The 72,089-nt window shown below is 45.9% G+C and overlaps 1 protein-coding gene across 3 annotated transcripts; it reads left to right on the top strand.

Moving 5' to 3' along the window:
* The first annotated feature begins 30,157 nt into the window (after positions 1-30,157).
* prdm1a (PR domain containing 1a, with ZNF domain) lies at positions 30,158-66,041 on the top strand. Of its 3 annotated transcripts, none has more exons than XM_078212417.1 (8): positions 30,158-30,260; positions 33,101-33,377; positions 42,047-42,166; positions 47,556-47,808; positions 50,935-51,006; positions 56,126-57,231; positions 58,524-58,652; positions 63,993-66,041. In XM_078212417.1, exons 2-8 carry the CDS (start codon positions 33,198-33,200, stop codon positions 64,566-64,568), a joined length of 2,436 nt encoding a protein of 811 aa, XP_078068543.1. In that variant the 5' UTR covers positions 30,158-30,260; positions 33,101-33,197; the 3' UTR covers positions 64,569-66,041. The 3 variants fall into 3 exon arrangements, with proteins under 3 accessions (XP_078068543.1, XP_078068540.1, XP_078068542.1); XM_078212414.1 differs by lacking the exon at positions 30,158-30,260 and adding an exon at positions 30,493-30,709; XM_078212416.1 differs by lacking the exon at positions 30,158-30,260 and adding an exon at positions 31,403-31,595.
* Positions 66,042-72,089: the final 6,048 nt, after the last annotated feature.

Here is a 72,089-nt window from a genome sequence, read left to right as displayed (position 1 = left end):
CTTATCTGTAAAGATTTGAATAAAAGATTGCCACATTCTTTTCACTGGTAAGACATGCCCACCTTGTACCATTTTCTATCGTGCAAATGTATATTTCAAACCGCCCCGCACAATGACACTGTAAATGTTTTTCCTACTCCTTTGCCAACTCACCGGCCGGCTTTTGAACCCACCTTGACACAACCCATCTTGCTGTTTTAGTCTTACCCACACCGCGGATGCTGTCACAAGGTTGGCATTACTATGGAAATGGTGTCTATGGCTGTCTCTGGGGTTGCTTGGTCCATTGTGTCTGGTGATGGCACAGTCTTTTCAGCAAATTGGTTGCTGCTGTTTCTAGCTTAATCACCAGGATGGCACGGTGGCACAAGTTAGCACTGCTGCCTCAGAGCGCCAGGGACGCAGGTTCAATTACAGCTTACGGTCACTGTCTGTGTGGAGTTTGCACGTTCTCCCTGTGTCTGCGTGGGTTTCCTCCAAGTGCTCCGGTTTCCTCCCACAGTCCAAAGATGTGTGGGTTAGGTGGATTGGCCGTGCTAACTTGCCCCTTAGAGTCAGGGGAATAGCAGGGTTAGTGCGAGGGCTACGGGGATAGGGTCTGGGTGCGTTTGTTGTTGGTGCAGACTCGTTGGGTCAAATGGCCTTCTTCTACACCGCAGGGATTCTATGATTGTATGAATAGTTTCGGAGGTCAGCACGAAGCACCTGAAGATGGGAGAATCGGAAGCGGAGTTTGGCCGAATATAGGAGGTTGTTGCTACATTGTGAAAAAGGTTGCATCCAGGCCAACAATTTAATAGCACAGATAAAAGCTCCAGCATTGATTGAACACTGCCTGGCAGAGACCATTATATGACACTTTTATCATTGGCTGATAGGACTCGACTGGTTGTGCTGTTATTTAAAGCAAATCAGTCTGTCTCCTTTCTGCAAGACAGCAGTAAAAAAAGCTGCAGTTCAAAGGTCATTGAATCATCAAGCCTGGCTGTAAAAGCTGAGAGACCTCAAGTTGGCGAATATTCTTCCTATCTGTAAAAGTGTTCATGTGAACAGAACCTGCTGACAAGTCCTGAGCTTAAAAACAAAGGACAGTATTTGGTGGTCAGGATTGGGATTGAATTATTTTTATTAAAAGTATTTAATCTTGTTTAGTTTTCAGTGCAAATGTTTATGAAGCAGGAGTGATCACAGGAAAATAGTGTGGGAAGTTTGAATCCTATGGGGGGGCACGGTGGCACAATGGTTAGCACTGCTGCCTCACAGCGCCAGGGACCCGAGTTCGATTCCCGGCTTGGGTCATTGTCTGTACGGAATCTGCAGGTTCTCCCCGTGTCTGCGTGGGTTTCCTCCCACAGTCCAAAAGACGCGCTGGTTAGGTGCATTGGCCATGCGAAATTCTCCCTCAGCGTACCTGAACAGGCGCCGGAGTGTGGGACTAGGGGATTTTCACAGTAACTTCATTGCAGTGTTAAATGTGACACAAATAAATAAATTTCAACTTAAAAACTGTGTTTTGGGGGTATGAACATATAACTAAAGTTTTCCGTATAGACTGGACAGAAGGGACGTCAGTCCACTTAGATGACTAGGATACATGTCAGCAACAGACTCTATGATTCATCTGTCTATCAGATAGCTCAGCTGAATTTTAATAAGGCCCTTAGGCAAAGGGACTACTCTAAATACTTTATCACTTTCAATTCTGGTGAAGAATACCTGCTGACTTATTGTGACAAATTCAGCCTGCATTCCTCTAAATGATGACAGCAATCTTGAAATTGTTGGTCTCTGTTACTCAATGGGAGAAGTTATGAAATCCAAATTGCCCAACAACTCGATTGCTGAGGTGTAAGACAGACTAGAAATCATAGAGAAATCATAGAAACCCTACAGTGCAGAAGGAGGCCATTCGGCCCATCGAGTCTGCACCGACCACAATCCCACCCAGGCCCTACCCCCACATATTTACCCGCTAATCCCTCTAACCTACACATCCCAGGACTCTAAGGGGCAATTTTTAACCTGGCCAATCAACCTAACCCGCACATCTTTGTACTGTGGGAGGAAACCGGAGCACCCGGAGGAAACCCATGCAGACACGAGGAGAATGTGCAAACTCCACACAGACAGTGACCCGAGCCAGGAATCGAACCCAGGACCCTGGAGCTGTGAAGCAGCAGTGCTAACCACTGTGCTACCGTGCCGCCCTACATTTCCTGGTCTAATTTTTTTAGCTTTGAAGATCATGACCAAATGTCTTTGAAATGTTCCAATTAGCACCAAATCTATCCTCGACGTAAAGTATTTCTGACTGCAGGACAGAAGAATGTCCTATGCAGTTTCTGGGCCCAAATGGTGTAAACTCCCAACTACCAGACCTGAGGCCCAGTGTCAGGACAATCATAGCCTTGTTGTTGAGGCACCGTGTGGGGGCGAGTTCCAGCATTGGTTCCACTGGAAGCTTATTGCCCTGTCAGCAGCAGCCCTTAGGTACATACTGAGAGGAATTGGTACAGGCAATGGTTGCGGTGGGAAGTGGAGGGACTTTATTAAGGCGGTGAAGTGGGTGGGTTGGAATGGTGGTGGGGGTGGGGCAGAGGGTAAAACACTCCTGATTCCCTTGGCTCTAAAGAAAAGATTTCTGCAAAAACATGTTTTTCAAAGGCGTGGTCACAGGGGCTGCTGATGAATCCTGAGTGCGACAAAGACCCAGGGGACGATCTTGCCAGAATTTGGCAGAGCGTTGGTTCTGGCAAGAAAACGGGAAATCCTCCTCCCCACACACCCCCCCCCCCCCCCCCCCGCCAACCCTGATCAGAACCAACATGTTTTTCCTCATCAGAGTTGGCACCTCCCCGCAGCCGCCACCACTCCCCCTCCCCCCTCACCACTCCCCAATCAGAACCGGCATTCAATCTCTGCCCCCCTGCCCACCCCCAACAGTCAGTGCCTGCAACCAACCCCCCTTCCCCCCCAAACATCAGTCCCCTTCCCCTTCTCCTCCTCCCCCACCCACACAGTCAATGCTGGCACCCCACGTTTCCCCTGAACATCAGACCACCTACCCCCACCAATCCGACTTTCCATCCAGACAGTCAATGGCGGCACCCACTGCCCACTCCTCCCTCCACCACGCCCCCCCCCCCCCCCCCCCCCCCCACCCACCCACACACACACACACACACAATGGTCATCCCCTACATCCCTAACTCCTGCATCCACTCCCGGCCACCACCACTTGAAGCTTCCACTGGGGTCCGCCCCTGGCAGTGCCACTGTGCTAGAGCAGTGCCAAGGAGCGTTGACAGGGCACTGGCTGGCCATGCTTCTCTCCCTTGGGGGCTATACTAACCCACACTCCCCGGGGGAAATCCCCACGACGGGTTCACGTCAGGGCGAACCAGTTGTAAACCTTGCCGATGTGATGTCACGTCAGCGCGGTGTGAATATATGGTGAGGGAGTGTGTTAATGGGTGTGTTAATTATATGTAAATCCATTAAAATATATTTAAATCAGGTTCAAAGTCACTGTGGGCATGAACCTGAGTTTGTCGCCGGCAAGATTCGGGACTTCCAGGTTTCACTGCTTCTTGAACCCCCACCAACATTATCACGGACGGCGAAAATGGGCTCAAGATCCCACCCCCCAACCTCTAATCCACTCATTTTAAGGCAGGGTTTTAAGTTTAAGCTTATTTATCAGTGTCACAAGTAAGCTTAACTTAACGCTGCAATGAAGTTACTGCGAAAATCCCCTAGTTGGGGATCTTTCTATAAATATTAGCCCCTTCTAGCATGTTAATGGGGCCTTTTGCCCGTTTTAGGCATCTGTCCAGCCTCGGGTCACTGTCTGTGTGGAGTTTGCACACTCTCCCCGTGTCTGCGTGGGTTTCCTCCGAGTGCTCCGGTTTCCTCCCACAGTCCAAAGATGTGCGGGTTAGGTTGATTGGCCATGATAAATTAACCCTAGTGTCGGGGGCATTAGCAGGGTAAATATGAGGGGTTACGGGAATTGGGCCTGGGTGGGATTGTGGTCGGTGCAGATTCAATGGGCCGAATGGCCTCCTCCTGCACTGTAGGGATTCTATGATTCTATATGTGTGAATGTGATGGTTCATGAGGAATGGCACTGACTGTTCCGGCCCCAAGAGATGGCAGGATTTTCCGACCTCACTCGCCGCGAAACTGGAAGATCCCGCCTGAGATCAATGGACCTTTCCACGGTCTGCCCCTTGCCCGCTCTGATTTCCGTGGCGGGTGGGATGGCAAAATTCCGGCCCATAAATTTGATTCCTGGTGTGTTCTCCTTTTAGGTGGGAATGGCCCAAATTAAGAAAAGGGAAAAAAAAATACTGGCAACATTCCTGTTCCTGCTGCCTATCTATCCAGTGGCATCCGCCATGTTTAGTCAATCTTCACAGCAATGTCTCATACCCCACTCACCCCTCCCAGCCCCCAACTCCCCAACCCCTCCAACACTCCTGGATCAAGCACCCACCCACACCATTCAAACTCATGGCATTGTTTGAATGAGGGAGTCCAGGCAGCGATATTCCAGAGAGATATTCCACTGTGAAGGCTGCAAGAAAAGTTTTGGGGGTGGGATTGAGCTGAGGAGGAATGTGGAGGGGAGGGGGGGTGGGAGCAGTGAAAAGCCATAAGGACAAAGTGCAACTTGAAAGGAATTTTATCCGGATTATGAATGAGGAAAATAATCTTCAACTGAGCAGTGGTTTTCATTTTCGCCAGAAACTGAATAAACATTGGGCTATTTATTTGGGCCCTGTGAGGAGGAGGGCACCAGTCCACAGGAAGTTGACAGCAAGCTGGCGGGGAAGATTTATTGGCGTATCCTGGGCAAGCGTGGACAGTGCCATTGAAGGGCAGTGGAAAAGTGGAGATCACTTTCTGTGTCAGGTCAGTCGAACTGCGGGGAAGGAAGTAGCAGCTGCTGGGAGAGAATGAAGATTGATAGCCCCCTAAAGGAAGGAGGGATGCAGGAAGGAGGAGTGAGGATGGGATGGGCAGACTCCTGGCAACCCTCAGCTGTCGCTCTCTTAAAGGACTGCAGTGTTTCAAAGACCGGTTACATGAGAGGACTTCCTGACTATGGCCACGGCCGAGCTTCGGGTCAGTGTGAGGCCAGTGGTCACTAAGTCAACACTTTATTCAAAGCAACTTGAAAAAGAAAATCAGAGATGATGGAAGGTAGTGGGGTTCAATGGGAGGCCTTTTGCAAGCACCTGAAGCTGGGGGAACTCTTTGAGTGGCTTATGTGGCTTGCTGTCATACTCTGTTTTATAATACTCATGTAAAGCAGTTTGGGACTTTTTTATTATGTTAATGGAGCTGTATAAATAAAAGTTGTTGTCGTAGTGAGTAGCAGAGCATCCACAAATTGGAAAAGTCCGCACATTAATGCTTTCTGAGCTAGCAGGCCTCAGCTCAAGAGCGTTACATTGGGGTAGATCTTGATTTTGTGCGCCAGTACAACATGGGTGTTTTACCCTTCTCTCCATTTTATTCCCATTCATTAATTGTGAATGTTAATTGAGACAGAGATGTAAAGAGGGCTAATGTCCATTTTACACTGGCACACAAAGGCGAGAAGTACCTCAGAGTGTCTGCTCCTGATCACTGTGATCCTTGCTCTTTACTGTGGGACACACACATGCACACACAGATACACACACAGATACACACACAGACGAACACACACACAAGCAGATACACACAAACACACACACAGAGTGCCTCAGGGATCGGTGATGGGTCCACTGTTATTTGTCATTTATATTAATGATTTGGATGAGAATATAGGAGGCATGGTTAGTAAGCTTGCAGATGACATCAAGATTGGTAACATGGTGGACAGTGAAGAAAGTTATCTAGGATTGCAATGCGATCTTGATCAATTGGGTCAGTGGGCTGACGAATGACAGATGGGGTTTAATTTAGATAAATGCGAGGTGATGCATTTTGGTAGATCGAATTTGGGCAGGACCTACTCAGTTAATGGTAGGGCGTTGGGGAGAGTTATAGAACAAAGAGATCTAGGGGTACATGTTCATAGCTCTTTGAAAGTGGAGTCACAGGTGGACAGGGTGGTGAAGAACGCATTCGGCACGCTTGGTTTCATTGGTCATACCATTGAATACAGGAGTCGGGACGTCTTGTTGAAGTTGTACAAGACATTAGTAAGGCCAAACTTGAAATACGTGTACCTTTCTGCTCACCCTATTATAGAAAGGATATTATTAAACTAGAAAGAGTGCAGAAAAGATTTATTAGGATGCCATAGGGACTTGATAGTTTGAGTTATAAGGGGAGGCTGGATAGACTGGGACTTTTTTCCCTGGAACGTAGGAGGCTTAGGGGTGATCTTATAGAGGTCTATAAAATAATGAGGGGCATAGATTAGCTAGATAGTCAACATCTTTTTCCCAAATGTAGGGGAGACTAAAACTAGAGGGCATAGGTTTAAAGTGAGAGGGGAGAGATACAAAAGGGTCCAGACGGGCAATTTTATCACACAGAGGGTGGTGAGTGTCGGGGACGAGTTGCCAGAGGCAGAAATAAAGGCGGGTACAATTTTGTCTTTCAAAAAGCATTTAGACAATCACATGGGTAAGATGGGTATAGAAGGATATGGGCCAAATTTATTTTTATACTTTTCCAATTCAATCAAATCAAATCCAATTCAGAGTCTCAACAAGTTGAGACATTTCAGATCCAGGCTGACAAGACAGGGCGAGCGACCAAACCACCCTGTCCTGGGCCTGATCTACATGAGCCAAGCTGATTGGAGAAGGGGGAGGTTCCTCCTCCAAGACTTGAGCTCATTTGCATCTTAGCCAAAAGGCCGAGATGCTGCTTTAAAAAATTGCTTCATATGAAACATATGAAGCTTCAGTGTAACCTAATGACCTCAACCAAGTGCAGCCGACCATGGGCTGCCAACCATACTACACTTGATCTTAGCCAAAAGGTCGAGTATGGGCCAAATACTGCAAGAAAATACAAAAGGTCGTGAACGAAGCCCAGTCTATCACTCAAGCCAGCCTCCCACCCATGGATTCTGTCTACACTTCTCGCTGCCTTGGGAAAGCAGCCAGCATAATTGAGGACCCCACGCACCCCGGACATTCTTTCTTCCACCACCTTCTGTCAAGAAAAAGATGCAAAAGTCTGAGGACATGTACCAACCAATTCAAGAACAGCTTCTTCCCTGCTGCCATCAAACTTTTGAATGGACCTACCTATCATTAAGTTGATCTTTCTCTACACCCTACCTATGACTGCACTCTCTCCTTTCCTTCTCTATGTACGGTATGCTTTGTCTGTATCGCGTACAAGAAACAATACTTTTCACTGTATACTAATACATGTGACAATAATAAATCAAATCAAATCACACACACCACACACACACACAAACAGACACGCGCAACACACACACATGCACACACACATACCCGCATAGTTACACACAAATACACTGAAAATCCCACCCTCTGTGTCTGTTCTCTTTGGAAACATAGGAGCATAGCATCATTGGAACAGGAGTAGACTATTCAGCTCATCCAGTCTGCTCCAATATTTGGTTAGATCTTGACTGATCATCTACCTCAATGCCACTTACCCATGCTATCCCCAAATCTCTTGCCCTCATTAGTGTCCAGAAGCCTATCGATTTCTGACTTGAACGTTCTCAGTGATTGAGCTTCCACAGCCCTCTGGGGTAAAGAATTCCAAAGATTCACCACCCCTTCAGTGAAGAAATTCCTCTTCATCTCAGCCCTAAATGGTTCATTCTGAGGCAGTGCCCCATGGTACTGGACTCATCAGCCATGGGAAACATCCTACCCACACATACCTTGATTTGATTTCACAACACCAGGTTCAAGTCCAACAGGGTGTTTATTTAGTAACACGAGCTTTCGGACACACCTGATGAAGAAGCAGCGCTCTGAAAGCTCGTGATACCAAGTAAACCTGTTGGACTTTAACCTGGTGTTGTGAGACTTCTTACTGTGCCCACCCCAGTCCAACGCCGGCATCTCCACATTTTGATTTGATTTGATTTGATTTATTATTGTCACATGTATTAGCATACAGTGAAAAGTATTGTTTCTTGCATGCTATAGAGACAAAACATACCGTTCATAGAGAAGGAAAGGAGAGAGTGCAGAATGTTACAGTCATAGATGTAGAGAAAGATCGACTTAGTGTGAGGAAGGTCCATTCAAAAGTCTGATGACAGCAGGGAAGAAGTTGTTCTTGAGTCGGTTGGTGCATGACCTCAGACTTTGATATCTTTTTCCCAATGGAAGAAGGTGGAAGAGAGTATGTCCTGGGTGCATGGAGTCGTTAATTATGCTGGATGCTTTTCCGAGGCAGCGGGAAGTATAGACAGAGTCAATGAATGGGAGCCCCGTCACTCTCTGTGAAAATTTTGTAAGTTTCAATGAGAAACATGGCACAATGCCAAAGGAACAGAACAGAAAGGACTGATAAGCCCAGTGTCCGGATGTCATATTAACCTGGTGATGGGAATCAGTCGGGCAACATGCAAAACTGAATGGTGGGGGCAGCTAAGTGGTATTGGCAGGCGTGGGGCGGCGGTGGGCATTGCCATGTTCACCAAATTTATATGGTGTGAGCTCAAAAGTAGAAAAATAAGCAGAAATACATTCATGAGGTCAATATTCCCAGAAAGGTGTTTAGACTGCAGGTCATCCAACTGCACAAAGTCGCTGGTTCACATTTAAAGTAGTGTAGAGTAAGCAATCAGGCAAATTCACGGTAAATCTATTGAAGTTTGTTGAAACTTGTCACAAGTTGAAGTTCCTCTACCGATTTTTACAAGTGTGCATTATCAACCATAAGCGATCTTTCCATAGTATTTCAAAGGGGAATTTAATACATACTCAAAGGAGAAATTAGACAAAAATGGGATGAATCGGATAGCTCTTTCCATGTTATAAGGTTCACTGATTCTTCGGGCGGGATTAGAACATAGAACATAGAAAGCCACAGCACAAACAGGCCCTTCGGCCCACAAGTTGCGCCGATCACATCCCCACCTCTAGGCCTATCTATAGCCCTCAATCCCATTAAATCCCATGTACTCATCCAGAAGTCTCTTAAAAGACCCCAACGAGTTTGCCTCCACCACCACCGACGTCAGCCGATTCCACTCACCCACCACCCTCTGAGTGAAAAACTTACCCCTGACATCTCCTCTGTACCTACCCCCCAGCACCTTAAACCTGTGTCCTCTCGTAGCAACCATTTCAGCCCTTGGAAATAGCCTCTGAGAGTCTACCCTATCCAGACCTCTCAACATCTTGTAAACCTCTATCAGGTCACCTCTCATCCTTCGTCTCTCCAGGGAGAAGAGACCAAGCTCCCTCAACCTATCCTCATAAGGCATGCCCCCCAATCCAGGCAACATCCTTGTAAATCTCCTCTGCACCCTTTCAATGGCTTCAACATCTTTCCTGTAATGAGGTGACCAGAACTGCGCGCAGTACTCCAAGTGGGGTCTAACCAGGGTCCTATAAAGCTGCAGCATTATCTCCCGACTCCTAAACTCGATTAATGAAGGCCAGTACGCCGTACGCCTTCTTGACCGCATCCTCCACCTGCGAGGCCGATTTAAGAGTCCTATGGACCCGGACCTGGTCTCATCAGTGGTGGGACCCGTTGCAAGCAAGAACAGAAAATTCAGTGTTCCAACAGAAGATCCATTCACTCTCGACAGCACTGGAAAACCCAGCCGCGAACGGAGACAGAAGATTTTGGCCAATGTGTCAAAATTATTCCTGGCATTTATTTTTAATAACTGCGAGGATTGCCACTTTCATAACAGTTTGGGCTTGCGAGTTAGATTCATGTCTATTAAGTGTGAGTTCTGATTAACGAGCAGTGGCCCATGTAATAGGAAGCTGGTGTAATTCAATGTAGCTGCTTCTCTTCAAGCGCCAGTCCCAGGTGGTGAAAGTTAAAAGTGTCGTGTCATTCAGATAATGTCCTGTAAACAATTCTGCTTCCACTTCCATCCTGTCTTTCCACACTTCTGCCTTCTGTTACTAAGTTGCAGAGAGACACTGCCCAGTCTTCACACCATGCTAACCGTGTCAGATAGCGCTGAGGCATACTCGGTGTCTCTTGTTACTGAGAGTAATCTAGCTGCCAGAGCTTACAGGCTGGATCCTGCAGTGCAGGGAGTTGGGAATGTGACAGAGAACTGGAAGATGTCCCAGTGTATGGAATCGGTCAAATGCCCAGCTGTGCGCTCTGGCTTTGAATTCAAGCCATTGAAGGAAGTGGGTTTCTAAAATATCTTCAACAGCCTGAAAGCCATACTGCTCCCAGTCAAAATGCATCTTTTAACTTCTTCCATGCCAGTTAATCATCGAATAGAATCATAAGATCATACAGTGCAGAAGAGGCCCTTTGGCCCATCTAGTCTGCACTGACACATTAGAAACACCAGAACTCCCACCTAATCCCATCCGCCAGCATTTGGCCCATAGCCCTGAATGTTATGAATAGAATAGAATAGAACAGTACAGCACAGAACAGGCCCTTCGGCCCACGATGTTGTGCCGAGCTTTATCTGAAACCAAGATCAAGCTATCCCACTCCCTATCATCCTGGTGTGCTCCATGTGCCCATCCAATAACCGCTTAAATGTTCCTAAAGCGTCTGACTCCACTATCACTGCAGGCAGTCCATTCCACACCCCAACCACTCTCTGCGTAAAGAACCTACCTCTGATATCTTTCCTATATCTCCCACCATGAACCCTATAGTTATGCTCCCTAGTTACCGCTCCATTCACCCGAGGAAATAGTCTTTGAAAGTTCACTCTATCTATCCCCTTCATCATTTTATAAACCTCTATTAAGTCTCCCCTCAGCCTCCTCCGCTCCAGAGAGAACAGCCCTAGCTCCCTCAACCTTTCCTCATAAGACCTACCCTCCAAACCAGGCAGCATCCTGGTAAATCTCCTCTGCACTCTTTCCAGCGCTTCCACATCCTTCTTATAGTGAGGTGACCAGAACTGCACACAATATTCCAAATGTGGTCTCACCAAGGTCCTGTACAGTTGCAGCATAACCCCACGGCTCTTAAACTCCAACCCCCTGTTTATAAAAGCTAACACACTATAGGCCTTCTTCACAGCCCTATCCACTTGAGTGGCAACCTTTAGAGATCTGTGGATATGGACCCCAAGATCTCTCTGTTCCTCCACAGTCTTCAGAACCCTACCTTTGACCCTGTAATCCACATTTAAATTAGTCCTACCAAAATGAATCACCTCACATTTATCAGGGTTAAACTCCATTTGCCATTTTTCAGCCCAGCTTTGCATCCTATCTATGTCTCTTTGCAGCCTACAACAGCCCTCCACCTCATCCACTACTCCACCAATCTTGGTGTCATCAGCAAATTTACTGATCCTCCCTTTAGCCCCCTCCTCTAAGTCATTAATAAAAATCACAAAGAGCAGAGGACCAAGCACTGATCCCTGTGGCACTCCGCTAGCAACCTGCCTCCAGTCCGAAAATTTTCCATCCACCACCACCCTCTGTCTTCGATCAGATAGCCAGTTACCTATCCAATCGGCCAACTTTCCCTCTATCCCACACCTCCTTACTTTCATCATAAGCCGACCATGGGGGACCTTATCAAACGCCTTACTAAAATCCATGTATATGACATCAACTGCCCTACCTTCATCAACACACTTAGTTACCTCCTCAAAAAATTCTATCAAATTTGTGAGGCACGACTTGCCCTTCACGAATCTGTGCTGACTATCCCGGATTAATCCGCATCTTTCTAAATGGTCGTAAATCCCATCCCTAAGGACCTTTTCCATCAATTTACCAACCACCGAAGTGAGACTAACCGGTCTATAATTACCAGGGTCATTTCTATTCCCTTTCTTAAACAGAGGAACAACATTCGCCACTCTCCAGTCCTCTGGCACCATCCCCGTGGACAGTGAGGACGCAAAGATCAAAGCCAAAGGCTCGGCAATCTCATCCCTTGCCTCCCAAAGAATCCTAGGATATATTTCATCAGGCCCAGGGGACTTATCGACCTTCAGTTTATTCAAAACTGCCAGTACATCCTCCCTCCGAACAACTATTTCCTCCAGCCTATTAGCCTGTAACACCTTCTCTTCCTCAAAAACATGGCCCCTCTCCTTGGTGAACACTGACGAAAAGTATTCATTCATCACCTCGCCTATCTCTACTGACTCCATACACAAGTTCCCACTGCTGTCCTTGACCGGCCCTAACCTCATCCTGGTCATTCTTTTATTCCTCACATAAGAGTAAAAAGCCTTGGGGTTTTCCTTGATCCGTCCCGCCAAGGACTTCTCATGTCCCCTCCTAGCTCTCCTAAGCCCCTTTTTCAGCTCATTCCTTGCTAACTTGTAACCCTCAATCGAGCCATCTGAACCTTGTTTCCTCATCCCTACATAAGCTTCCCTCTTCCTTTTCACAAGACATTCCACCTCTTTCGTGAATCATGATGTGCCAAGTGTTCATCCAGGTACTTTTTAAAGGATGTGAGGCAACCCGCCTCTACCACCCTCCCAGGCAGCACATCCCAAACAGTCATCACCCTCTGGGTAAAAAAAGTTTTCCTCACATTCCCCCTAAACCTCCTGCTCCTCACCTTGAACCTATGTCCCCTCGTGACTGACCCTTCAACTAAGTGGAATAGCTGCTCCTTTTCCACTCTGTCCATGTCTCTCATAATCTTGTTCACATTAGTTAAGCAGTCAGTTACTTCAGTAAGGGGGAGGGAAGAATGCTAACTGAACAGCAAGAATCAGCATTTCCCTTGGTAGAATCATAGGATCCCTACCGTGGACAAAGAGGCCATTTGGCCCATCGAGCACCAATTCTCTCTGACAGGGTATCTTAACCAGCCTTTTTCCCCCACCCTAACCACATTTAGCATGGCTAATCTATCTAATCTACACATCTTGGGCTACTAAGGGGCAATTAACCAGGCCAATCACCCAATCTGCCCATCTTTGGACTGTGGGAGAAAACGGGAGCATCCGGAGGAAATCCATGCAGACACGAGTAAAGGAAACTCATTTCTCACAGGTGGAGAATGACACAGAGACTACTCTGGTTTAAGATTTAATTTGTGCCTCCCAAGTTAAACGAGTGTCAGATCAATACTATCATCCAAATATGTTTTTTTTTGTTTTCACTTTGTAAGTGTTGCGAGAGAGCAAGTTTTGTTACGGCACGGTAGCACAGTGGTTAGCACTGCTGCTTCACAGCTCCAGGGACCTGGGTTCGATTCCCGGCTTGGGTCACTGTCTGTGTGGCGTTTGCACATTCTCCTCGTGTCTGCATGGGTTTCCTCCGGGTGCTCCGGTTTCCTCCCACCGTCCAAAGATGTGCGGGTTAGGTTGATTGGCCATGCTAAAATTGCCCTTAGTGTCCTGAGATGCGTAGGTAAGAGGGATTAGTGGATAAATATGTAAGGATATGGGGGTAGGGCCTGGGTGGGATTGTGATCGGTGCAGACTCGATGGGCCGAATGGCCTCTTTCTGTACTGCAGGGATTCTATGATTCTATGATCCTATGAGTTTACAGATACTGGAAGTCCGCCAACCCTTATTCTTGAACTCTCCCGAGAGCCCTGAGCTCTGCTGGTGGACTGTTGCATGGGAGCCGGGCACAGGGGTAGCTCTCTGAACTTACCACTCTTTACGCTGAGATAGTGGGTGGCAACAGGATGTTCATTGTTTAATGGCATTGTGGACGAGGCTGATCTTTGTTCTTTGCTTTTCACCCCAAGACCAGCCAGGTAGTCACCCAGTTTGTTGTCCCCTACCCCACCCCCGCCCCATGCCAGGCACCTTTCGTGGAGGCCAATTGTAATGCCCGGCTGAGATCAGCTAAGCCAACAGCAAGAAGAGATCAAACTGGGGAGTTTCTGATCCATGGGGTACTGGAGCCTACCCGGCCACCAGAGAACCTTCCCGTTTCTTTGCAATCTTTTTAAGTTTAGAAATTAAAATAACTGTTCAATGGATGCTGCAATGCCTGATGCCCCGATTACCTGCTTGGCGTTACTTTTGATCTGACGTGATACCCCAACTGACCCACAATTGAATGGTCATCCGCCAGCTGTGTTTCTGCTGCTGTATCCTGGTTGTAAATGGACAAGTTCTGCTTGTAGTGGACATGATCGGAAAATGAGCTAGCATAACCTTCCATCAACAGGGCGGCACGGTGGCACAGTGGTTAGCTCTGCTGCCTCACAGCGTCAGGGACGTGGTTTCAATTCTAGCCTAAGGTCACTGTCTGGGTGGAATTTGCATGTTCTCCCCGTGTCTGCATGGGTTTCCTCCGGATGCTCTGCTTTCCTCCCACACTCCAAAGATGTACAGGTTAGGTTGATTCGTCATGCTAAATTGCCCCTTAGTGTCAGGGGGATTAGCAGGGTAAATACATGGCATTATGGGGAAAGGGCCTGGGTGGGATTGTTGTCGGTGCAGGCTCGATGAGCCAAATGGCCTCCTTCTGCACTGTAGAGATTCTATGACTCTATAAAGGCAGAGCAGCAGTCACCTGGAACTGAGCAGCAATCTTTGCAATTCTGAACGTACTGGATGACTAATAGCCCCATTTGCAGTTTGTTGTGTGATCTAGGCTTCCAGTGCTATGGAGAGCCTGGTACAGAGTGGTACACACTGACTCTGCCTGCTGGGGATTGAGCTTCAATTGATGTGTGGAATGGGGCTTCTGCGTGTAAATCGATCTGGATAGGGAGCAGGATGAAGAGAATGAGGGGATGGATGTGTCCAATGTGAATGGAGTAAGTGGGGGTAGAATGTATAGTGAGGAGGGAGAGGAAAGGATCAACTTGTACAGTGAGAAAGAATCATCGAATCTCTACTGTGCAGAAGCAAGCCATATAGGCCATTGAGCCTGCACTAACAACAATCCCACTCAGGCACTATCCTCATAACCCCACGCATTTACCCTGCTAAACCCCCTGACACTAAAGGGCAATTTAGCATGGCCAATCAACCTAACCCACACATCTTTGGAGTGTGGGAGGAAACCGGAGCACCCGGAGGAAACTCACGAAGACACGGGGAGAATATGCAAACTCCACATAGTCACCCGAGGCCGGAATTGAACCCGGATCTCTGGTGCTGTGAGGCAGCAGTGCTAACCACTGTGCCACCTTGCCGCCCAGAGGAGGAGAATGAGGGGAGGGACCTGTAAAGGCAAAGGAGGATAAGTTTGCAGTGGTGTGATGGAGATTTATATTTTGAAGAAAGCTGGTGGGATGAATAATGGTGGACAGGGATGGACAGCGGAATTGTGAACAGTGTTCTGGAGCAAGCCTCAGCACTAAGCCACGAACACAATCCAAACAGCAGAGGCAATAGCTAATTTGTTACTGTTACACACCAATAACCACATAAGAAATGAAGGCCTAACAAAGCAGGCTCTGAGGTATCATCTTGCATTTCCGAGGGCAGCCTGAATAAAGCTCAGTTTTGTAGCTGGTGTTTAAGGAGCCTGTCCATTCTCTAATCTTAAATAGGAGCTTTGTTTTAGCCTTGCTCCATAAGCCGTCTTCAAGCAGCGCTCACCTGTCATATCTGTCACAGCTTTAATTCATCAGAGCTGCTGCTCAAAAGGCTACCTTGATGGTATTGGGGAATCCCTCTTATAAGATTAGTGATCAAAGGAGCTTGCAGGTTAAATTAAGTAAAGGAAAGAAGATAGGAAATGACCGGCAGCCTCATTCTTGCTCCCGGTCGCTGACTGGCTGTATATGGGTTCAAATCATAGGTTTGCCACTCGGTCAGCAGCTGCTTCTGTTGTTTCCGTCGTTAGTGCTCCCTCCCTCTGTTTAAAACCGGCCGCTAAAGGTGCCATATAAGTGCAGGTTGTTGTTGGGTACATTGGGTTCCACTGCGGAATGGGTCAAAGGTTGTAGTGTCGATGGAAATGCAAAGGACATGAGCCCACCCACCCTCCCCAAGATGTTACTTCATTGGGACATAAATGAAGCAGCATCTTAATGGAGCCTGCAACACCCCTTGTCCCCTGAGGAGAGTTGGGGTGTTTCTGACAGAAGAGTGCGGCTCGTGGAGGGAGACCTGTTACTATCTTACTCTTTACAGCACAGTTCAAGGCCGATCAGCCTCTTGTGTCTTCCTTTGTAAGAGCTGTCCAATTTATTCCTACACTTTCCTCAGAACCCTCCAAATTAATCCCTTTCTAGTACATGCTCAATTGCCTTCTGTAAGCTCTTATGGAATCTGATTCCATTGCCCTTTCAGGTAGCACATTCCAGAGCTTAACAACCCTTTCTCTGTCATGGAATTCCTCCTCATCTCCCCTCTTGTCTTTTTGCCAATAATTTTAAATCTAAAATGACTCGGAATTGTGAATGAGGTACTTTTACCTGGAGAATTTGATTTTATAAAGCAGCCTAGTTCCATTAGGGTACATGTACTGTCCAGTATGGTGTAGAACCAGCCAGGCCTGAAAGACCAATTGTGTTCAGTCACTGGGCCTGTGTTCAGTCACTGGGCCTGTGTTCAGTCACTGGGCCTGTGTTCAGTCACTGGGCCTGTGTTCAGTCACTGGGCCTGTGTTCAGTCACTGGGCCTGTGTTCAGTCACTAGGCCTGTGTTCAGTCACTGGGCCTTACACAGCTCCACTCAAAGAAGAGACATGGCACCAGTATTGGCCCCGGTTTTCCCACATTAGGAAGGGGAGAAAGTAAGCCAGGCTTGGAATCCTAATCCGTAGCTAGTCTTTCCAGCAAGAAGAGTCTGGAGGTGGGGGTTGGGAGATGACAGGACCCTGCTTGGTTCTGTTGTCCCCTGTGACTGAATAGCCAATTGCCGCATATTTCCTGCAGATTCCACACTGAAAAATAACCATTTGGACAAGGTTACATTCAAGTCACCCAACTATGGAACCATACAGGTGGGAATTGTTAACCTTCGGGAGCAGAACAATGGGGCGCCATTTACCATTTGGGAGCCTTGTACAAAGTTTCAGTTTGAGGCCCCTACATTTTATTCAGCAGTTACGTTGTCAAAGCCACATAGGTACAATAGTGGAAGAGCCAACTGGAACAGGTAATGAAAAAATAGTTGACACGATGATGAGGGATCAGCAATTGCCATTGTACAGGTGGCCTATTTCTGAATGAACTCTGACCCCTGACTGCCTCTACTCAAGGTCCTAACTCTGCCCCAAACTGGCGTGGGTAAAGAAAGCAGGATGTGAAACTTGACTGGAACCCCTTGCACCCACACAGAGCCCAGTCTCCCAGATCATGTGATCATGAAGCAGTGATGGCCCCACCCAGCCACCCTGCAATGAGAAATTGCCCTGGTCACTACTGTCTGCAGAGCAAACTGCAGCCATTAAAGTTCCTGTTCTTTAATATTTGACCATTCAGAATGCGTTTGATTATCTCGGAATAGGGCAGAGAGAACATTAGCAGCAACATAGATAGAAAGTCAATGCACACATGTACACAGACACACACACACTCACACACACAGACACATGCACACAAACACACACACACAGACACGCACACAGACGCAAGCACACACACACACACATGCACACAGACACATGCACACTGACATGCACACGCACACAGACACAGACATACACATGCCCACACACGCTCACACATACACACACAAATACAGACATACACACTGTATGAATGGAGGAATTCACACAGCCTGGATGGACACACAGGTAGCAAGCTTCTCATATCCAAATAATTGCCATCGCATCTAAGCACAGCTGATTCATACATGTTTATATTGTTTCAGTGTGTTTAGTTCTGCACCTTGTTGCATTTTGAAATGAAACTTCATTCTTTCTTTGTATTCAGATGGGAAATCCATTGATTTTGTTGCATTGACACAAGCCGCAAATTGGAAACAGAGACAGGACTATCCTGTTTAACATGTGCAAAGAGATGGCCGGGAGTGGGGGGGTCATGGGGTTGCAGTAGTTTAACGGTGGGTCTCTTGCTGTTCTGTGCTTGTTCTGCCTGGGCCTGACTCCTCAGGAGTTGCCAATAAAGCATTGCCAAGTGTGTGTCAGGTAAATCCCCTCATTCTTGTCTGTTCTTCCAGCATTCCCTGGCCAACGGCCAAGCTAAATATTTCTACTGGGTGAAACTGACACGTGCTTCAAGCCTGCTCCACCTGTTGGCCGTCTGGAGGCCTGCCCCCCCGCAGGTTGTCAAAACTGTCCATGCGACCCTGGCAGCAGCAACAACACTCTCACAAAGTTAGATTCTGTCATAATTCAAACACTTCAGTGAACCTTGTGGGGGGGGAGGGGGGGGAAGCTGCTCACGTTGCTTTTGGACACCCCGCGCTCGGAATTCTTGGCTGCTTGCCAGACTCTGTCTGCTGGCTGCTCTTGGAAAAACCAATTAGATAAGCTTGGGCAGTCCAAGCACAGACCCATTTGGAGCTTGTCAGAACAATCATGTCCAGATCAAATCTTTGTGGATGTTAACGTTCAGAAGCTACTGGATCTCCAGGAACAAAATCTATCTTCACATTGACGTAATGTCTACAGCAGGGCCATCAACATCCATACACTGATATGCCTGAGTGTGTTGACTTCATTTCTCTGTTAAAATAATAATGGATCTGAAATACTGGGAGCATTTGTCAACGTGTTGCCACATATTTATCCATTTATCTTCTTTTGCTGTTTATCTCTCACACTGACCTGTGCAGAGTGTGCACGTTCTCCCCGTGTCTGCGTGGGTTTCCTCCTGGTACTCTGGTTTCCTCCCACAGTCTGAAAGACGTGCTGGTTAGGTGCATTGGCCATGCTAAATTCTCCCTCAGTGTTACCCGAACAGACGCTGGAGTGTGGCGACTAGGGGATTTTCACAGTAACTTCATTGCAGCGTTAATGTAAGCCTATTTGTGACAATAATAAATAAGCTTTAAAAAGTAGATCCACTGCTTGTTCTCTGCACTTGCAATGCTCCCACTCCACCTCATGCACCCCTTCCCCCACTTCCTGTTCTCCTGCGACCCCACAATTCATACAGAATTGCCTTTGAAATAGGCAGAATATAAAGTTTAAAGTTCAAAGCTTATTTATTATTCACAAGTAGGCTTACATTAACACCGCAATGAAGTTACTGTGAAAATCCCCTAGTCGTCACATTCTGGCGCCCGTTGGGGTACAACTGAGGGAGATTTTAGCATGGACAATTCACCTAACCAGTGGATTTGCAATATTGAAATATCCATCTCACGACTGAATCGGTGTCAGATGGGAACTTCCTCTTCATTTGTCTATCTCTTTCCGCTGTGTATCTCTGCACGGGCTTCTCACAGTTGACCTTTAACGTGATAAAAAGCTCGGGGTTCCTCTCACTGATTTTCAGTGAGCCTTTTGAAGCTTCATTCAGGGGTTGAACCTTTGGCAGGCACAACAGAACAAAATCTCTTGTGTGGACTAAGGCACCACAGCCATCATGGCGAGATGTTGGCAGATTTATCTTCTTGCTGGGAAGTTAGAACTGGCACAAGCACGATGGGCTGAATGGCCTACCTACCTGCCGTAAGAATTCTGTGATTTGAACCAAAAACAAATCTCGACTGTAGTAAAGTGGTCTTCACCTTTCATTATACAGATCTGGTTCTAATCATCCAAAATAAACTTATGTAGAATGAAAATGTCCAAGTACTTTCCAGTGGTCACCACTCCAGAGGTGAATGAAGGTGAAGTGGGGATGCAGGTTTGGCGAGTGGTGATAGGCCGAGAGGCATTTGCAGTTCTTCCTCTGTGTGGTGAGTTCGTCCTGTCTCCTTTTACTTCTGGAACATGGCTTCAGCTCCAGCTCAGGCTGACCTGAACGCTTCTGCTCTGTCGGCTTGGATGGGATCTATGTGAGATCACTTTAAGGCCGTATCCAACAAGTTCCTAGTCAAGAGGAGTGCTGGAAAGCCCCTAAGCTTAGTGCCAATTTTTAACAAGTTGTCAAGCTTTCCTCCGCAACAGTCTCAAGAATGAATGATCGGCATGAGAAATTTAAGATCTCCAGTGGGTGCTTGACTGAGGTTGAGGGGGTGTAAGGTACATTCCCCAGAGAGCAGAAGATTTTGCATCTGGCCTACACCATACCTGATCTGGGAATGCCCAAAGCTGACAGTAGGGCCAAAAATGTTTTGCTTTGTAAAAATTGCCCACGTTCCAATTTAATCTCCTCAGTATCAAGAAAGCATTGATGCTTTGCTGAACTCCAGTTCTATATCGTTTGTCCAGGTGCCCTTCAATGCCTCCCAGAGTAACCATACTTCATACTGGAGCCTAGATACTGAGCATTGGCCAGGTTATTCAGCTGTTAAGCTTGATCTTCCTGTCACTCAATGTCAATACATGCACTGCATGGGGCAAGCCTCCTTCTACATTGTGTGTTATTCTGCACACTTCCTCGTACAGTTGGGCGGCACGGTGGCACAGTGGTTAGCACTGCAGCCTCACAGGCGCCAGGGGCCCAGGTTCGATTCTGGCCTCGGGATACTGTCTGCGTGGAGTTTGCACTTCCTCCCTGTGTCTTTGTGCGCACACGTCCGGGTGCTCCGGTTTCCTCCCATAGTCCAAAGATGTGTGGGTTAGGTTGATTGGCCGTGATAAATTGCCCCTTAGTGTCAGGGGGATGAGCAGGGGAAAGGTGCGGGGTTACGGGAATAGCGCCTGGGTGGGATTATGGTCAGTACAGGCTTGATGGGCCAAATGGCCTCCTTCTGTACTGTAGGAATTCTATAGGAGGATTCTCCGGCTGCGCCACATTTCCTGCCCAACTGCCAATGGGGTTTCACATTGTCCGCAACCCAATAAAATTCCAGTGGCAGGCAGGATGGGAGAATTCCAGCCTATGATTTTATTCTATGCACATTTGGCAAGGGTTTTTGGAAAGCAGCCAAAAACTAATGTCTTGGTCATCGATATCGTTCCTGCCTGACTTGGTCTGAGGTCTACTATAACACCCTTACTGTAACTCGAGGTGAAATCAGGAACAAATACTTTTTACTGACACCATCGGCTTGCGCCCAAGGGCAGCAGTGCTCAAAACAAAAAACAGGCTGTTTTACGAAGAAGGTAACATTTGGAGCATGGGATTGGAGTGTGGTGTGTCACAAAATGAGAAGTGCCTGGCTGGTGGCTGCAGCTAACAGAAAGAGAGTTTGTGCCCCATCATGCCATTGTGTTGAGACCTAAATGGAGGATGACTCATTTGATGTGGGCCACTCACTTGCACCACCTAGTGGACGGTCACTGTGCTTCATTGCTGGGGAACGCAGCGTGAATTGTACGCCGCGGTGCAATGGGCAGTCGTGGACCTGCGACCCCTTTTAAACCTCTCCTGACTTTTACTACCACCAACCTCAGGCCGCTATTGGCCATTTTACACTGTCGCACAAAGTCAGCAAGTTTGGCGAGTGAGAGCTGCCCTCCTCTGGCCTTCCCTCGTTCCGCCTTTCCTTCTCATTGCTGAGAAATGTAGGGATGCCTTTTTCAAAGAAAAGGAAGCAAAACTTTTACTGACCTCAAGTGCTACATTTGAGTGCCTCTGAAATGGAAGGAGGGGAACTTCTCGGATCTAAGACAGTGCTGGCTCCAGGGAATGTTGGTGGTTTCACCAGAGTTTTGATCCAGTAAGAATTGGAGATGTCCGACTGACAACCTCGCAGATGACCTTGTGTTGTGAATGCAACCAGCAGGAGGAGCTTAACACAGCAGAATGCTGCTATAAACTCACTGTACCTTATGAGTCACAATTATAAAATTATTTTACTCCCCTCAATTGCCTCCCCATCTCTCATGTGATATTGTTGCACAGATGCTCCAATAAACAGCCTTTTTTATATAGGAACTTCTGACAGCGTGTGCTGAAGGTAACTCCATAGAGTGACACCCTAGCCTCACACACAGACCTTCCCAATAGAATTGACAATCTGGAGCAGGAACCCTTGCTGATTTTCCTGGGATACAGCCGAGGCTGATTCTCTTCCTGAGTTTTGAACAACAAACTCAGAACAGATCACAGATCAAACCCATGTGGCTTTCTTCCTATCCATTTCATTGATTAACGCAATGAGACTTGTGTGGCATGGTGGCACAGTGGTTAGCACTGCTGCCTCACAATGCCAGGGACCTAGGTTCAATTCCAGCCTCAGGTGACTGTTTGTGTGGAGTTTCTCCCTGTGTCTGCGTCAGTTTCCTCTGGTTTCCTCCCACAGTCCAATAATGTGCAGGTTAGGTGGATTGGCTGTGCTAAGTTGCCCCTTTGTGTCCCAAGATTTGTAGGTTAAGGGGATTAGTGGGGTAAATGCATGGGATTATGGGGGTGGGCCTGGGTAGGATGCTCTGTTGGAGAATCGGTGCAGATTGATGGGCTGGATGGCCACGTGTGTGTGTGTGTGTGTGTGTGTGGAGGGTGGTATGTGTGGTGTGTTTCAGTGAGGGGGGGTTGTGTGGTGTTTGTGTGTAGGGGTACGTTTATGTGGTGTGTGTTTGCTTATTGTGAAAGATATTGATTTGATTTATTATTGTCACATGTATTAGTATACAGTGAGAAGTATTGTTTCTTGCGTGCTATACAGACAATAGAAACATAGAAACTAGAAGCCGGAGTAGGCCATTTAGCCCTTCGAGCCTGCTCTGCCATTCATTTTGATCATGGCTGATCATCAAATTCGATACCCTGATCCCCCTTTCCTCCCATATCCCTTGATCCCTTTAGCCCCAAGAGCTTGTAATCTAATCTTCTTGAAATCAGATGTTTTGGCCTCAACTACATTCGGTGGTAGTGAATTCCAAACATTCACCACCCTCTGGATGAAGAAATTTCTCCTCACCTAGGATATAAAATGTTTACTCCTTATCCTCAAACCATGAACCCTAGTTCTGGACTCCCCCACCATTGGGAACATTCTTTCTGAATGTAACCTGTCTAACCCTGTTAGAATGTTATAAGTTTCTATGAGATCCCCTCTCACTCTTCTAAACTCCAGTGAATATAATCCTAACCGACTTAGTCGCTCCTCATATGACAGACGTGCCATCTCAGGATTTAGCCTGGTAAACCTTTGCTGTACTCCCTTGATAGCAAGGACATCCTTCCTCAGCTAAGGACACCGAAACTGCACACAATATCCAGGTGTGGCCTCGCCAACGCTCTATACAATTGCAGCAAGACGTCCCTATCCCTGATCCACCTAACCCGCATATCTTTGCACTATGGGAGGAAACTGGAGCACCCAGAGGAAACCCACACAGACATGGGGAGAACGTGCAAACTCCACACAGACAGTCACCCAAGGCCAGAATTGAGCCCGGGTCCTTGGCGCTATGAGGTAGCAGTGCTAACCACTGTGCCACCATGCCACCCCCAGAATGGAGAATGGAGAGGGAGTGGGGGGAAGTGAGATAAAGATGTCTCATCATGTGTAGCTTCACAGAGCGGTCTCATCACTCAGGCTGCAGAGTTCCTGTCCTGATGCCTTTCCTCCTCCCTCAATCTACTGGAGCAGAACCTAGTTAGTTAAACTTCACTGGTCTGTGGAAAACTTGATGGTGTGTTTGTTTGAGTTTTGGGGTAATTATAACAATTCTCCCTGGGCCATCACTCCCTGAATCCTGAATCAGGTCACATAGGGCTGGGGTGGGTGAAGGGAACACATTCTAATCCTGCAGGTTGAAAACGGGGGAGAGAAATGGATTTACAACTTTCAACATCAGAGTTACTGATCCCTTCTTCCCCCAAGTTGGGACGTCTTGTTGAAGTTGTACAAGACATTGGTAAGGCCACACTTGGAATACTGTGTACAGTTCTGGACACCCTATTATAGAAAGGATATTATTAAACTAGAAAGAGTGAAGAAAAGATTTACTAGGATGCTACCGGAACTTGATGGTTTGAGTTATAAGGAGAGGCTGGATCGACTGGGACATTTTTCTCTGGAGCATGGAAGGCTGAGGGGTGATCTTATAGAGGTCTATAAAATAATGAGGGGCACAGATCAGCTAGATAGTCAATATCTTTTCCCAAAGGTAGGGGAGTCTAAAACTAGAGGGCATAGGTTTAAGGTGAAAGGGGAGAGATACAAAAGTGTCGAGAGGGGCAATTTTTTCACACAGAGGGTGGTGAGTGTCTGGAACAAGCTGCCAGAGGTAGTAGTAGAGGTGGGTACAATCTTGTCTTTTAAAAAGTATTTAGATGGTTACATGGGTAAGATGGGTATAGAGGAATATGGGCCAAATGCGGGCAATAGGATTAGCTTAGGGGTTTAAACAAAAGGCAGCAAGTTGGGCCAAAGGACCTGTTTCTGTGCAGTAAACCTCTATGACTCTATGACTCTAAGTGTCAGAGAGGATAATTGGTTGCATTTTGTTTGTTGAAACTCAAGCTCATCCTTTGATCAGTGGAGATCTTGTCTACTGAGTTAGTCCAATTTGGACTGAGAAGGTGGAGTGGGATGGCAGGGGGAAGCATTAACCATGAAGTTTAAATTGCTACTTGTTCTAAGGATACACAGTTCCACATACATTTTATATTTTGCATCCTGAATTCACTGTCTCATATTGGAGTACGGTTTGACAGAGACCAAGTATATCAATCACATGGACATTCATTTTAAAAACTCAATGACATTGAGTGTTGGCAGCTTATTTAGCCGAGGTATTACAGTACTGTACTTGCTGTACATTATGAGTGCACGTATAACACTGCACTCTGCCTAACACCTATCCACACACAATATTCGCTTGTTAGCAATCAAGCTGCTTGAGTTTTGTTTTGCTCTCACTCGCCAACCGCTTAGAAGTAAGAACACTTGGGCCTATTGAAAGTTTAAAGTTGATTTATTAGTGTCACAAGTAGGCTTACATTAACACTGCAATGAAGTTACTTTGAAAATCCCCTACTTGCCACACTCTGGCGCCTGTTTGGTACATTGAGGGAGAATTTAGCATGGTCAATGCACCTAACCAGCACATCGTTCGAACTGTGGGAGGAAATCAGAGCACCTGGAGGAAACCCATGCAGACACGGGGAGAACGTGCAGACTCCACACAGACCATGACCGAAGCCAGGAATCGAACCTGGATCCCCAGCACTGTGAAACAGCAGTGTTAACCACTGTGCCACCGTGCCGCCTATTATGGCCACTGTAGAGTTAATTTGCAGACCGAGCCAGCAGTGGGCCTGTGATCTTACATTTTAACATAGAAATCATAGAAACCCTACAGCACAGAAAGAGGCCATTCGGCCCATCGAGTCTGCACCGACCACAATCCCATCCAGGCCCTACCCCCATATTTACCCACTAATCCCTCTAACCTACGCATCTCAGGACACTAAGGGCAATTTTTTAGCATGGCCAATCAACCTAACCCGCACATCTTTGGACATCTTTTATGCAGTGGTTGCAACTCCCGTGAGGAAAATGCCTCCTATAGCTGCACTTTGATCATTTATCAAGTTACAAGGAATTAGGCACTAATCGTAGAACCATACAGCACAGAAGAGGTCCTTCGGCCCATCGAGTCTGCACTGACACATTAGAAACACCAATTGGAGACAGGAAGAGGAAAGATTGTGTCAGTGAGTTTAATATCTTTACAGTCTAGCTTACCCCAACAATAATACATTAAGAACCATCAGACAAATGGACATGTAAAATGTGGGAGAATTAATCAATAATTAAGATAGATTGTTTAGATATCCTTCTGTTTGGGTTGTGGGCTAGAACAAATGACCACGCTGGTCACCTCACTATAGGAAGGATGTGGAAAAGATTGAAAGGGTGCAGAGGAGATTTACAAGGATGTTGCCTGGATTGAGTGGCATGCCTTATGAGGATAGGCTGAGGGAGCTCGGTCTTTTCTCCTTGGAGAGACGAAGGATGAGAGGAGACCTAATAGAGGTATATAAGATGCTGAGAGGCATAGATCAGGTAGACTCTCAGAGGCTTTTTCCCAGGGTGGAAATGTCTGCTACGAGAGGACACAGGTTTAAGGTGCTGGGGGGTAGGTACAGGGGAAATGTTAGGGGGAAGTTTTTCACATAGAGGGTGGTGGGCGAGTGGAATCGGCTGCCGTCAGTGGTGGTGGAGGCGAATTCAATAGGGTCTTTTAAGAGACTCCTGGATGAGTACATGGAGCTTAATAGGATGGAGGGTTATAGGTAGGTCTAGAAGGTAGGGATGTGTTCGGCACAACTTGTGGGCCGAAGGGCCTGTTTGTGCTGTAGTTTTTCTATGTTTTTATGTAATGATACTCTTTGGATTTCATTTTGAACAATTCACTTCCAATCCCTTATACAAAGGCTGTGAATAATTTTACAGAAAAGAAATGGTGAAATTTAGCTGCATTGATTGACAAGAAATGATACCAACACTGACCCACTTACAATGCCAAAGGCTTGCCAAATGAAGATTTTTGGGAATGGAGTTAGGGGCTTGCATCATGGATCCATTCACAAATAAAGGTCCCAATCTGCACTCGACTGTCTGACTAAGGACCATTTTAAGGCATATTCTAATTTCCCGTACACACTGCGATTGGATGATGCTCTGGAACTTCCAAACTCAGCCTTAAGCCTTGTGTTCGGTATTGAAATATGCAGGGGAGAAAATGTAAGGGAAAGTCAAAACCAGGAAACAAGTCAATGAAGTGATGTACAAAAATATATTTAAATGCCATCTCTATAAAGTAATGGATTGTGTGAAGATGTTTTCAAATTCCTGAACAAATTTACTCGATGGTTGAAGCGTGACCATCATCAATCCTGTACCGTGCTCTGATAGGCTAATTGTATTGCACCTCACTTTGAAATAATGTCTGCTGTCCCCAGTGGAGGGGCAGAATTGTTAAGAATATAGAATTATGCCATTCAACCCCTCATACCTACTTCACCATTCAAGTAGATGACAACTTAAGTTACCTCTCTTTTACAACACAACTCACATCTGCCAGTACCCCTACTTCCACATCGAGCTGGAAGCTGTTATTCATAGGGCATTGATTTAGTGGCCCAGGCCTGTTATACTAGCTGTTTAGTGAAAAGTAAAACTTGATCACCAATATGCTTAAACTAGGCACAATTAGCTCTTACTGCAGATTAGAATCCTGTCTATACACTATACTGATCTGAGTCATACCCTGTCTCTTGCAATTGTACAGATGGCATTTAAACTCCGCCAAAGATTTGATAGGAAATGGATCACAAGTAGTGGGGAGATTAGTGGCAGAACTCATCCCTGTTCCACAGGAGTGATGCTTTCAAGGAGTATGTATCAGGTGTACAGTCATTGGGAAACAAAAACAGAAGCACTTGTTCAAATTTTGATTTGATTTGATTTGTTATTGTCACATGTATTAGTGTACAGTGAAAAGTATTGTTTCTTGCGCGCTATACAAAGCATACCATTCATAGAGAAAAGGAGTGGGTGCAGAATGTAGTGTTACAGTCATAGCTAGGGTGTAGAGAAAGATCAACTTAGTGTGAGGTAGGTCCATTCAAAAGTCTGATGGCAGCAGGAAAGAAACTATTCTTGAGTCGGTTGGTACGTGATCTCAGACTTTTATATCTTTTTTCCAATGGAAGAAGGTGGAAGAGAGAATGTCTGAGGTGCGTGGGGTCCTTGATTATGCTGGCTGCTTTTCCGAGGCAGCGGGAAGTGTAGACAGACAGTGTCAATGGATGGGAAGTTGGTTTGCATGATGGATTGTATCTGCTGCAATGTTTGAATATACTCTGCATGGCAACACATCCTCAGAAGATGCTGGCTGGCACCGGGGCACAATACAGGCAAAATTCATTCCATTGTTTTGAAGAAGATCCACGTCTTTTGCAACACTTGTTCCACTGCGGTGGGGATGATAAATCAGGGAAATAAAATAGTTCCATCTGGTCAAACTGGTCTGTATGGGCCTTGCTGTACAGCCGGCCGTATTTTGACCCCGCTGAGCCATTCAGTGAGATGCATTCAACATAATGGCCAGAATTCTCCAATGCCATTCACTACCAGCAAGGATGAAAAAATTGGCACTCAGCCAAATCTCCATTCACAGCAGTGGGAATGAATAATACCAGTCGTGGATGAGGTCAGAGAATGTTCAGTGCATGCGTATGTCAGGTCATTAATACAGAGCTGCTTTTGCTGGTAACCTTCATAGCTTCCAGCTATTGCTGACTACACTCACAAAGGGGCCAATCTGTCCGTGGAGCCGGATGACATTGGTAGAGTGTATCTCACATCTGTCATCACTCGGGAGAAGGAAGATGTAGGTACAGAATTTGGCAAGAGAGACAGTGAGGTTCTTAAGCAGTTTGACATAGGAAGTGAGGAGGTTTTGGCAGACTTAAAGTGGACAAATCCCCAGGCCCGGATGAGTTGTATCCCAGGCTGCTGTGGAATGCAAGGGAGGAAATTACAGGGGCGTTGACCCAAATTTTTAATTCCTCTCTGACCACAGGGGAGGTGCCAGAGGACTGGAGGACAGCTAATGTGGTTCCAAATTCAAGAAGGGTGGCAGAGATAAACCAGGGAATTACAGACCAGTGAGTCTGGAATGCACTGCCAGGGAGGGTAGTAGAGGCGGGGAAACCTCACAACCTTTAAAAGATACGTGCATGGGCACTTGAAATGTCATATATTTAAGGATATGGGCCAAGTGCTGAAAAGTGGGATTTGTGTAGATTTGTCAATGGGCCAAAGGGCCTCTTCTGTACCGTATGACATTAACATGGCAGATCGAAGGCCAAAATTTCCGTAACTTATTTTTTTACATTGGCAGTAATAAAATGAAACCTTTAAGCCGTTCTTCTGTCTTTTGAAGCTTTTTGATTAATCTCTTTCTCACCCACCTCCATTTGCTCCCCCATCACACTTGATTTCAGAAACGTGACTCTCCAGCTCCCCCAGTGGCTCAGGGGGGAAATGCACAGCTAGGGCAGGATGCTCTCCACGTTTGATTCCCCCACTCTTTGCTGAGTATTTTTTTGGACTCAGATACAAAGATCGGATTAAAAATCAACCAGAGATCTGGTTGCTATGTTATGACGCCTGCTTTCAAGGGCATGAGTTGCAGTGATTAGTTGAGGACAACTGGGTTGGGCTGGTAGACCATTCCCCAGTCATCCTGGTCCAGCCCCAGTGGTCAAGCACATTGTCCATTCTCTGAAGAATGGAGAGTTGGGGGGGGAGGTACCTGAACCTCAGTTTGAGACACCAGTTTTTAAGTCATCATGGAATCCAAAGGAGAAGTTTCCTAGGTCTGAGGGAACAAAATGAGTATTTTAATATTAATATTGGTGCGGCTGAGCTACTTTCTGTTGTTCTAAAAACTGAAACTTCAGTCCTTGACGCATGTACCAGATTTCTAAAGAAATTTCATCACAACTATTAACCTCTCCCCCAAGACTTGTTTAAAAAAAAGAGGTGGCTTTTGCAGAACTGAGGCATCGGGAAAGACTAACATTTACCCTTCTCTGTTACATCTCTGTAACAGCAACAAAAAATACCCAAACCTATTGTGGTCACAGTTTGTGCGTGTTTTGTGCTTTTTATTTTAAGTTTTTTTTTCCTTAAACCTCCTAAGGGACAATATTTGCGAGAGAATTTCTTTCAGTGTTTGATGGCTTTAAAAAAAACACACATCTGAATCGTGTTGAAACCGCGTGTGGTTTTTAAACAGAATCTTGCTTGATGAAAGTCAGGCTGCCAGCAACAACAAAAAAGAACATACCAGCAAAATGTTGGCAATGTTAAGTCATCATTTACTGTAGAACCCAGCCCGATTTCCAGGAAGTGACCAGCGGAGATGTTGTGAATGATGTCTCGGAGCTCTTGTGTGTGTGTGTGTGTGTGTGTGTGAGAAATGCTGGCGGAGAAAGGGAGTCCCTGCTCTCCACCCCACACACATACACACCACCCCCCCCCCCCCCATCCCACCACCACCTCGCACCCTTTTTAAATACTCCTTCCTTGCACACAGATGATCTCTCTTAAGAGATAGCCAAGTGTGGCAGCTGAAGGCTGTGTGACATCTTGTCAGTTGGTGAACGGCACTGATAGCCATCAAAGGACCCACTGGGGGGAGGGCATCTCTCCAGATAACTGTGGCCATGCAGCGATTCAGAAAGTACTGCAGACTTGGTATAATTCAAAATAATAATAATGTCTTGTGAACTGGGGGGGGGCGGGGGGGAGGTGCTGGAGCTAGAGCTGGGGGGTGGAGGGGGTGAGAGAGATAAAGGGAGAGAGAGAGTGTGTTTTAACACCGGCTGACAGACTGGATCTTTATGGCCACATATGGGAGTGTGTTATCAGTGCTGCTGCTGGGGGAGCACAGGGACGGCGAAGGAAGTGAAGTGTCTGGTTTGTTTTGTAAGTAGAGGCAGGAATGCAGGGTCCACGCTCCCAATAGTAAACAAATGGGGCATTGTGTCCCTTCATCACAGGATGTCCTTCCTACAACGCAATGACTGAGGCAGATAGGAGGAAGAGACTAGACATGGGACTCCAGCCACCAGTGAGTGAAAAGCACTTCCAACTCTCCATGTCCCAGAGGGGCATCTCTGCACTGAACTGTTTTATCTGATCAGGTTAGCACTGCTAAGCATTACTTCTCCCTCTGCCCATCAGCCCAGCCCCCTCTCCCGGGAATGAGTACTTTATAATTACAGTTCTTTAAGTAGTGTGCATTCTGTTTCTTGTGTTGTAATAGCTTCTTGTAGTTTCACAGTTAACCCGTTTCAGTCAGGAGGCCAGCCTTAGCCAGGGTTATGTGTGTGTGTGTGCTCTCAATGTAGAAGTGACTATTTACAGGGCTAATTTATGTGTGTGTGGACCGATTTCAAGAGCGCGCAGCTTTCTTCGTATTTCTAACAAATTCCTGGTAATTGTTACAAGACGCATCTATTCAGTGTGCGCTGGCACTGTCAGAGTTAAAACCAGGAAACGGATTAGTAGGAAAAGGAGTGGGAGTTTGCAGGGGCTGGTTTTTGTTGCGTTTTGTCAGCCGGGAAAGAAATAGTCCAACTGAAGGAGCTGACTGCTCACGTACCTGGTTGCTTGGCATGCCGATTTATTTTGTGTGAAAGGGGCACGGCACTTTTGGAAAATCCGCCCGCTCGAGTTGTCTTTCCCAAACACACCTCAAGTGTTGCCTTGCCCGGTTAACTTGCTATTGGCTGCCGTGCTGCTGATGTGTGCCCAGGTACAGATCCCGCCCCACAGCCAGCAGGTCTCGACAGCAGGCTCTGGGCGAGTGAATCATCAAATTAAGTTATTAATAGGAAACTTGAAAGAGGGAGGAGAAAGGAAGAGTCTCTTTGGTTTGCACTTACTGAAAGTTTCGCTGCAACAATCAACCCTTCAGTATTCGCAAGAGGCATGAGCCCAGCACCTGTTACAGGAGAAGTGCAGCCTGATATCTGCAAGTGTGTTGGTCTTCCAACAAAAAGCTGACAGTACCAGTGAGTACTAATGGTAAAGAATTGCTGACAACATTGGGCTGTGTATTTAACTCCAGTATGTTCTTTATCTTCCTTCTCTTTTTTTTAATCCTTCCTTTGGGGATTTTCACAGTAATTTCATTGCAGTGTTAATGTAAGCCTACTTGTGTCACTAATAAACAAATTTTTCCTCTTTCTTTCTATTATTTGTATCTCATTCTGTACCCTTTCCTCAGTCAGTCTGTCCCTCTGCGGGTTACACATATATCTATATCTGTGCTTCATTTTCACCTCTGCCCCTGCCTTATTTATTTGAAGAATCTATTTTTGCTCTTTTCCTCGTTTGATTTTCCTCCTCTGCGGCTCATCAGTAACATTGTGGAATTTTGCCCCAGGATATTGTAGTGAATGCTCACTAAGATATTGCGAATTTAGCTTGGGAAATGCAAAGGCTATTTTTTTAAAAAATCTGATCATTTGAGTACATTATTTGTTCCTTGACATTTTGAAACAATAGACTCCCCCCTTTTTAAAAAAAAAGTCATTGCTTTTATTAGTCCCTTTTTAAAAAAGTAATTACTTTTATTAGTCCCTGTTTTAAAAAAAATCATTGCTTTTGTTAGTTATTGTACATTTTTGTGGAAAACCTGGGACCTCGGTGATGTCCGATGTTGGATTGTTGAGGTTGCTGGAACAAATTTGGGTGCTGTGCTGATGCTGCCAAGACCCTTCACTGCTGTCTACCAAGAGGATGAGGAGACGTCACGGTCGGTTGTTTTTGGGGATGTTGTTTGCTCCTCTGGATTGTGCTGGGAAAGTTTGAACTTCCCCATTTGGAAGGAGCAGCAGGTTCCGCTCCTGCCTCACACTGTTCCATATTTAACTCTCCGACGCAGACAACAGCTCCTTCCTCTTCCTCTGCTTGTTTGTGACACTTTCTGAAGCAGCCTTTCCACAGCACCCGAGCATGGCCAGCACCATCCCAGCAACCCTCCCCCGCCTACCCAACCCCCCCCACTCCCCTCACCCCCCACCTCCCCCCTCACCCCCCACATCCCCAGGTGCTCGGCCATGACCTAAAGTCCACTTGGAATTACGAAGAAAGGCTTCCTGTGATGCAGGCTGTAAATTTGTTTTCCAAAATGCATGTGACGAGGGCGGAGAGGGCAGGGCCGGGGGGTGGGGGGTGGGAGGGATGGGGGGTGGGGGGTTGTGTTGTACAGGGAGAGATACGCATGTACTCATTTCACATTTGAAGTTTTCCCACCCTCTCAACTTTACCATCAATATTCCTTCAGTGGCTTTGTTCCAGACTAGATTACAGTATGTCAGACGACCAAACATGTTAGTTACAGACTGCTTTGATGATTACTCAAGTACTTTCAACAGCCAGACCTATGGCAAAAGTGCCCCAGTCTGTTCTATTAGTCATACACTGTCTCTGAGGAAACCACAGAATGTGGACAATTGAAAATTAAAAAAAAGTTTTTTTTCTCTTCTCCACCCCCACCCATCCACGTTCCCCCCCCCGCAATCTAGGCTTCCGTAGAAAGTAGTTCAGATTGTCGCCTCCCTGAAGCCTGAGAAAGGAAGAGAAGCGGGAGGGTACCTGCAAGACCGTGAGTGTGTGGGCAGGATGAAAATGGACATGGAGGATGTGGACATGACCCTGTGGACAGAGGCTGAGTTTGAAGAGAACTGTACGTACATTGTGAATGATCAGGCCTGGGAAGTCACCACGGACCATGACCCAACGCACGCTCAAGCATCACTGCCCCGAAACTTGAAGTTCAAGTATGCACGTGACTCGAACGAGGTAAGCGATCTTTTCTTCTTCAAATGTTTCAAACCTTGCGTTAACAGCAGTTGCAGGTGATTGTTGAACGCTGCCGTGCTTCCAGTCCCTGCTCTGATGTATTTTCATGTTCAATTGCCTCCTTAACCCTCGGACTCTAAAGTTATTCGTCCGGAATCAAATGTGAAGAAAATAGTCTTTTAAGTGTTCATGTGGAAAGCACTGTCAGAAATTGTAGAAATTCACGTATATTCATGGGTATATCCAGCAGAATGGCAGTGTTTGTATTTCACTGTAAGCCGAGGGAACCAAAGTGCACTTGAGAGCTTTCCAAATTATTTTGAAAAGGTACCAGTTCCCTTCTGCAAGAATATCTCATCAATTTAAAGTGTCACCGTGTTAATTCATTGATATGTTAACACAATGCATTTTTGAAACTGTGCCCTCTAGTAGTATGTGGGTGGTCAGTAAGTGCTTTGTCTCATTAATCTATGACAGGCAGCTAATGTATTTTATATATGTATATATATTCTATATAATACATATATAATTGTTAGAACTATTTCAGAAATGTCTTTGTATAGAACAAGTATTTCATTGCATAAGTGTGTGTGTGCGCATGTGTGTGTGTGTGTGTGTATGTGTGTGTGTGTTGTAATGTCAGATAAGGCTGTGTATATATTGTCTGCAGGTGAACCGATAAATAAAGCTGTGTGTATATTTATATGTGGGACTGTACGTGTGTATGGAATGGTAGACAATGCTGAGTGTATGTCTAAAAGTAAGCAAAAGGTGAGTAACAAATAATGTATCTGTTTCAAACCATAACAAAGCATCAAACTCTTGACTAAATCAGAGATGAGATGCTCTAGCCATGAGGAGAAAGTGGTGTTGCCGGTTGTTATCAACGCTGAAACAAAGAAGGCTGAGGAAATTTAATAGTTTATTTTTAATTACAAAATAAGGTAAATAGGAAACGGTGATTTCCTCTGGTAGGAAGTAAAGGCAGCAAGAGACTATCAGTTTAAAATAGTCACTGAGAGTCGGGGTGTTGAGGGGGACGAGATGAGGAAAAGCCAGAGTTGTTGCATAGAATGTTCTGCCTTAGTTACGGTAAAGATTATTGCAGCTTTTAAAGACAATGTAGATACCATTTGAAGTGGAGGGAATTGCAAGGTTGTAGGAAGAGAGCAGGGCAGTGAGATCAGTCATAGATTGCTGCAGCAAAGGGCTAGAACAGGCACAAATGGGCTGAATGGCCAGCTTCTGTTCCAATAAGCATTTATAGGTTGGAGCAGCGAGCAGAGCGTGTGTGCCGCACTCAATGTGTAACTAGAGTACAGGGAGAAATTATCGCTACTATTCATGGCACGTTTCCCACTTGGTCATAGAGGGTTGAACAACATCCTCGATTCCCACAGTTTGCATCAACTGACATTCAGCTCTTTCAGCATTTGCAGGAAGTGTAAAGGCAGCCGAAACGTTTAACTGTAGTGATTTATCAGAGAAAGCAATGGGTCAGAGCTGCAGTGTGCTCTCTGATCAGCTTTTTTATCATCAAGTTCATAAGTTTACACTCAAAACAGATCACCGCTGCAGTGGGTGTGGGCATGTTGCGGGTACGACTCAAACTCATTTGACTATTTGTGACATTTTTATATAACTACATGCAAAGTGGTTAATTTGAAATGGGATTTAGTTGATTTAGCTTATTCTCTATTTGATATTTGACTGTTGCTTAACAGTTACACATCTGCCTTCTGGCATTGAGTCTTTTTTTCTAACCATAATAGCTTAAGCAGTTACTTTGCCTTAAAGGACGTTGCTGCCCGGAAAGGGATTGATTGACTTATTGCTGCATTGCCACACACATTTTAGAAGTGGCAAAAATAAAGTAGATGCTCCCTGCCAACTTCATATCGCACAGTGGCACAGTGATTAGCACTGCTGCCTCACAGCTGCAGGGACCCGGGTTCGATTCCTGGCTCGGGTTACTGTCTGTGTGGACGTTCTCCCCGTGTCTGCGTGGATTTCCTCCAGGTGCTCTGGTTTCCTCCCACAGTCTGAAGGAGGTGCTGGTTAGGTGCATTCTCCCGAACAGGCGCCAGAGTGTGGTGACGAGGGGAATTTCACAGTAGCTTCATTGCAGTGTTAATGTAAGCCTTACTTGCGACAAAGAAACTTTAAACTTTTAAAATATCGATGTTGTGAAATTAGAACAGACTCCAACTTTATTCTGGCCCCATCTTATATGCTGAAAGTATTTTGGCATCTTACCAGTAATATGTGTGCATTAGGAGAGGAGAATCCTATCTCTTCAATTTGAGTTTTACGCTCCAATGTCTCTCTCTCTCTCTCTCTCTTTCCATCCCTCAGTCCACACTGTGAATGTGAGAGAAAGGAAAAGGGATGAAAGTTGAGGTGAATGGAGCAGTTTTTATAAACTTCCTTTCTGGTGGAGTTTTCGTAAAGGAAGTACCTTTTCTTTTCTCTGACCCTCGCATGCCCGAGGGCACATTGACATTGTCCATGCGTGGTTTCACGTAGAATGCCCACTGCCTCTAACCAACACACCCGGGGTAAAGTAGTTGAGGTAGACTTGAGGCTGCAAAGTTTTCACGCTAACGCTTGATAACGCTATCCGGTAGAATACGCCACTGTCGCAGTCTGATCTTCTTTCTAAAAGAGATCTGAGGCGTGGAGTTAACTGGGATGGGGAAAGGGGACGAAGAGAAGAAAAGGGTTTCGCAGGGCTAGGGGAGGGTGGGGTGAGGGGCAAGGTGGTTCCCCTGTTGGGTTAAAGGGGAAGGGAAACCAGAAAAGGCTTGTTTATCCCAGGTCTGTCTTTTCACACCATGTTGCCGTTACACAAATGGCCATTATAACTGACATTTTCTAGCAAGTCATAGGGAGAATTTGAACTCCTTCCCTTTCTCTTTCCTGCCACTAACCCCCCCACCCCTCCCCAAAAGTGTGGGTGGAGTTGTTACTCTTTATAAAAAGAGAGAATAAAAAAGCATTGAGGTTTCTGATCTCCGAATAACACCAGTGTAATTTAAAAGAGCCCTTTCAAACAGCCTGCAATTTTTAAGAAAATGTACCTACATATCACTAACTTGTACACTGTAATCACCATTTACTTTGCAGACATTTAATTAATAACTTGGAAGTTGTTCCCTGTGTAAATAATTAAAGTAAATTGAGTTAATGAAGAGTTGGCGGAGCTGTTTTTTGTCTGCGAGACAGACATAGGCAGGATGTCTTCACTGACCTACCCCAGGCTGACATAGATAGATGCTGCACACTGGTGGAGGGGTCAGGGTTACCATAAACCTCCAAGAGGAATGGCTTCTGCAGGAGGAGATATGAAGCATGAAAGTGTCAAAGCTTTCTACCTGTTATCCCCGGCGTGTTTACACTTGGCAGACACTCGGCCTGCCTCGCCGTGATTCATTGGGACCTTGGTCAGCGGGCGTTGGGTTTTTCTGGGACCGCAGTGAGGGCAGCCTGTAAACCTGGCTCCTTTGATTTTAAACAGCTACCTTTTAGTGTCGCCCACTGAACTGTTCATCTGAGCTGATGTTTAGAAAAGGGAGGGGGTGGGGGTGGCTGCTGGTGGTGGAGTGCGGGGGGGGGGGGGGGGGGGGCGATGGTGTCAGGGTGGGGAATGATGGGGGGAGATGAGCGGAATTATATCCTGGGTTCAATCTATTTTATACTGAGCGACTTCAGTGGTTAACGGGGATGAGTGTGTGGACAATTCTCAATTGGAAAAGGAATTGAAAACTGCCCTGCTGACTCACCACGTAAATGCCAGCTGTGTTTCCGAATCCTCAGAGTCAGGAATATCCCAGGTGTGAGGTTGGTTTATGCGATTTCAGCCAGGGGACGGTTTCCCCTTGGCTCCCCTCACTCTCTCACCCCTATTCTCCGGAGGCAGAGCAGGGAAGAAGGAAATTAGGTCACCCACTTCGCCCCTGTCAGAAAGGAGATGGTCACATTCAGCCATGAAGGTTGTCAATGCTCGGATAACTGGCCGACGCTTGCCAGCCAAATTCATTCATAGAATCCCTACAGCGTGGAAGAGGCCATTCGGCCCATCAAGTCTGCACCGTATGTTAACCAGGCCCTCTCCCCTGCCCTATCCCTGTGACCCCACACATTTACCTTGGCTAATCCATCGAAACCACACATCTTGTGCCACTCAGAGGCAATTTAGCACAGCCAATCCACTTAATCTGCACATCTTAGGACGGTGGGAGGATATTGGAGCATCTGGAGGAAACCGGCGCAGACATGGGGGGAATGTGCATATGCCACACAGACAGTCACCCGAGGCCAGAATTGAACCCGGCACCCTGGTGCTATGAGGCAGCAGTAATAACCACTGTGCCACCGTGCTGAAAAGCAAACATCTGAGTGTTGTGTCAGAAGGCTGTTGGGGCACCAAAGTGACTCGACACGCGGAAGCACATCCTTGCTGTTGGGAGGGGGAAATGAGGGAGTGAGCAGAAGCTGGAGCTTCCCAAATTAGTTTTTACAACCCAGGCATAATGGCACTGAGAGAGAGAGAGAGGGAGAGAGAGGCCTGTGAACCAAGTCATCAGTGCAACAGAGTCGGGCAATCTTTGGCTTCTTTTTCTTTTCTTTAATAGCCAAGAATAAATAATTGTGCTGCACAAAAAGTGATCACAATCTAAATTGAGTTTCTCTCTATGAGACCTACTCCTTGCAGTTGGTTTCAGGCTCTGTTTCTGAAGTGATTTTTAGAATCTGTCTTTTTCACAACTATCTCTTGCACATACAGGTGTCACCCACCGAAATATAGCACAATCAACGTGGCAAAAAGTAAAACATCATGCCTCCCTAAAAACATTTTTCAAATGATTTTTCACATGACCTTCTGAAAAGAAGGACAAATATAAACTTGGCTGTTCCATCGGTGTTCACGACATTCTCAAACTCTTGTGTGCTGTTTTAAAGGAGGAAGGTTGACTAAGCATTTTGGACAGAATTTGGGCAAAGCTTTGTGTCAGAATGAGTTGTGATGATGATGATGATGTGCAGATGCAGAGGTGAGAACCCACAATGTGGAAGTAAAACTTCAGCTGGCTGGCTAATTTCAGTAACGCTTAGCACTAAGAAATAGTCTGGGATGTGTCACAAGTTTGAAACGAAAGGACGCAACAATAATGTCAAAAGCTCTCGAGGTCAGCGAAGGCAAGAAGCGGTATTGCAGGTGTGTGCAGCCTCTGCGTGCAGGCCTCCTGGTGTTATGACCCTGTGCAAGTGTCCTTGTTTACACAGGCAGTTGGGGATTGGAATGGCCCAGTGTCTTGCTTAAATCTAATCAGCAAGTGTAACTGCAACAAAGTCTGTGCCCAGAGCATGGGAGATTCCACTTCCTATCACCTCCTCCTGCTCTCCCCACCTCCTCTCTTCCAACCCTTCAAGTACCTTTTTGCAGGTAGCATAAATTTGTGTTCTTTATTAAGTAGTCTCCAGGAGAGGGAAAGGGGCAGGAACAAGTTATTGCGGTAAATCACGCACACTGAAAACAAGTGGATGAGTATTCAGTGCAGTTTTCATTCCTAACCCTTTTTGAGGCTCTATCTCATGTCGGAGTGCTGACTCAAGTGGCCATTTCTCTCACAAGAATTTAAGACGGCGAATGCTGGCCTTCTGAAAACTGTGGTCGCTAGCATTCAGTTACATGTCAGACCCGAAGCTGCGCAGAACCAAACCTGCCCCGTATGCTGCTCTGACTGCAGGGTTTTTCACACTGGTTGAGAAATACTCTCGCAGAATTGGTAATGCAGCAACTCATACTCCAGTGCACTTCTGGAAATTCACTCCTGGGAAAAGGGCACCTCTGGCAAAGGTAACATTTATCGATCATCCCTAATTGCTGGGAGAAGGTGAAAGTCAGTATCCTCCATGAACACAATGAAAAATGATACCCATGTCTGCGCTTGTTGTTTTTAATCTGATTCTGGGCATTTTGGATTCCTTAAGAAAACTGGATGCAGAGGGGTTTGATGACTATAAGGGAGCCTGCCCCATTTTTGCATAGATTTAAAATAATCAATTAAAAAATTGGGTGGGAGCCTCAGGAGTGTGCATTTCTGTATTCCTAGTTGTCCTCTCATTGCCTTGGTCCCAGATGAACCGAGACACTCTTTACGGAAACAGGGAGATTTACCCCATTGTAGCTTACTCTTACTAACACACGGCACAGTGTAAACAAGCTGTGCTTGAGGTTAGAATACCCTTCAATAGTTTAGATAAAAAGCTTGCTTCCCAATACGTGATTCACTATAAAATGTACAGTGAATATAAGAAGATGCAAATTATTTTTGATCAATTTCTGTCTATTTGATGTTTTCTGCTATGTTGTGTTTTTGCACTTGTCCTATTTCCTCACACTTCCTCGCAGTCACTTGCATTCTCTGTGCTGTTTAAGTCAGTGTTGTTTAAGTTGTCATGAAAATCTGAGGTGAGCCAGGAATGACAGGTGTACATCTTACATTCTTGGTTAGATGATGGGGTGACACGGTGGCACAGCGGTTAGCACTGCTGCCTCACAGCACCAGGGACCCGGGTTCAATTCCGGCCTTGGGTCACTGTCTGTGTGGAGTTTGCACGTTCTCCCCGTGTCTGCGTGGGTTTCCTCCGGGTGCTCCGGTTTCCTCCCACAGTCCAAAGATGTGCGTGTTAGGTTGATTGGTCATGCTCAATTGACCCTGGTGTCGGGGGTAAACTGAACTGCCACTATCTTCCTGGGGAGGCACATTCCACCAATCGTTTTGCTCGATATGCTCAAGGTCAGAGTGGGAAGGGACGGAGTAAGGGTCAAGTCGAAGTGTTATTGCAATAAAGTTTATTTTGACTTTAAAAAATGGGTTGAGAAGTTAAACGGTTTTGTGCAGTGCTGCTACTGCATTTAGTGCTGTGAATCAGCTAAGGCAGTTCCGTGCCTCGCCCTGTGCGCTGGATCTGTGCTCACAATATCAATAAAAGACAGAGAGAATGCTGGACATACTCAGCAGGTCTGGCAGCATCTGTGGAAAGAGAAACACAGTCAACATTTCATGTCTAATATGGTCTTTTCAGAACTGTGAAACTCTGAAGAAAGGTCAATGGACTCGAAACATTTGCTGGAAATCTCATAGAATCCCTACAATGCAGAAGGAGACCATTCAGCCCATCGAGTCTGCACTGACCACAATCCCACCCTGGCTCTATCCCCATAACCCCATGCATTTACCCTAGCTAGTCCCCCTGACACTAAGGGCCAATTTAGCATAGCTAATCCACCTAACCCGTGCAAGTTTGGACTGTGGGAGGAAACGGGAGCACGCAGAGGAAACCCACGCAGACACGGGGAGAATGTGAAAACTCCACATAGACAGTAACCCAAGCTGGGAATCGAACCCGGGTCCTTGGTGCTGTGAGGCAGCAGTGCAAACCACTGTGCCACCGTGCTGCCTTCGTGGCTGGGATTCTCCGGTGCCGCTGAAAGTGAATGGAGCTTTGGCTGCAACGCCAAATTCGTTCTCGCTCGCAGCCACAGACGAGATCGAAGAATCCTGCCCGTCAATTCTGTTGCTCTCTCCTGCAGCCAGGCCTGCAGAGTCTTTCCAGCATCGTCTGTTTTTGTTTCAGACTTACAGCAGCTGCAGTATTTTGCTTTTACTCCAGTGTGAATAGGTGCCTGGTCCCTGATAAGAGCCTGCTTTCTGATCTATCCGCAGAGAGCCCATTTAGCAACTTGCAGTCTGCACATTCTAACAATTAGGAAAGCTCGTGAGGGGCAATGATAAATTCTGAGGCAAAGCTTTGATAAAATGTGGCTTTTAATAACCTCAAGAGCAAAGTTCGCCAATCAGAGTAACTGCCTGCGGCCTTGAATTATGTTTACTGGCATCTCCATTCAGAAACAGTAATATATTTGAATGGCAGGACAGATTGGAGAGGCTAAGTGTCCTACATCTACCCAACGGGCAGCACAGTGGCATAATGGTTAGCACTACTGCTTCACAGTGCCAAGGACCTGGGTCCCATTCCGGACTCAGGGCATTGTCTGTGTGGAGTTTGCACATTCTCCCTGTGCCTGCGTGGGTTTCCTCCGGGTGCTCAGGTTTCCTCCCACAGTCCCAAAGATGTGCTGGTTAGGTGGATTGGCCATGCTAAATTGCCCCTTAGTGTCAGGGGGATTGGTAGGGTAAATACGTGGGGTTTCAGGGATATGGCCTGGGTGAGATGGTTGTCGGTGCAGGCTTGATGGGCCAAATGGCCTCCTTCTGCACTGTAAGGATTCTATGATACCCACTTCCCCACATCCCCACACCCTACCAAAAACCTACAACTCCATATCCAAACCCCCCCAGTCATTCTTCCACACTCATTAGCGTTGGAGGGGAATTCTTTCACAAACAAGGGGAATAATATATGATGGCAAGATTTAGGTAATGCACTTCAAAATGAAAATGTGTATCACTGTGATACAATATGAGATCCTTTTGGGATAATTTGTGTCGGGGAGCCTGATTCCTAACTTTTTGAAGATGTTTAAGGAAAATAAACCAGCATTTAAAAAAAAACCAAAGCTTTGTTCATTTTAATCAGATGGTGACATGTTTGAGGCAATGTCTTCTCAACTCATTGATTTATGGCATGGTGTCACACAGGTGCTTGGAGTCATGAGCGCAGAGTACATTCCCAAAGGGACCCGATTCGGACCACTTGTGGGCGAGATCTACACCAATGATACCGTCCCAAAAAATGCAAACAGAAAATACTTCTGGAGGGTAAGTCGGAAAAAAAAAATTCTGCTGATGCAATTCTAAGTTCACTAAATGAATACTGCTGAAAAACGTTGTCACTTCCTGTTAACAGTGGTACTTGTTGTATGTGTGTGAGGGCAGCAGTGAGGTTCCTGTGAAACACCATATATGTACTTAGTAGGAGTTTACACAGTAAATGAGCTGAGTAAGTGTCTGTGTCTCAGATGTTAGGAATGCTGAGGGCTAAATCTCGGTAGTGATGAACTGATTTCAACTGTTCTTGGCCCCCGTGTTGAAACATAGCATTTCTTATGGAAAAGGAAGCGATTCAGCTCTAGCTTGGAGGCAAATCGAGTTCGCATTTTGACCGAGAACTAATTAGAACCAGTTGATGCAAAAATCCTGTTTTCCCTTCTATTTACTCTTCACTCACTCGCAAATATCAGTCAGGACAGAGTGTGTTAAAAAGGTCAACGAGCACGTGAAGGATGTTCAGCTCCTCCTTGGTTGTTGGTGTGTGTGTGTGATTCTTTGTAGTTGAGAGGTTGGAGCCAGTACTTCCAGCGTGCTGATTTTACCATCCTACCAGCAGCAGTTTAGTGGGCATCACTAGAGACAGCTGGACAGGCCCAAAGTGCATCTGGGTAGGCTTCTGCCTCCCTCATCCTGACAATGGCAGCCAGTCTATGCAGAGAAAACGGAGTCTGTGCCGCTGATGTTGCTGTCCAGCTGCCATGGACCCAGTCCACATTACGTGCAGAGTCACCTCTACAGTTTGCTAACATTCTTCTGTAACATAAAGGATCCATCAAGAGAGATAGGGGATTTCAGTTCATGCCCTACACACACACACACACACACACACACACACACACACACACACACACACACACACACACACACACACACACACACAGTGAGAAGGTGGTGGTGAGCCAGTACACCCATTGTGCTGTTTGGAAGAGAGTCCCAGGAGTTTGACCCAGTGACAGTGAAGGAACAGCAGTACAGTTCCTAGTCAGGGTGGTGCTGAACTTGCAGATGGTGGTGTTCCGAGGAATACTTTTTCTTATTCATGGAATGTCATTGGCTAGTTCAATATTTATTGGCCATCCCTAATTGAACTGATTGGTGGCTTGCTAGGCCATTTAAGAGTCAACCACATTGTTGTGGGTCTGGAGTCACATGTAGGCCAGACCAGGTAAGGATGGCAAATTTAGTTCCTTGAAGGACATTAGTGAACCTGATGGGTTTTTATGACAATGGTTTTATGGTCATTATTAGACTTTTAATTCCAGTTTTTATGGAATTATTTTATTGAATACGACAAACAGCATCGAACCCAGATCCCTGGGTCTCTGAATTACTGGTCCAGTGGCAATATCACTGCACCACCACCTCCCTTGTCCTTCTAGCTGGTAGAGGTCATGGGTTTGGAAAACACTGTTGAAGGAAGTTTAGCAAGTTGGTGCACTGCATCCTGTACATGCTGCTGTCACTGTCCGCCAGTGGTGGAAGGAGTGAGCGTTTAACATGGTGGATAGGGTACTAATCAAAGGGGGCTGTGTCCTGGATGGTGTTGAGCTTCTTGACTGTTGGAACTGCACTGATCCTGACAAGTGGAGAATATTCCATCACATTCCTGACTTATACCTTGTAGGTGGTGGACAGGGTTAGGGAAGTCAGGAGGTGAATTACTCCCCTCAGAATTCCCAGCCTCTGACCTGCTCTTGTAGCCACAGTATTTATATGGCTCGTCCAGTTCAGTTTCTGGTCAATGGTAACCCCCAGGATGTTGATTGTGGGGGAATTCAGTGATGGTAATGCCATTGATTGTCAAGGGAAGGTGGTCATTGTCTGGCACTTCTGTGGTGCAGATGTTGCTTGCCACTTATTAGCTCAAGCCTTAATGTGCTCCTGGTTTCGATGTGTTGTTGAATATGCTACTTTTTGTGGATAAGACAATTTTCTACGTTGCCAGGTTGATGCCAAAGCTGGAACCAGCTTGGCTAAAAGCATGGCTCATTATGGAACACACATCTTCAGTACTGTTGCTGTAGATCTTTGAAATTCTCTACCCTAAAAAGCTGTGCATGCTTAATCACTGAGTACATTCAAGGCTGGGGTCAAAAGCCTTTTAGGTTTGCAAGGAAATTAAAGGACTTAAGGATAATGCAGCAAAATGGGATTGAGGGAGAAGTACAGCCATGGTTAGATTAAATGGAGGAGCAGGCTTGAAGGAGCAAATAACCTACTTCTGCTCCTATGTTTAGATTCCTTTGGCTTTTAATGATTTGTGAATCCAACATAACAGCAAACATAATTCTTTTCCCATCCCTTTTCAGTTCTGTAAGTGTTTGGAATTTAGTGTGGTTGAAGATGGCTTATATGTTTTTTCTGGGAGAGATTGGGTGCCACCCTTGCTGCAACTCACGCCATCCATTGTTGTCGGAGCCACTACTGTCTAAAGGAAAAGGCAGTTTCTACCCCAAAACTTCCAGGCTTTGTTTACTTCCTTCCCCCTTCTTCCACCAAACACCCACAACCTGTTCAAATGTCTTCACATATTCTTAGGGCAAGTTAAATTGGACATTCTCTGAGTCTGGAACTTAACCAGCAGTAAGTACAGGCACATAATGGGGATGCTTCTTTTTAATATGTTCAGTACACCCTGGACACAAAGTGGAATGGAGTGCCAGGCTCGATGGCAAGAGGTATAGAACATCAAAGTCGAGAGTTAATGCTGAATCTATCTAATACACACATAAGACCACAAGCAGAATACTGGGCTTCAACCTATTGGAAAGATATTTAACTAATAGAGAGGATCCAGTAGAGAAACATTCAGATGCTTTCTGATCTGAGAAAATAAAAATTGAAAGGTTTGAAAAAGTTGGACTATTTCTGTTCGAACATTGAGGACAATGGGTTAATTTGGTAGGATGTTTGAAATTGTGTAGAGGTGCGACTTGGTAGATAGAAGCTGTTTCTGTTGTCTGAAGGATTAGGACAAGGGGGACATAGAAATGGCATTATATGGTTAGCATTGCTGCCTCACAGTGCCAGGAACCCGGGTTTGATTTCAGCCTCGGGTGACTGTGTGGAGTTTGCCCGTTCTCCCCGTCTGTGTCGGTTTCCTCTCAGTGCTCTGGTTTCCTCCCACATTCCAAAGACGTGTGGGTTAAGTGGATTAGCCATACTAAGTTGCCCCTTAGTGTACCAAGATGTGTAGGTTAGATTGATTAGCCATGGTAAATGCGCGGGGTTATGAGGATAGGGTGGGGAAGAGATAAGATATTCTGACAGAGGGTTAGGGCAGAATCGATGGGCCGAATGGCCTCTTCTGCACTGTAGGCATTCTATATAAGAGTTTTCAGACAAGGAAGCTGCAGATGCTCTTTTACAAGCATAGTTGTGAGGTTGTGGAATACACTTCTGCCAGAGCTAGCAATCTCTTTCACTGTTGTAATTTCTATGTAATTCCATATCAGAAACTAGGGGGTGATATGCGGGATTTTGCAGTTTTCATCTGTAATATAATACTGTCTTGTACATCTAAAAGCACCTTTGAGAGCAGGGCAGAGAGTTCCCGGTTACGACCAGACTCCACGGCCTCATTTTATGCTGCAATAGCTGATGCAAACTTTTATCACAGAGCGTAGCTCTTTGAAGAAATAAGATGCAGTCATTTATGAAGTTTGTAGTACTCTCTAAATGAACCATTTAAATATAATCCAACTTCATTCAAACCATTCATAGACCACGTTGTGCTTCTTTAGAAAAAAAATCTTCAATCATTTGGGTCTTGGGGTTTGGACTCGATTCTAAAATTGTGATCTACGTAACAGCACGTTGGTCAAGATTGCAAAATACATTACTAATTACCAGAAATAGGTTTCGCCAAAAGATGTAAATTTTACTATTTTTTTTTTCTTTTCTTCCTGTGTCATCACTACGGTGGAAATAAGATTTGAACCAGGGCTACGCTGATGACATCGGAGCCGATGTCTCAGTTACATTTCTAAAAACTGTACAGTAAATGATACGATGGAAAATCAATCGGAGGTTAATCAAGATTTCGAACACACACAAAGTGCCTCGTAATGGAAGCAGCAGAGTCATTCATTCCTGGAAGTTTGAGAAAGCTCTTCACACCAAACAAAAACCTGAAAACATACTTGTTCACTCACACACACACACACACACTCCGCACTCTTGTTCCAGTTTCTCATAATAAACATACCACAAGATGTGAAGTGGGTTACTTTAAAAAAAACCTATGTGGTGGTTCTACCACGCAACCTCCCCCTTCCTCAACCACGTCCATCCTCTCCACACCTCCCAACTATCCCAATCGATTTTACAGGAAGTACCGTGTGTTTATATAGAAATGAGAAAAAAATATGAAAAAAAAATCTAGTACTTCAAAAGATGACAAGCTAAATCTGCAGGAGTAAAGTGCATGGTCATTGCAGCAGGAGAGAGCATTCTGCTCAGGTCAGAGCTTAGAACTGCTTCCAAACAGCTGCAGGTCCTGTTGTGGCAGGTGATCGCAGTGCAGGTTCCCTCCCCAGATCGGAGCTCAGTGTCAGAAGCAGCAGAATGTCTCGCATCGAAACTGAAAGAGATTTTCACAGCCGTAGCACTCAGAGGGGGCGGCAGGAAAAATGGAGGCTACAGATTCAGTTTGAGTAGCCTTTGACGTCAGGGCTTCAGGTGACTCAACACAGTGTGTGTATATATATATATATTTTAAGCACAGTGAGAGTGGGAACACTGTGATAGCGTCCACCTGTCCCTTCAAGCTAGTCACAGATGAGACTCCGCTGGATTATGCAGCAGCACAGGGCTTGTTGCTAAATTAGTAGCAATACACCCATCAAAGGTTTTTTATTATAAAAATATACAAAGCAAGAGTTAGCACAAACAAAACAGTTAGCACAAACAAAAGCACAAACAAATTTGATTTATTATTGTCACATGTATTGGTATATAGTGAAAAGTATTGTTTCTTGCACGTTATACAGACAAAACATACCATTCAGCGAGTACATAGGGGAGAAGGAAAGGAGAGAGTGCAGAATGTAGCGTTACAGTCATAGTTAGGGTGCAGAGAAAGATCAACTTAATATAAGTTAGGCCCAGTCAAAAGTCTGATGGCAGCAGAGAAGAAGCTGTTCTTGAGGCAAAAGTGAGGGTATTCCTGTCTATTGTCTATATGGTTTTCAATCCAAAAACCATCTATAAATGGCAGATATATATTTCAGATTGAAAACCATTTATAATTATTTATTTTACGAGAGAGCTTGAAAGATTATTGTTCCATGTTAACTGTGTCCCCGTTGCCAAAGGAGACAGGATGGGCGAGTTCTGAAGTTGCATTTTTAATTTCTCTCCTCTCTATCCGTCTTAGGTGTACTCAAATGGTGACTTGCATCACTTTATTGACGGGTTTGACGAGAGCAAAAGCAATTGGATGCGATACGTGAACCCAGCCCATTCGAAGCAGGAGCAGTGCCTCGCAGCTTGTCAGAATGGGATGGACATCTATTTCTACACTGTGAAGGCCATCCCAACTAATGAAGAGTTACTGGTCTGGTACAGCAGCGAGTTTACCGAACGCCTCCAGTACCCAGCCTCAAACGATCTTATGATGATTAAGCTAAGTAAGTGCATCGAGCTGAATGCTGCATTGGTCGTCGTTTCATTCCTAGCACGCCCACTTATTAAAGTGTGATGGATGTATTTGCATGAAACACTTACAGAATAATTTGAATGGAATTCCCACGGGGATAGAATCCAGAAGGTTATTATTGCATCAGTGCTACATGTCACTGCAAGCAGGGCTTACAGCCAAGTCTGTGGAAGCCAGTTAGTTTAGGTATGGTAGCGCAAGAGTTGCTTTATTGCGGAGAGCATTGAATGAAACCACACAAGAGGCAGAGTTGAAGGGGCGCTGATGTCTTAGAGGATTGTAGCATGGGAGGAGGTTACAGAAAGAGGGAATTTTGGGATCACAGAGGGACTTGAACATGTTGGGCGTAATCTTACCTTCCGTTCATGCCACGCTCCCGCTGCAGCAAGATCGAAGAATTTGGCACCCAGCCAAATCTCCATTCACTGCAGTGGGACGGGAAAATCCCGCCGGCATGAACGGTGGTAAGATTCGGCCAAGGATTTTATACTTGAGGCATTGTCGGATGGGGAGCCAGTGTTGGACCACAGACACATGGATGATGGGTGAACAGGATTACGAGTTAGAACATGGGCAGCGGAGATTTGATGAACTCCAGGTAACAGGACGGAAGGTGGGAGGTTGGTGTGGAGAATATTGGTATTGTGGATTTGGAGGTAACGAGATACATGTGAGTCTCGAGTAAAGGGTGGAGGGGAAGAAGCCTGATGGCTTTACTTTCATTCCCCAAGCTTGGGAGCTTATATAAGGAGAATGGATCATTTTAAAATTAAAACATTAAGCTTTTTATTAATTCCTTCTTGGGGCGGCATAGTGGTTAGCAGTGCTGCCTCACAGCGCCAGAGACCCAGGTTCGATTCCCAACTTGGGTCACTGTCTGTGTTGAGTTTGCACATTCTCCCCGTGTCGGCGTGGGTTTCCTCCAGGTGCTCTGCTTTCCTCCCACAAGCCAAAGATGTACAGGTTTGGGCGGCCAACACATACTTGGAAAGTGTAGGATTGAGTTCTGATGTAAAGTGTTAGTAGCTGTGCGTGCAAATGTGCTACGGAGAGAGCTTTAAAAGTGTTGGTATGAGTTGTGACTGTTGCGGTTGGATTTATTTTGTCTTGAAAGATCCCAGGTTTTGATGCAGTGTCTGTTGCCTGGATCTTGACCCCACAGATTCTGGCAGCCTTCCGACATCTTGCAGTGGCGTAAACCTCGACATGATAATCCCCAGGAGGCTATCCCACTGCAGAGGGCATTACATCTGAGCTGACAGTTCTTTTTACCAAGGACTAATGTTTCCTATTGTTCGACAGAATTGCAAAATCCCTACAGTGCAGGAAGAGGCCATTCGGCCCATCAAGCCTGCACTGACAACAATCCTACCCAGACCCTACCCCTGTAAGCCCAGATATTTACCCTGCTAGTCCACTTGGCACTAAGGGACAATTCAGCATGACTAATCCACCTAACCTGCAAGTCTTCCGGACTGTGGGAGGAAACCGGAGCACCCGGAGGAAACCCATGCAGACATGGAGAGACCATGCAAACTCCACACAGACAGTCACCCAAATCTGGAATTGAACCCGGGTCCCTGGTGCTGCGAGGCAGCAGCGGTAACCACTGCTGAGAAATCTTTCCCCATTCTCACTCGCCCACTCCAGCTCCAATCTAAAACAATGTCTGAGTTGCAGCTAATTGTAGCCAGGCCAAGGGGATTCTGATTTCAAACAGATCAATGCCATGTAAAGGCCTCACCCACTGAATCAATGGGGGAACCACTGCAGATGTTAGCCCCCCCCCCCCCCTTCACCAGTGTAAAAGAGGGTAGAATTCTTTCGGATAGTTAATGGCGTAAGGTTTGTAAATGGTTCAGATTCACTGGGTGCCTGAATCAGCTACATGTCATGCTCAAAAGCACGTCTTATCTTCAAACTTCAACCAGCCAAACAAATCATTTCACTAACTTTTAAAAAAAATTTATGTTAAGAAATAGTGAATCAGCAAATATGCAAAGAACAGCACGAATGTGATATGGGAGTGTTTACGAGGAATGTTCTGTTACTGCATGAATTTGCCTCATCCACGAGCAACGGGTTTTAAAGTGAATGTAATCCCTGGGAAGAGGAGTGACAGAATAAATTAGTAAACGTGGTTTTAAAAACACCCTAAAATAACATTCTTTAAGCTCACAATTTTGCAAATCCAGAGCACATTTTATTTTTCCTCCTTGTTTTCGCTTCTATTTTTATAGAATCATAGACTCCCTAGAGTGCAGAAGGAGGCCATTCGGCCCATCGAGTCTGCACCGACCACAATCCCACCCAGACCCTATTCCTGTTACCCCACATATTTGACCTGCTAATTCCCTGACACTAGGGTCAATTTAACATGTCCAATCCATCTAACCCGCACAGCTTTGCTTCTTTCTATTGTCACTTTTAAAAACCATTTAGACAGTTACTTGGGTAAGATGGGTATAGAGGGATATGGGCCAAACGCGGGCAATTGGGACTAGCTTCAGGGTTTTAAAAAAAAAGGGCGGCATGGACAAGTTGGGCCGAAGGGCCTGTTTCCAGGCTGTAAACCTCTATGACTCGCTGAGGTGCGTGGACAGGTCACTTGTTTCCTGGGCCTGTTGAATGCTGTTCTGCGACAGGCCTGCAGGAGGCGAGCAGGAGCTTCACGGGGTGCTTTTGCCCCCACACAGCCACCACCATCTGACCCCACTACCGCCACCCCCCCCACCTTCACCCACCCACCGTACCCCTCGCACTCATTCTTTGACACGGCTAGCCAGAACTTGACATGCCGTGGAGCACTGGGTGTTTGCTAGTTCCTTTGGGGTGTACTTGTTTTAGCTTGTGGGGGCCTAGCAGAACTGCCTGCTGATCAATGACCTGGTTTCCATAGCAACAACTCGGCCAGAGTGAGCCACATGGGGGCGGGGCGGGGGGGGGGGTTGGTGGATCAGCCTAAATTTATCGATTACTAACAAATGAAGGAGGAACTAGGCTTTAATCTCCATCAGGATCATTTTACATTATGTTGCAGTAAATATTTATTTTTCTCAGGGATTGACTTTCAATTTTTTAAAATTCCAAATCTCAGAGTGCGTTAACGTGCCTGGAAGGGAGGAACTGCAGGAAAAATGGCCGCACAGATCAAGAGGCCAACCTGATGGTAAGGACAAGTTTGAAATGTTTAGGCCAAGGCAAAAAAAATCTAAAATGAGTTCAGAATAAACTTGTTGAAGGACCTCTCCTCACAGACTTCCATTAATGGTATATAAAGCCTCGCTCCAGTGTTGCATCCTTCACTGCCTAGTTATCCTAAGCTCCAACAGAGAGCAAGGGTAACTGTAATGAACATCTGGTTTTATTAATTTGTATGGAGACTTGTTCTGTTCAATATTTAATCACTTTTAACTGTTTAATGCCTCAGCTCTCACTATTCATAGAATCCCTACAGTTCAGAAGGAGGCCATTCAGCCCATCGAGTTTGCACCGACTCTCCAACAGAGCATTTTACCTAGGCCCACCACCCCCTGTCCTATCCCAGTAACCGTGCACATTTACCCCGCTAATGCCCCAACCTACACATCTTGGGAAGCTAAGGGGAAATTTAGCATGGCCAATCCACCTAACCCACACATCTTTGGACTGTGGGAGGAAATCGGAGCACCTGCAGGAAACCCACACAGACACGGGGAGAACGTGCAAACTTCACAAACAGTCACCCAGGGCAAGAATTGAACCCAGGTCCCTGGCACTGTGAGGCAGCAGTGGTAACCACTGTGCCACCATTATGGTATTATGGTATGTGCCGGCAAGTCTTCCTTTAATCGGCATATATCTCATTTTCAAGGTTCTTTGAGGAGGTGGAAGTAATCCTATTATTGCCAATACATGGAATGGGATTATGTACTAGTTTTTTTCAATCCAGTAGCACCCTTTCTTTCTCTGCAGATCTCTAAAGTAAATTTAATTTGTGTGTATTTATTTGTGGCACTTAACAGAAGTATGGCATTTGTATTTTACGAACATTCCTGGATTTTGGTTCAATACAGTAAGAAGTCTCACAACGCCAGGTTTAACCTGGTGTTGTAAGACTTCTTACTGTGCTTACCCCAGTCCAACGCCGGCATCTCCACATTTTGGTTCAATACACATTTCAGTTGAAACTGACTCCGGTTATAAATTGATCAGTGATCTTATTGGACAAACTGGGTTAAGAAGGCAGTTTTAAAAACCATCGCCACCTTCATAATAACCTGCCGATGGTAGAACAGGCACACGCACAGATCAAAGAGAAATATCTTCAGCTACTCAGCATTAATTTTTCAGACCCATTTCACTGAGAGTTTCTGTTTTTGCCTCAAACTTATCTATACAACCATTGCAAAACAATCAATTTAATGTGATTCTGCTTCGCCAAATTAAGAACTATAAAAGCATTACACTCTGGCTGAAGTATGCTGAAGTTCTGGGGGAAAAAAAAAATTATTGGGAGATTTTTCACGCAAATTCTTGTTTGTTGATGTCCTGTTTTAAAGCTGTGATTAGTTTCCGACTTTGGAGAAGATGTTTAAGAGACAATGTTTGATTTCCACTCTATCCGATTCCTCTGCACCACAACATTCATCTACACCCCCACCCCACGCACTCCTCCCGCCCCATTCCACCCACCCCTACTATCTGGCTATGTACTTATATTACCAGTCGACAATGTAAAGGATTGGTCAGGATGTATTAGACTGAATCTAGAGATGGCAAAGTGAACTTTGTTTTTCTATGAATGGAATGTTGGAAACTCCCCATACACCATTCTCTCTCTCTCTCTCTCTTCCTCCGCCCCCCCCAACCCGGATAGAAGTGCCAAATGTACGGTAATTGTACTCTGTAACTTTAGGATCATCTGAATAGGGACATCTACCTGTGGTGCAAAACCCTTGAGAAAGCCGGTCTTTAACTGCAGATAACAGGATTGCGCCAGCCCCCATTTACGAGAGACTTGTACTTTTATTACTGTTCCAGTCAGTGCTTGTTTGTTAAACAAGCTGGGGTAATCTGCTCGACTAGCATCTAATCTCCTGTGGCTGCTCTTCTTCTGAAAATGGGCCTTTTTATTTGGTTCCTCAGAACTGAGTGTGGGGCCCACCCTGGCATTCCTTAATTTAGTATCAAAAGTGATTCAGCAGAATTCAGAGACATGATGCGATGTGTGCAGCAGTCGTTCTTCCGTGTCAGAGGCATTCCCCGCCCACAGACTCAGTGCCTTTTAGACTTTCTGCAACCGTAACTTTAACTCTTTGCAGACTGCATTTCTCTTACCCGCAAGGCTTCTGTTTCTCCCTAAAGTTTAAAGTTCATTTATTAGTGTCACAAACAGGCGGCAATAAGGATGGCAAGGTGGCACAGTGGTTAGCACTGCTGCCTCACAGTGCCAGGGACCCAGTTTCGATTCCCGGCTGTGTGGAGTTTGCACGTTCTCCCCGTGTCTGCATGGGTTTCCTCCGGGTGCTCTGGTTTCCTCCCACAGTCTGAAAGACGTGCTGGTTAGGTGCATTGCCCTGAACTAGGGGAATTTCATTGCAGCGCTAATGTAAGCCTTACTTGTGACTAATAAATAAACTTTAAAACTTTAGGCTTACATTAATACCGCAATGAAGTTACTGTGAAAATCCTCTAGTCGCCACACTCCGGATACACTGAGGGAGGATTTAGCATGGCCAATGCACCTAACCAGCTCGTCTTTTGGACTGTGGGAGGAAACCCACGTAGACATGGGGACAACGTGTAGACTCCGCACAGACAGTGTCCTAAGCCGGGAATTGAACCCAGGTCACTGGCGCTGTGAGGCAGCAGTGCTAACTATTGTGCCACCATGCCGCCCAAAGGGAAAGTTACTGAACAATCTGGAGAGAGAACGAGAGAGAGAGAGAGAGAGACTATAAAGTATGCAGGTTGATGGGAAGTGCTAGGAGTTTGGAAGGAAACTGAGCCGGGCTTGAGATGGAAGCAGAACAATCTTTGAGATTGATGATGTGTTTAAATTGAGGAGCACTCAACAAGGCTACATGAGCCATAAATCCACACAGAATGTGGAGGAGGGATCCTCTGAGAATATTCCCAATCTCTTGTCTCTCACTTTTGTATTTAAATGCAGCATGTTGTTCTGAAAACTCCAGCACTTATTATCTTGGATGGTCCGATGGCACAGTGGTTAGCACTGCTGCCTCACGGTGCCAGGGACCTGGGTTCAATTCATGACTTTGGTCACTGTGCAGAGCCTGCACATTGTTTGCGTGGGTTTCCTCCGGGTGCTCTGGTTTCCTCCCACAGTCCAAAAGATGTGCTGGTTAGGTGCATTGGCTATGCTAAATTGCCCCTTAGTGTACCCGAACAGGCGGCTGGGGGATTTTCACAGTAACTTCATTGCAGTGTTAATGTAAACCTACTTGTGACACTTAACTTTAAAAAACCTTATTTTCCAATTCACTTCACTGGGGGTTTCCTGCCTCGATGAAGAATGGCAAAGGAACAATTGGATGTCTGAACTCTGCACATCGTGGCGACACTTTATTTTAGACCTGACTTCTCCAAACTAAAAAAACTCTGCCTTAAAGGACAGTTGCAGAAAGCCTCTGCCTTGCTGGCTTGGTCTTTCAGGTGACGAAAAGCACACCATGACTCTCGCGCCCTCTTAGCCCATCTTGCCACAGAGAGATAGTTTTTTTAAATAGCTGTGCTCTTTCCCCTCCCCCACCCTCCCCCTCCTCCGGGCTCAGTTGGCCTGCTGTGGGGTTCACTGACAGTTTATTTTCCGGTGCAGTGACTGAGAAAAGTTCAATGACTACTTGAACTTCCTGCCTGCCAAGCCCTATTTGAGAGATAGGTATCTCCCTGATAACCTTCTATTTATTTTTGTCTCGCGGCCTAAGGAAGCCAGAGCGTGCTATCTGTGCTGGCTATCAGCACCTTGCCTATACTGTCCACTCACTCCTGTTTGTTTAGCACTGGCAGCGCAGAGGACCATTGATTGCGAGAACACAGCAGTCGTCCATCATTATGCCTGAAACTTAAGCACACTCATCCCCCAGCTTCCAAAAACACTTTGTCTGACAGCTCAGGGATGTCAAGTTAAATGGCAGCTGCGACGTGCGTCCTTACTTAAACAGGTGACTGTGACAGCTTTGGTATTGATGGAAATGGACTGCCAGAACTGTAAACAGTGCACAGAAAGAAAACACCGAGGCAATGAGCTACTTGTTTTCCATCCCGACGCAGGAATTTATCCAACACAAAAAAAAAGAAAAATTGGTTGTGTCACGCTGCTCTGCTCAAACTGGTTGGTGAAGGCACATTAACTGTAGAGTCATGAGAATTGTCTGCCAGTATTAAAGGCCTCTTTCCTGGAGTGCTCACCTTAGCAGCTTCATTGGCCTATATAACAGTGACTGCATTACAAAACATAAGTTTAAAGTTTATTTATTAGTGTCACAAGTAAGGCTTATATTAACACTGCAATGAAATTACTGTGAAAATCCCCAAGTACTCAGACCCCATCCCATTGAATATAATAAAAAAACTGGATCATACCAGCTGAGTTTTTGATCTATGTTAAGGAGGCAGACTTGCTGGTCCTAATGACGCAGGCCATTCGGCCCATCGAGTCTGCACCGACTCTCCAATTGAGCATCTTACCCAGACTCTGTTCCAGTAAACCCCACATATTTACCCCATTAATCCCCTGACCTACACTTCTCGGGGCACTAAGAGGCAATTTATTATGGCACAACGAGCCTACACTGCGAAACTCTGACCCATTATCTCAGGGTTCAGTGGATGGTTATTGACTAGCTGGGCTAAGCTCTTGCACCTGGAGATATCTGAATCCATCGATTTACATCGCTGCTGGGGATACCTGTACCACCTCAATGGTCCTCAGTCTTTGGAAAGTAGTTCATTCCAAATTAAATGGTGAGTTGGCTCCTGTGGCTTGGCGTGGGGTTGGCCCATCATATTGCTGTCTTTAAAGCATGTAAATGTTGAGGGTATTTGTGACGGGCATCTAGGATAGTGAAAGTATGCTGCTAATGGTATTACACAACATTAGTGCAAAAAGATCACCACTTCCTGATAATGCAGTTTGTCAAGTCAAAGTGCTGCTCGATTCGCATTTCCTTTAATAGATACTTCATGTTCTTCTCTTTTATTTAAACAGGGAAACAAATGTGAAATGCTGAGCAATGTTCTTTTTAATCGTTCATTTCCTGATTTTTTTCCTCCTCCTGCTACAGAACAAAGACTAAAGGAGAAAAGGTATGTGAGTGAGTTGAATGGCACTGCGAAGAATGACTATGTGACCCACAAAACGCATGGTGGCGAGGGAAATACGATGAAGGAAAATAGCCAAGTAACAACATTCCAACCAGCAATGGCTCCAGGCAAAGAGATGGAGGACATCAGCAAAAAGCACAGCCTGAAACGGATCTTCTGTCCCCAGGTTGTGTACTCAGTCGGATCTCACATTCCGGATGACTACCGGAAGCCCAACCCTGCTTACGGGTTTGAGAGGCACAGTTACTTCAAACATTCTCCGATCCAGTCTTCGGTCACCTCCAGCCCGTCATCTAGAAGCAGCCCCGACCAAAGCTTTAAAAGCTCAACTCCACACAGCAGCCCAGACTCCCATATCTCCCCTTTGACGCCTTCAACTCAGGAACACAAGCAAACCTTTCCTTACTTGAGTGGACCCTACCACCGTGAAGGACTGAACTCTCTTTCAGCCTACCCTGCTCCGAACCACCTGCCCCCGGCCTTCTTGCATCCCTATAATCCTGTTAACACTCAGTATTCCAGGTTCTTGTTACCTCATTATCCGGTTGGCTGCAATAGCTTGAATAACTTCGCCGGCCTGGGTGGCGTGAATGGCATGAGCGGCTTTAGCCTTCTCCCCAAGATGTACCCATTTTACAGCAGCCTTTTAGGAAGCGGTGGCCTCTCCCAGCAAATGTTCAACCAGGCGGTCCTTCCCAACGCTGAAGGAACCCGAAGGCTCCTCCTCCCCGAACAGCAGAAAGACTTCCTTGTCCCAGCGCGGAACAGTGCCTTTTCCATCGCGGGCTCCGCCGCCAGCCTGAAGGACCGGCCTTCCAGCCCCGGCAACGGCTCCCCGACGGCCGGTACGGCTGCCTCCTATTCTGAACACTTAATGCAACCCAAACCTACCTCAGCTGGCCTGGTCAGCAGCAGCAGCAGTGAAGAAGCCATGAATCTCATCAAACCAAAGCGAAACCTCACCGGTTACAAAACACTCCCCTATCCGCTAAAGAAGCAGAATGGGAAGATCAAGTATGAATGTAATGTCTGCTACAAGACCTTCGGACAGCTATCAAATCTCAAGGTATCTTTTTGATTAAGGAATATTATGACCAAAGTAAACAATAATGAGCTGGCTTGAAAATAAAATAGCACACTGCGGCGTTCTGGCAAATATTTATTCCTCAACCAGTATCACTATAAAAAGACTACTTGCTCATTTATTTCATTAACGTTTGTGTGAACTTGCTGCATTTTCCTGCATTTACTTCAAAAGGGCGGCATGGTGGCATAGTGGTTAGCGTTGTTGCCTCACAGCGCCAGAGACCTGGTTCAATTCCGGCCTCGGTCACTGTCTCTGTAGAGTTTGCACGTTCTCCCCGTGTCTGCGTAGGTTTCCTACGGGTGCTCTGGTTTCCTCCCATAGTCCAAAGATGTGTGGGTTAGGCCATGCTAAATTGTCCATTAGTGTCAGGGGGATTAGCAAGGTAAACATGTGGTGTCACGGGAATAGGGCTTGGGTGGGATTGTGGTCAGTGCAGACTTGATGGGTCGAATGGCCTCCTTCTGCACTATAGGGATTCTATGATCATTCAAAATACTTCATTAGCTGTGAAGCACTTCAGGATGTCCGGCGGTTATGAAAGATGTTTATAAATTCAGCTCTTATTATTCTCTACTTTGTTGTTTTACTTTCTTTCTCTTTGCAATCGTGATTTTAAGGTACAGAACTTTGGAACTACGGATAAAGTTTCAGGGGGGGTGGATATTGGGCTACACCGAATGGAAGAAGTCAGCAGGCACATTTTCACCATGCCAGTTTTTACATTCTCCATTGACTTGGAAAATATTGCCAATACTTTCAATTTCGAACTGAGTTAAGGTGACAATGAGATTCGGAAACGGGGCCGGAATTCCCCGGCTGTTCGCGCCGGTGGGATTCTCTGGTCCCGCCAGCAGCGCAGCCCCGCCCGTGGGTTTTCACGGCAATGTGGGGTGACAGTGTTGGGAAATCCCATTGACAGCGGCGGGACCAGAAAAACCTGCCGCCAGCGAACAGAGTGCCACCTCCTGCTGCGGGGAAAAAGGCGACTGGGGAGGCTGGAGAATCTCGCCCCAAGTCTCCTAAATTGCATTTGAGCTCTTATTCTGTGAAGAGCAGTGGAAAGATCGGGTGCAGTGATAAATCACCTCTTGATTTGCCCCGGGCCAATTTCGCGTTCTGGCATAGATTAATTTCAAGCCCTTGATGTTTCCTTGAATAGATTCTATCTGATTACAAAATCTTGCAAAATCTCTTCTTCTGAAATCTGGAAGTGCTAAATGTGTTTTGTGGTAAAAGGAGCTGTAAATAGAGAACTTGTTCTTCCTTTCCAGGTCCACTTGAGAGTACACAGTGGGGAAAGACCCTTTAAGTGTCAGACCTGCAATAAGGGCTTCACGCAACTGGCACACCTACAGAAGCACTATCTAGTTCACACTGGAGAAAAGCCACATGAGTGTCAGGTAAGGAAAGAGTTTTATTAATGTACTTTAAAATATTTTGGAAATATAGAGAACATGGTAACATAGAAAATAGGAGCAGGAGTAGGTTGTATGGCCCCTTTGAGCCTGCTTCATCATTCAATGTGATCATGGTTGGCCCTCCATCTCAAAACCACACTCCTGCTCTCTCCCATACTCCTTGATGCCTTTAGTGTCTAGGAATCTATTTCCTTCTTGAATATATTCAGTGATTTGGCCTCCACGGCCTTCTGTGGTAGAGAATTCCACAGGTTCAACACCCTCTGAGTGAAGAAGCTTCTCCCCATCTCAGTCCTAAATGGCCTACCCCATATCCTGAGATGGCAACACCTTGGTCTATGCCCTCCAGCCAGAGGAAACATCATCCTTGCATTCAGTCTGTCCAGCCATGTCAGAATTTTATATGTTTCAATTAGATCCCCTCTCATTCTTCTCAACTGCAGTGAATACTGGCTCAGTTGACCCAATGTCTCCTCATACGACAATCCTGCCTGGTGAACCTTTTCTGCACTCCCTCTATGGCAAATATATATTTTCTTAGATAAGGAGACCAAAACTGCGCACAATACCACAGGTGTGGTCTCACCAAGGCCCTGTACAGCTGCAGTAAGACATTCTTGCTCAAGTCCTCATGCAATGAAAGCCAACATACCATTTAACTTCTTAACTGCTTGCTGCACCTGCAAGCTTGCTATTAGTGATTGGAATACAAGGACACCCAGTTCCCTTTGTGCGTCAACATTTCCCAATTTGTCACCATTTAAATAATACTCAACCATTCTGTTTTTTCTACCAAAGTGGATAACTTCACATTTATCTGCATTATACTGCACCTGCCATGTATTTGCCCAATCACCCAACTCAATCACTCAGATGCTCTTTCCTAGGATAGAAAAGTCAAGTGCTAGGGAACATAGGTTTAAGGTGCGTGGAGAAAAAGTTAGAGGAGCTGTGCAAGGCAAGTTTTTTACACAGAGGGTGGTGAATGTCTAGAACGCACAGCCCGGGAAGGTGGTGGGAGCAGGTACGATAGCGGCATTTAAGGGGCAACTAGACAAATACATGAATAGGATGGGAATGGAAGAATGTGAACTCTGTAAGTGCGTACGGTTTTAGTTTAGACAGGCATCATGATTGGCACAGGCTTGGAGGGCCAAAGGGCCTGTTTGTGCTATATTGTTCTTTGTTCTATGTCTAAATCACCTTGAAGCCTCTTAACATCTTCCTCACCACTCACATCCCTACCAAGTTGAATGTCGTCAATAAACATGGAAATATTACATTTGGTTCTATCAACAAAATCATTGATGTATATTACGAATAGCCTGGGTCCAAACATTGATCCCTGAGATAACCCACTAGTCACCAACTACTCCTCCTAAAAAATACCCATTTATTCCTACTCTCTGTTGCCCACCTGCTAACCAATTCTCAATCCATTCCAACATATTACACCAATCTCATGTGCTTTAAATTTGCACGCTAACCTCTTATGTGGAACTTTATCAAAAGCTTTCTGACAATCCGAATACACCATATCCACTGGTTCACCCTTATCTACTTTACTAGTTACATCCTCAAAAAACTCCAGTAGGTTTGTCAGATGTGATCTTCCTTTCATAAATCCATGTTGACTTTGTCTAATCCTGTTGATAACTTCTCTAAGTGTCCTGTTATCACATCCATTGTAATAGACAATAGCGTTTTCCCCACTACTGAAATCAGGTTAACTGATCTGTAATTCCCTGTTTTCTCCCTCCTTTTTTAAATAGTGAGGTTACATTTGCCCCCATCCAGTCTGCCGGGACTGTTCCAGAATCTACAGAATTCTGGAAGATGACAACTAATGCGTCCACTATTTCCATGGCCATCTCTTTTAGTACTTTAATGTCTAAAATATTAATTTGCTGAAATGTTTAGGATTGGGCGGCATGGTGGTATAATGGTTAGCACTGCTGCCTCACAGTGCAGGGACCCGGGTTCAATTCCCAGCTTGGGTCACTGTGCGGAGTTTGCACGTTCTCCCCGTGTCTGCACGGGTTCTTCCAGCTCCCTCCCACAGTCCGGAGGACGTGCTGGTTAGGTGCATTGGCCATGTTAAATTCATCCTCAGTGTGCAGTTCTGGGCACCTCACTATAAGAAGGATGTGGAAGCGCTGGAAAGAGTGCAGAGGAGATTTACCAGGATGCTGCCTGGTTTGGAGGGTAGGTCTTATGAGGAAAGGTTGAGGGAGCTAGGAATGTTCTCTCTGGAGCGGAGGAGGCTGAGGGGAGACTTAATAGAGTTTTATAAAATGATGAAGGGGATAGATAGAGTGAACGTTCAAAGACTATTTCCTCGGGTGGATGGAGCTATTACAAGGGGGCATAACTATAGGGTTCGTGGTGGGAGATATAGGAAGGATATCAGAGGTAGGTTCTTTACTCAGAGAGTGGTTGGGGTGTGGAATGGACTGCCTGCAGTGATAGTGGAGTCAGACACTTTAGGAACATTTAAGCAGTTATTGGATAGGCACATGGAGCACACCAGGATGATAGGGAGTGGGATAGCTTGATCTTGGTTTCAGATAAAGCTCGGCACAACATCGTGGGCCGAAGGGCCTGTTCTGTGCTGTACTGTTCTATGTTCTATGTACCCAAACAGGTGCCGGAGTGTGGTAACTAGGGGATTTTCACAGTAACTTCATTGCAGTGTTAATGTAAGCCTACTTGTGACACTAATAAATGTGGATTAAGACAATGCCAATCTTTCTAGAGCTCCACTAATTTGATGCAGTGTGCCTACCACCAAACAAAACGCTGGGAAGTTGCTGAAGTTTATTTTTAGTTCTCACCACTGACGGGTCAGTGACACATCAGATGCAATGATGTCTTAGTTGCACTTCACGCTTTTTCAAATCCTGTAATGTTTAATCTGTTGCCTTGCACTTTCATGATGCACTGGGGTTGTAGCTATTCTTACTGTTCCTGACAATAAGGCCTGTGACACTTTAAGGGCACGTAAGGGTCATCCCACTCTCTGTTTCGCGTACTCCTGTTTTTAGTAATAATTAGAGTGCAAGTCACCCACAGAAGGTCATTACTTCAGATAGAACAGGTGAAACAGCAATTAAAACTTAAAGCTTTTACAGTTCAGGATTGAATCATTGCTCACAATGGTTCTTGTTTTTGATCCACTCTGTGTTTCATCTTACCCCTGACAAAGATGTGATTAAGCAATAATGGACACATTAGTAAGTAGCCGTGGTTTGTGTTTATGGGGAAGAAGCATGTGAATAAGATCAGTAGTTTTTCAATCAAGCTAATATTCTGAGGCATAATAGGACTACTGAACTTTCAAAAATTACCAGCTGCAGGGAAAAATGATGAAAGCAAATTTCTGCGGACGCTGGAATCTGAAATAAAAACAGAAAATGCTGGAAAATCTCAACAGGTCTGACAGCAACTGTGGAGTGAGAATAGAGCCAACATTTCGAGGCTGAATGACCCTGTGTCAGAGCTGGAAAATTGGGCTTCTATAGAAATATGAAATTTATTTTATTTTAACCAAATATATTTTGGGGGATACTGCTTCACAGGGGTAAGCAGTCCTCCGTTGCTCGAACCGATTACCATTTGTAAGGAGTGAGGCTACTGAGTGAGAATCAGCAGACAGTGAGAGATCACTGGGAGATGACACACACTTTCCAAAGAGGGAAGGAACCGGGATGAAGAACCCTGGCTGACAGTTCCCCCTTGCCACGAGGGAACCTTAGACCAATTGCTGCATTTCTACTGTCATTCATAAAGACAGCCTCCTCACCTCAGACCCAGGATATCATTGCAGGAGAAACTCAGGGTAGTGTCCTAGACCCAACCATCTTCAGCTACTTCATCAATGACCTTCCCTTCATTATAAGGTCAGATATGAGGATGTTTGCTGATAATTGCACAATGTTCAGTGACTTCTCAGGTGCTGAAGCAGTCCATATTCAATTGCAACAAGGCCTAGGCAATGCGCAGGCTTGGGTTGACAAATGGCAAGTAACATTCGCGCCACACAAATGCCAGGCAATGGCCATCTCCAACAAGAGACACTCTAACCATCTTCCCCATATCATTCAATAGCATTACCATTGCTGAATTCCCCCACTATTAACATGCTTATCATTGACCAGAAACTGAACTGAACCAGCCATATAAATACAATGGCTACCAGAGCAGGTCAGAGACTGGGAATTCTGAGGCAAGTAACTCATCTCCTGACTCTCCAAAGCCTGCTCACCATCCTCAAGGTACAAGTCAGGAGTGTGATGGAATATTCCCCACTTGCCTGGATGAGCATGGCTCCAACAACACTCAAGAAGCTTGAAACCATCCAGCACAAAAATAGAAACATGGAAACTAGAAGCACAGTAGGCCATTCGGCCCATCGAGCCTGCTTCGCCATTCATTTTGATCATGGCGGATCATCGAATTCAACATCCTGATCACCCTTTACCTCCCATATCCTTTGATCCCTTTAGCCCCAAGAGCTATATCTAATTTCTTCTTGAAATCAGACGTTTTGGCCTCAGCTATATTCTGTGGTAGTGAATTCCACACATTCACCACCCTCTGGGTGAAGAAATTGCTTCTCAGTTCTAAAAGGTTTACCCCTTATCCTAAAGCAGTCCATTTGACGAGCATCCCATTCCCCCAACCTAAACATTCACTCCTAACACTACCCAAGCCCAGTGTCAGCAGTGTGTAGCATGTATAAGATGCGCAGCAGCAACTCACCAAGCCTCCTTCGGCAACACTTTCCAGGCCCGCCACCTCCACCACAAGGGCAACAGATGCGTGGGAACACCTCCACCATGAAGTTCCCCTTCAATCCACTCACCATTCTGACTTGGAAATATATTGCCATTCCTTCTCTGTTGTTGACAAATCCTGAAACTCTTTTCCTAATACCATATGGTATCTTCACCACGTGGACTGCAGTGATTCAAGTAGGCAGCTTACCACCACCTTTTTGAGGGCATTTAGGGATCGGCAACAAGTACTAGGCCTAGCTGGCGAAATCCACATGAAAATTGCAGGCTGGGGATTGGACCTACCTGTTCTGTGTGTCTGCACTACTCCTTGCATAAGCCTGCTGAGCAAACCGGGGGCAACTTATTTATGTCCGTGTGTGGTAAAACAGGACAATCATTTGCAGTGAGTTTAACCTGCATAGTGACAGTCACTGATAATTGTGTTTAATATAAAGCTGACTTTTAGTCATTCAGAGGAAATGAGTTTGACCTGCTTGCTAAGAGTTTTCCTCTCTTTTCTCCTGCCCCCTCCCCACCCCCACAGGTTTGCCACAAACGCTTCAGCAGCACCAGCAATCTGAAGACGCACCTGCGGTTACACTCGGGCGAGAAGCCTTACCAGTGCAAGCTGTGCCCGGCAAAGTTCACCCAGTTTGTCCACCTCAAGCTGCACAAGCGCCTCCACACCAGGGAGCGCCCCCACAAATGCTTCCAGTGTCACAAGACCTACATTCACCATTGCAGCCTCAAGGCGCACCTCAAAGGAAACTGCCCGGTTGCCCCAGGCGCCGGGCGCTCCCTGGAGGACCTCAACCGCTTCAACGAGGAGATTAATAAGTTCGACATCAGTGACAGTGCAGACAAGCTGGACGACTTGGGGCACAGCGAGGAGGTGGAGTCTGCTGTCGAGAAGCAGATCGTCAGCATGCTGAGGAGGGAGGTGGAAGAGGCCAGTTTAAAGAACCCTTTTCAGAGGAACCTGGGCAACAGCTTCTTGTCCGCAGGGTGCAATCTGTACGAGGGTTTGGAGACTCCAGTCCTGAAAATGTCTCACGGTAGCCCACTGCCTCTCGTGCCCATAAAAGTCAAGCAAGAAACAGTTGAACCCATTGACCCTTGAGACCAGAAAGACGCGATGTGTTTGTGTCTTAGGGAGCCGAGGTGCCTGTAGCATTCGAATGTACATAGATTTCTGCAGTGCTGCAGGATAGACTGACTGATTTTTCCCTCAGAGCTGTCCCCGCCACGGCTGGACATCTCTCCATTCAACTCAGGGCATCTTAAGGAAAGTATTTGGCAGAGCTATGACCAGCCTATTAAAGAAAAAGCTTAAAGACAATCATTTTAAGCGGAATTATTTTTTCAAGAATAGTCGATAATTTATTACGCAATTTACTTTGTTAAGCAATACCTGAAAATGATGTTTACAATGACCGAGTTAATCATTGTAATCAAATATTGAAATGTTTTATTTTTATCCTCTCTGTTGCCATTCTTTGTAGATACTTAAAAACTGCATTTTTATTCTTATAATGTTAACAGGATCCTAATCGGGAAAGGAAACGACTCGTCACTTAAATTGGAATATTCTGAAATAGTTTTGCAAAAATTACTGTTGCAATATGGTAAATTGCCAAAGCAGGAAGTTTTATAGATTAAGTCATGTGTCTCATTGTAATCTTTTATCTCACTTGTCCTTACCTTCTCGCTTTTCTTTCGCTCCCTCTATCCCCGTTCTTTCTCTCTTCCTCACTCTCTGCCTTCCCTCCCTCCCCAAGTCTCTGTTTCCCTGTCTCTCTCTCTCTCTCTCTTGTTCTCTCTATGTCCTATGCTTTGGTATTTCTATTTTCAGTGAATTGTTGGTGAGATTGTAAAGCTGAACAACAGCTACCTCATTATGTGTCCAGTAGTGCAGGGAGCAAAAAAAAGGAAAATAAACTGGATAGGATTTGTTATTTCTTGCTTACTGGTAATGTAGCAGCAATATTTGTGTATTTTATTTTTAAAAATTAAAAAAAAACAACTCTAAATCATGGACCGCGACTTAAAATCGAAGGCGGACTTGTCTTTTTTTTTTCAAACAAGGAGGTTCAGGCCAGCGAGTCCTCATGACTGTAACCAGCACAGTTCAGGCGAGGTTTAAGGAGCTGGCTGGGCTAACGTTTTTTTTTGCGTTGACTGGTTTAATGCAAACCGAAGCATCACTACTCTTACCACTGGATACACTTTATTCCTTTTTAACCGTAATGCTTCTGTGTTGTGTTTGGTTTTGATTTTTGTAACCAGGAACTCTGTGCTCGACTGCACGGTACCTTGTGTTGACTGGACTCTGCTGTGGACTCAGTTCCAGTGAATGTAGCAGAAACCTGTCTGGAAACTTTGCTGACAGTGGGATTAATTTTTTTTTTAAATTTTGTTTGTATTTTATATTAATTTAAAATTTCCTCTTTGACCAAAGCGACCAGGTGTTTTGGAGCCTTTGGGCTTTCGCTTATTTCTGTTAGAAAATCTTCATCCTATGTTTACATTCTGGTTTACAATGTTATTTATGTGCAACATGTCAAAGTGTAAATTAAAATATGAATGCTCACTTAAACACGTGATGTTTCTACCTTTCTTTAAAAAAAAATCTCTGCTGTAGGTAGGGGATGGCACAGTGGTTAGCACAGCTGCCTGACGCGGGTTCAGTTCCAGCCTCGGGTGACTGCGCGGAGTGTGCACGTTCTCCCCGTGTCTGCGTGGGTTTCCTCCGGGTGCTCTGGTTTCCTCCCGCAGTTGAAAGATGTGTGGGTTAGGTTGATTGCCCAAGTTAAATTGCCCCTTAATCAGGGTAAATATGATGAGGATCAGGCCTGGGTGGGATTGTTGTTGGTACAGGTTCAATGGGCTGAATGGCCACCTTTTGCACTGTTGGAATACTATGATTCCTCCGGGTGCTCTGGTTTCTTCCCACAGTTCAAAGATGTGTAGGTTCGGTGGACTGGCCATGCTAAATTGCCCCTGAGTGCCCAAAGATATGTAGATTAGGGGGATTAGCCATGGTAAATGTGTGGGTTTATAGGGTAGGGTGGGGGAGTGGGCCTGGGTAGCATGCTCTGTCAGAGAGTCAGTGCAGCCTCGATGGGCCAAATGGCCTCCTTCTGCACTGTAGAGATTTTGAGATTTTTTAAATGACATTCTGAGGTAATTTTGTGTTGGAGGTTTTTGGTTAACTTGTCAGATTTATGGTGCCCCTTCTGCCCATTGTAAATTGTTAAACTACCGGGTATTTCATTTTCTTTAATAGACTCTCTGAGGGACATAGTTAGTTGCTATATAGATTCAGGTTTCCTTTCCAGAAGATGCTGACATGTGATGCAGTCCTGCTCTCTGCCTCTACAGGATAATCACCCAATTCTCAATTGACTGAATTTTTTGAGGAGGTAACTAAGTGTGTTGATGAAGGTAGGGCAGTTGATGTCATATACATGGATTTTAGTAAGGCGTTTGATAAGGTCCCCCATGGTCAGCTTATGATGAAAGTGAGGAGGTGTGGGATAGAGGGAAAGTTGGCCGATTGGATAGGTAACTGGCTGATCGAAGACAGAGGGTGGTGGTGGATGGAAAATTTTCGGATTGGAGGCAGGTTGCTAGTGGAGTGCCGCAGGGATCAGTGCTTGGTCCTCTGCTCTTTGTGATTTTTATTAATGACTTAGAGGAGGGGGCTTGAAGGGTGGATCAGTAAATTTGCTGATGACACCAAGATTGGTGGAGTAGTGGATGAGGTGGAGGGCTGTTGTAGGCTGCAAAGAGACATAGATAGGATGCAAAGCTGGGCTGAAAAATGGCAAATGGAGTTTAACCCTGATAAATGTGAGGTGATTCATTTTGGTAGGACTAATATAAATGTGGATTACAGGGTCAAAGGTAGGGTTCTGAAGACTGTGGAGGAACAGAGAGATCTTGGGGTTCATATCCACAGATCTTTAAAGGTTGCCACTCAAGTGGATAGAGCTGTGAAGAAGGCCTATAGTGTGTGAGCAGTTCCAGAGGCCTCAAAACCGGGCACCTTGGCGACCACATGTGCAGGTGCCATCAGCATGCCTGTGGTGACATCATCAAGATGTGATCACACTCGGGGATTGCCTGTCATGGAGAGGCAATGAAGAGGGGAGGCTCTGGGAAGAAAGGATCAAAATAAACTCCTTTCCGATGTGTCGGGATTGGGATTGCTGCAGATGGGGAAAGGAAAAAGCACAGAGCTCTGTTGTTGCTTAACTAAGCGAGGTCGACTTAAGAGTCAAAGTACCCAACAGCCACCTGGCACTGGTCAGTGGCCAAGCTGGCTAAAAGCCAGGACAAATATGGGTACAGAAGTGGACTTCTGTACATCCTCACCCTCATTTCCCACTCACTGGGCAGGACTTTCCGGCCACACTCGCTCCGAAACCAGAAAATCCTGCCCGAGGTCAAATGACCTTTCCATGGTACACTCTTGCCTACTCCAATTCCAGTGGTGGGCGGGGGGGGATAAAATTCTCCCCACTTGCTTTTCTTCTCTTGCACTTGTGCCCATGCACTTTCCATATTCTGTTTAATACTATGCTGTATTTTGAAACTGACATTTATCATACGTTCCCTCTCCCTCCCACTATGACTTCCTTTAGTGCTGTATGATTCTCTCTGATTCTCCAGTTCCTTCTGCACAAGTCAGCCTTGTGTCGCTTAACCAGAAGGATTCTTCGCAGCTTGAGCTGGGTAGGGCAAACTGATCTACCTTGGGGGGAGGGGGGGGGGGGGCGCTGGGCCAAGTCCAAAGTCCAGCTGCATGGAGGATCCACTGGCGGAATCGCTTGTTCCCTCTGTTGTCCAGTTCCCAGGAAATCTACCAGCCTGAAATCAACTAACTTAGCCGAACATAGCAGCCAAACTATCCAATTAAATCTGGAATTTTCCTGTTTGTTATGCTTTGGTAACGCACTGGGCGATGCCTTCGCCCACCAAGGCATTGGGGGAATTTATATCCTCTTCATTTCACAATAATGTGTCCATTAAATCATAATGAATGGGTGGAAGCTATCCATGCATAATTGCTCACCGCTCTACATTGCGTGAGGAAAATTCCAGTGCAATCTCAGCTTCCGCTTCCACCTTTACTGCTGGACTCCATAGATATGCAATTTATATTCCCATTCCTTTTTTATAAGTTTATTTATTAGTCGCAAGTAGGCCTTACATTAACACTGCAATGAAGTTACTGTGAAAATCCCCTAGTCGCCACATTCCGGCGTCTGTTCGGATACACTGAGGGAGAATTTAGCATGGCCAATGCACCGAACCAGCACATCTTCGGACTGTGGGAGGAAACCGGAGCACCGGTGCATTCATGGGGAGAATGTGCAAACTCCACACAGACAGTGACCCAAGCCAGGAATTGAACCCAGGTCCCTGGCACTGTGAGGCAGCAGTGCTAACCACTGTGCTACCGTGCCACCTTCAGTTCCTTCCTTCAGCTTGTCTGCAATCTCCCATCAGAGTCCAGATCGCTGTTACTTTGGGAATGTCCCTACATGTTGAGGCACTCATTTCAAACACAGAACCTCGCTATCTGTTTTTGCTGTTGAAACCTCCCAGAGGCCAGGCCTGGTGTCTGAAGTAAAAGATTCCCATGGCATTATTTGAAGATTATTTATTGGTGTCACATGTAGGCTTACATTAACACTGCAATCCATTAACTGTGAAAATCCCCTAGTCTCCATACTCTGCTACCTGTTCGGGTACACTGAGGGAGAATTTAGCATGGCCAGTGCATTTAACCAGCACGCCTTTTGGACTGTGGGAGGAAACCCACACAGACACGGGGAGAACATGCAGACTCCACACAGACAGTTACCCAAGCTGGGAATCGAACCCGGGTCTGGAACACGCTGCCTGGGGAGGTGGTGGGAGTAGGTATGATGGCGGCATTTAAGGGGCATCTAGACGAATACATGAATAGGATGGGAATGGAAGGATACGGACTCCATAAGTGCATAGGGTTTTAGTTTAGGCAGGCACCATGATCGGCGCAGGCTTGGAGGGCCAAAGGGCCTGTTCCTGTGCTGTACTGTTCTTTGTTCTTTGTGGGGACCATGAATTGGATTCAATTGGATTTTGAATTTGGTTTTTGGAGCAAGCAAGGAATGGATTTGGGTTTGCCTGGTCCGCTCTGAGCATGGACTTTGTAACTTTAAGGGTAAAGATTTTTAAAAATTCAGGCCATGGTTCCACAGGTGTTCCTGGCCCTCCCTTTACCTGGGTCAAGAAGCAGTTTGTGTGGTAAGCTGGTGCCAAGACGCTCTCTGAGCTGCCAACCACGCTCAGCGCGATTGTTCGTAGCTTTGTGCAATGGGTGACAGCGAATCGACGGGCTTCGTTACACTGAGAACAGCCCCACCCAATCACATTACTGTGTATAATATTGAATTCCCTAAGGGTCTTCTTTTAGTAATGAGATAAAGCAACAAAGGAATTTAGTCAAACTCGCAGGAGTGAAAGCAAGAGATAATCGATAAGAGAAGGCATAAGTTGCAAAAATATCTTCATAACTCCTGTGAAGAATTGAAGCCAGTAACGGTGCTTTCACAAAGAACATTCTAGAAAGCATGTTTCAACAAACAGCTTTTTCTCAGAAACAAAAGCCCTTTCTTTTGTCCTGAAAGTGCTCATGAACCAGAGCAGCAGAGCTTTGCCTGTCGGATACAGCCAGATTCCAATGATAGAAACCTTCCCCCACCCCCCCGCCAATGCTCTTCCATCTTCCCCCACAAGTGGGTGAGGGGTTATCTCACGGATTTCATATCCACCTATTTCTAATACTGATTGAGGGTAGCTAGTAAAGCAGAGGCCGAGACTGGAACCGTCGCAATGTGTGTGACTCAGTTCCACGCTGTGTTCTGCCTCTCTGTCACACTCTAACTAGCAGCTGGGACGTGCAGGCCAGCAGCTTGGGATGACTCTCCTCCTGTTTACTTTTCCTGCTCCCGGAAGCACCTGCCTGTCACTCAGTGACGTGCATGGTCAGGAAATAGCAAACACCAAGTTAACATCCTACAATTCCATGGAATTTAGTCCTGGAATTCCACTGAACTGACATGCTCAGGTTGACCGGAATCTTCTGGATTTATGAAAATCTTCAACGCCAAGACCATTTCCAGATCCCGGACTCCAGTGGGGTACCCCAGTGCCCAGCGCAGTTTTACAGGAGGTGGACAATTAGCAGTCCATCTCCAGGTTCACTGTCTAATTAAGGATAACAGTGTGCCTAGCAGTCTGAACGTAGACAGAGTGCCTCTGTGGAGTATGAGATGGAGAAACATGGTGGAAATCCAGCAAAGGAGATGAATCCCAAGATTTAATGATCATGGCTTCAGGGTGCTCCAGTACAGGGGGATCTGGGTGTCCTCGTTCATAGGTCACAGAAAGCTAGCATGCAGGATCAGCAAATAATAAAGGAAATGAATGGAATGTTGGCAATTATAGCTAAAGGAATAGAATATAAAGGTAAGGAAGCATTGTTGCAACTATACAAGGTATTCGTGAGGCTGCACCTGGAGTATTGTGCACAGCTTTGGTCCCCTTATTTGAGGAAAGATGTAGTGGCATTGGAGGCAGTTCAGAGGAGGTTCACTAGATTGATTCCAGAGATGAGGGGTTTGTCGTATGAAGAGAGATTGAACAGTTTAGACCTATACTCTCTGGAATTTAGAAGAGTGAGGGGAGATCAAATTGAGGTATAAAAGATGATTAAAGGTATGGATAAAGTAGACATGGAGTGGATGCTTCCTCTTGTTGGACATTCTAGGTCGAGAGGTCTGGGAAGGGAGGTCATAGCCTTAGGATAAGGGGTAGCAAATTTAAAACAGAGTTGAGGAGAAACGACTTCTCCCAAAGAGTTATGAATCTGTGGAATTCGCTACCCCAAAGCGCGGGGATGCTGGGACAGTGAATAAATTTAAGGAGGAGTTAGAGAGATTTTTAATTGGTAATGGGTTGAAGGGTTATGGGGAGAAGGCAGGAAAATGGGGATGAGGAGCACATCAGCCATGATCGAATGGCGGAGCAGACTCGATGGGCCGAATGGCCAAATTCTGCTCTATATCTTATGGACTGATGAACTATGGCGGAGGTGGTGAGGGACTCCAGGCTTGTATTGGTCCTGGAGAGCAGAGAGGGTGCAGAAGGTGAGGGGGATGGCAGGCCAGCTGCCATGACAAGGCAGGCATGGCTGGAGGTAGCACAGGAGTTGTCCAGCAAAGGTGTACATAAGGAAGACCTGGATTCAGTGGTGGAAGTGATTCAATGTTCTGCTGAGTTCCGGGAGGGTGAGTGCACACTGAAGGGGTTGGAAAGCATAGTAGCCTGACGCACTGCAATGCTTCAGGAATGAAAGACCGAACAATACTGAGACCTGTGTGCCCTGGGCCCCTGTGACCGACTGAAGCATTCGTAGCATGGTTCCTCATGGAAAACATGAGGAAGGCAGCACGACACAACTGGTCTGATAATTATTACATGGTTCAGGTGCAGGTGGGAAACATTTCACCCATAACATGCCTGTTCCTCAGCTTGCGGGAGAAGATAGCACACGTCTGGAAACACCGTAACCCCCTTCCGTTTTACA

This window comes from Mustelus asterias, chromosome 5 (assembly GCF_964213995.1).
Source record: "Mustelus asterias chromosome 5, sMusAst1.hap1.1, whole genome shotgun sequence".
Lineage (NCBI taxonomy): Eukaryota > Metazoa > Chordata > Chondrichthyes > Carcharhiniformes > Triakidae > Mustelus > Mustelus asterias.
This window is presented reverse-complemented; position numbering and strand designations above follow the sequence as displayed.

What these genes read in the sequence shown, in the direction of transcription:
- prdm1a (XM_078212417.1), top strand. Translation starts at nt 33,198, where the DNA reads ATGAAAATGGACATGGAGGATGTGGACATGACCCTGTGGACAGAGGCT. An exon ending in ACAGAAAATACTTCTGGAGG is followed by an intron (nt 42,167 to 47,555) that starts GTAAGTCGGAAA and finishes TATCCGTCTTAG; the next exon opens with GTGTACTCAAATGGTGACTT. An exon ending in ATCAAGAGGCCAACCTGATG is followed by an intron (nt 51,007 to 56,125) that starts GTAAGGACAAGT and finishes CTCCTGCTACAG; the next exon opens with AACAAAGACTAAAGGAGAAA.